Source organism: Cygnus atratus, chromosome 9 (genome assembly GCF_013377495.2).
Source record: "Cygnus atratus isolate AKBS03 ecotype Queensland, Australia chromosome 9, CAtr_DNAZoo_HiC_assembly, whole genome shotgun sequence".
Lineage (NCBI taxonomy): Eukaryota > Metazoa > Chordata > Aves > Anseriformes > Anatidae > Cygnus > Cygnus atratus.
Window position 1 is genome coordinate 17,466,301 of NC_066370.1, and position 71,799 is coordinate 17,538,099.

General features: G+C 46.5%; 1 protein-coding gene across 5 annotated transcripts; it reads right to left on the bottom strand.

Annotated features, from left to right (window-relative positions):
• Nucleotides 1-25,733: 25,733 nt before the first annotated feature.
• Nucleotides 25,734-47,381, bottom strand: SENP5 (SUMO specific peptidase 5). 5 transcript variants are annotated; one of them, XM_035557260.2, is made up of 10 exons: nucleotides 47,102-47,381; nucleotides 39,402-40,981; nucleotides 35,875-35,980; nucleotides 35,574-35,721; nucleotides 34,894-34,941; nucleotides 32,917-32,994; nucleotides 30,148-30,285; nucleotides 28,370-28,453; nucleotides 26,929-26,979; nucleotides 25,734-26,835 (listed from the first exon to the last, which is right to left on the bottom strand). In XM_035557260.2, exons 2-10 carry the CDS (start codon nucleotides 40,357-40,359, stop codon nucleotides 26,725-26,727), a joined length of 1,722 nt encoding a protein of 573 aa, XP_035413153.1. In that variant the 5' UTR covers nucleotides 40,360-40,981; nucleotides 47,102-47,381; the 3' UTR covers nucleotides 25,734-26,724. The 5 variants fall into 5 exon arrangements, with proteins under 5 accessions (XP_035413153.1, XP_035413151.1, XP_035413149.1 ...); XM_035557258.2 differs by lacking the exon at nucleotides 47,102-47,381 and adding an exon at nucleotides 46,670-46,806; XM_035557256.2 differs by lacking the exon at nucleotides 47,102-47,381 and adding an exon at nucleotides 46,670-46,806 and having other exon boundaries at nucleotides 25,734-26,853.
• Between the last annotated feature and the right edge of the window lie 24,418 nt (nucleotides 47,382-71,799).

Sequence of the window (71,799 nt, forward strand, 5' to 3'; positions counted from 1 at the left end):
TCCGCTGCGCTAGATAGGGCAGGGGCAAGCTCAGTCCCGGCATGGGATTGTCTTCAAGCACACAAAATTGTTTATCGTTATTATTATTATTACTTGCACTATTACTATCATTTTTCAGTCCAACTGCCTGGTGTCTTTGGGTGATTTTCACCTTGCAGCCCGTCAGAAGGACTGGAGTGTTTTTTTTTTTTTTTCCTCCAAGGCACACATGGAAGCTGTTCTTGGTGGTTTGGGTCTTTTGTATTCTGCGGATTATAAAAGGTCTCTCCTGTAAGGAGTCTGGAAAAGGAAGAGCACTAATTATTATTAACTCTGCCAAAGCCAATAATATCCTTGGGTAATTATCGGTTTACCCAATTTTCCTGCGAGCCTACTGTGTAAATACTTCATTGTGAAGAGGCTATTATTTCCTCCCCGCTCCACCTAGCCGTGGCACTGATGATGGTTTCAGGCTGCTCCCTGCCATCGGGGCGGTGAATTTTGGCAGGCGCTGGCTGCTGACCGTCCATCCCAGCCACAACCAGGAAAGAGCTGATGGCCCCCAGCCCCCCCCAGCCCAGACCCTTGCCCTGCCAGCCCCGAGCTGGGGACCCACAGCCACCTCCTGCCTGGTGGCACACACATTTTGGGGGCTGTGAGAGTGATCGGGCTGGCAGCACTGGTGGCCCCGTGGCCGAGGTTGACGCCGAGTGCTGCTCCCCTGCTGCCAGCAGGTGTGGTGGCGAGGACGCGTGCCGTGCCGTCAGGCAGCCCGGCCGCTCTGCCTTTCATCGCCCCTCGTTTGTTTGGATTAGAGGCAGCTCTCCCGTGAATCCTTTGTTCGCTGTTTGTTATTCCACATGCACCGAGCGCTGCGCGTTCATCTTTATTAGCTCTAATTGCTTCCCCGATCTAATGGGATCTCGCTACTCGCATACAATTGAAAGGAAATGTATTCATTAAAACAATTCTCCTCCTAACTGTTGTTCAGCGCCGGTGCTGTCAGTGCGGCTCACGATGGACCTGTCCCTGCCCACCACCGGCCAGGGCTCTGCTTACGAGTGCTGGACGGACCAGGCAAGGCTTCGTTAAGGATTTTGGGTTAATGTGAGAGCCAGGCTGTGGTTCCATGTGGGTCTGGGCGATGGTTGTGCCATGGGGAGGGTCACCAAGCAGCTCGGTTGCTCTCAGGCACTTCCATGCTCAGGCAACCAAATGCCTGCCAGGGCTTGGCAGCCCCATGTGCGGGAGCTCCCCAGCCTCTTCCCACTAGGGGAGGAATTAGATGAGAAAGTGGCAGAGAGAGGATGAAAGTGGGGATGCTGGAGAGAAACTGCACAAGGAAAACATCTCCGGTTGAAACGAGCAATAAGGGACAGCTTCCAGCAGAAAATCAGCCATCTTCCTAACAGCTTTGCTTCCTCCCTGGCACTCGGACCAACTTTTCCTCCTTATTTGTTTCCTCCCACTGCTGCTAGTTAAGCATCTGTAGGGAACACTTTAATGACCCTCCTTCCTCCCGGCTGTTTACGGTCGCTCTCCCTGCCTGCCCGCTGCCCGCGGTGCCGCAGTAGCCAAGCAACCTCCTGCCAGTGTGCTGGGAGCCCTGACCACGGCGTCCCCGCACCACTCACACAATTAGCCCTTCGGTTTGCATCCGCCGTGTCCCTCTCCCCTCCCGACCCCTCCAAAAGGGCTGGTTCCTGCAGCGCCATCCCCAGAAATGAATCCCTTTCTATTAAAGGTCCCTTCTCTGCGAGCTCTGCTCAACCACAATCCCGATTCCCTGCAAAAGCCACCTTCCCTCTCCTGGCATATTTATGTCATACTTTGTTAAGACCATCAGAGAGGCCAGCAATGGAAAACTGGCAGTTTTAGGACTTGCAGAGCTGTTTTACCAGAGATGGGCTGTACAGGAGCATATTGTCCTCGTGAGGGATGCCGACGTGCAGAAGTTGTCCCCGTAGCCAGGGCCAGGGCCGTGGCACTGCGTGGCACGCTGCTGTCACCTCTGCGGGGTGGCTCTGATGGTCGGCGTGGGAGCTAAGCACACAGGATGCCCGTTGTGGCTCAGGGTGTCCCTGGACCCCCGGGCTCCCCCAGTGCAGGGACGGCCTCGCACACTTCCCGGAGCTGATCCCGGGCTGGGAGCTTCGTTTAAAATGCAAATGCCTCTGCGCTGCCTAGCAGCAACGGCAGTAACGGGATGCGAGTTTGTGCCCACTAATAGCATCCTGCAGTACTTCTGAAGAAAGTGTCTGCTTTGTCTCCGCATTTGTCTGTCACGGAAGAACATTACCCAGGCCCAGGCTCCCATTCTATTAATACATATGCTTAATTACGCTGTACAGAGAGAGTGCCAGGCTGGAAGACAGACTGCAGAAGCTCTGCTATCGCTGGAAGTGCTCTGCCGAAGAAGTGACATCACGGCCGGATGACATCGGCCCCATGACACACTCCTGCTCTCCCCCAGCTCACGAAGCCCTTCCACAGCCCCCTCTGGCCTCATATGACCAGTGCTCACCCAGCACAGACGGGGGCTGCCACATAGCCCCCCACCAAAAATCCTGGCCGCGCTCCCTGCTTGCCATTGGATCTGCTTGCGGGTCTTTACGGCGCTGCCTTGGCATCCGGCTCCCTCTCGTCCCCGGCAAGGGCTCTCCGTCTATCTGTGCTTAAAAAGTGCCTATCAAGCCCCAAAGACAGCGCGTGAGTGAGACAGTAACCATCTGCCTCCAGGTCAAGTGGCCGTGACAGGCATCCGCTGGCCGCTAAGACAGTTTCGAGACCGCCTTCGCCAAGGCTCCAGCTGACTGCAGATAGCGCTACCTGCTCTGTCGCTTTTGATTCCTCCTTGGGATGTACTTGCGAGCTGTCAGCTCCCTGAGTCACGGGGAAGGCGAGCGCTGGGCTGAAATCTGTGCTCAGGCAGCATGAGAGCGATGGATGCTGTCAGTGGTGGAGGGGAGCCGCAAGCCCGGTGCCAGGCCAGGGCACATTTCTCCCTGGCACGGGCAGCTTGCTTGCACACACACACGGGAAGGGGGGATCCCAAGAGGGCTCAGACTGCACAGGGACATGATTCAGCTGCTGGCTCCTGAAGACAGTGCAGGGTCCCCATCAGCAAATGCCCCACGAAATGCCTGAGAGGGACGGTGATGCCCCAACCTGTGGCCAGCGAGGGCAGCACTCCATGCCCTGGCTCTGCCTGCATGGTTTTTGAAGCATCACCACTTGCTTGGCCAAGCTCCAGGATAGCCTGTGTCCAGCCCAGCAGCTTTCACCCCTACAAACCCCACGGCTGAGGCCATTGTTCCAGGTCCTGAGGAACACTGGAGGAGCTGCAGGTCCAAGGATGTGCCAGGCTTGTAGCGAACGGCCGCAGGCTCTGGAAATGCCGGGCGGTGGCAGGACACCTTGTCCTCTGCTCCCAGACACGGAGGGTGGAGGGCAGGCAAGCCAGAGAGAGGACAATTCTTGCTCCAAAGAGAGAAAAATGAGATGATTATTTTTTGCCTCATTCTGCACGTAAAACTAACACTTCCTTTGAGGCGGTCCTCAAGGACTTCCCAGACCCTGACTTCATCAAAAAGGAGAAAATTTAAAAACCTAAGCCGTTCCACCAGAGTTGGTCTCCTGAAGCTTATAAACACGAGCGAGGTTGGAGAAGGGCAGGAGAGATGGGGAACGGGGCCTGATCCTGCCAGGGGCAAGACAGGAGGAACCAGGGGGAGCTGCTGCAGGGCAAGCAGGGAGAAGGCAAATCCCCAGCCAGGCAGGGGAGGAAAGGGGTGTCTGGGGAGGAAAGGGGTGTCTGAGCCCTTTGGGGAGGGCTGCAAGCAGCCGGCGGGCACACAAATTACAAGGCAACACGGGAGCAGTGGGGTGGGGACAGGCAGTGAGACAAAGTGGGGGGACGGGGACGGCACCCACGTTCTCAACAGCAGAAGGTGGGCACCAGGCACACTACAAACCCCTCCCTGCTCCCGGTGCCTTTGAAGCATCTCCCCCTCTCCCAGCAATGAGCAGACGTAGCAGGCGGCTGATCCTCCTTCCTGCAGCATCTGTCGGAAACGTCTGCTGCGTCAAAGTCTTGGTGGTTTCTTTTTATATATATATATATATATATATACATTTTATTTTGGCTGCTAATGCATCTACTTTCTAAGCTTCACTCCTTCTACAAACCTGCGTAGGTTTTCGTTTGTGTTGCTTTACTGTTTTACTGTATGCCTGTTCTCCTTCTTATCCCTTGTCTGACACCCTCACCCCCCACCCGCCCCCCGGCAGCACACAGCCATGCCTTGGCTGATGAACGCCGGCACTGGTGCTCGCGGATGCCTCAGGCTGACCCCATTGCTCCTCTGCATCTCTCAGCATCCCCCAGATGAAATAATCCTCCCAAAGCTCGACAGGTTTCTGTGCCAGCAGCCCCGCTGCAGCTTAATTAACGCCAAGCTCCTGCTTGCTGCAGAGGCTTTCACTTACCGACGGATTTCCCTAAGGCCAAATCAGCTGGAATGCTTCTTCACGCCCGCGCCTCCTCTCCCTTCCTGCTGGGAGCAGGCACGTTTGGGGAAAACCTGGGTTTAAGGTTCCTGCTGGGTACCCAAGCAGGATGCCCCCACACCAGTGAGCAGTGAGGGACGGGAAACAGTGCTCCTGGCCCAGACCCTGGCTTTGCTCTAGGCTCAGTGCATCAAAAATGAGCTCTTGTACTTGCAAAGGGGGCTGCAAAAGGCTGCAAGGCTGCTGCGTGGCTGGAGGTTGTATTTGTTCTCCAAAAAGCCATACAGCGAGGAACGGCTCTGAGGCTGGAGCAGGAGCGGGGAGAGCTTCCAACAGCCAGGCTACCCAATTACTGGTTTTGTTCTCTCCATCGAGCTTGACAATAACATTTGTGAGAAATTAAGAGAGGGCAAAGCTCTTCCCTGCTTACAGGAGGAATGAAAACCTCTCTGCCATAGGTTTCCAGATGTCATTTTATATTTTCTATAAAAGTTTATAGGGAACCCAGCTGGCCCCAGAGACGCTATCCGAGGAGCGAGCAGCAAATTGCCACTTGCAATCGCAGTCGCTCGAGCCGGCGGTGCGGCTGGATGTCCCCACCCTTGTGCTGGCACGGGGCTGCAGCCAGAGCCACGCCGGCACCGCGCAGAGCCTGCACCGTGCGCCGGGCAGCAGGCACGAGCAGAGCGGGGAGCAGGACCGGCGCCTCCTCACGCTTTGTTTTGCATTTTCAGGAACACAAGTTGCCATAGGAACCAAAGCCCAGGCTCCTCATTAGCAACCCTTGGTCTCCATGTCAGATTAAAGAAGTTGTTCCTTCATGGTGCTGCGGGCTGCTGACACCGTTCCCATCCCACTGCCTCCTGCTCAGCCAGGGAGAGGAGAGCCGTGCCCGGGGTGGCGGGACGGCAGCGCATCCCGCACCCCACCAGCTGCTTCCCTGGGCCCCAGTGACATTCCCTGGTACCACAGCGGTGCCTTGCATCCCTCCCCGAGCTCAAGAAGGCATTGGCCTTCATTTTCCCTCCAGCACACTGTCCACATCAGTGCCGCTGGAAGCACGAAGTGCTTCTGCTGTTGGCATTGCCGCGCTGCGACCACCACGCAGCACTACCACCACGGCCAGCATGCCCTTTTCCCCCGCACGCTTGCCCTCTTTCCAAAGGGGAACTATTTAAAGTGTCGTATCGAACCGTTTTGTCCGTCCGTCAAGGAGCTCCGAGCACTTCCCGTGCCTCCTAGGGCTCGCAGTGAGGAGGAGAGGAGGGGCTGTGGGCAGTGTGTGCTCCTTGCCCGGGCAGACGGAGCGCGGCCGGCAGCGAGCCTGGAAACGTGCCGGGGGGTGCTCAGCGAGGGGGAGGCTCACGCCAGGAGGGCCGGACCCGACCAAATGTCTGGAATTACATCAGCACGTACATCGTTACCCTGGCAATGTAATGTCATCAGCTAATCCCCAAAGTGGAGTAATCTTCTGTCACTGGGACAACACCGAAGGAAAGCAAACCTGGACCGATACCTCCTCGTTTGCCCAGAACTACCTAATCCCAGAGAAGCAAGTTAATAATGCACGGCAGCTCAGTATCTGCTCACTTTTATTAAACTCCTTGCACAACTCCTATATTATTTTAATCCTTGCCAACTCAAGCTGCCCTGCTCAGAGCCAGCAAGAAAGGACACCTCTGCAGGCGACGTTTTGTGAACAAACCTCAGGCTAAAACTCACTTGCTCTCGCTCTCGGGCTGGGGAGGACTGACCGGGAAGGGGAGCAGCCTTCCCTCGCAGGGTGCACCTCGGTCAGTGGATACCTGCTGCCATTCTGGCCATCTCGTAAAGGAAATCTTCCGAGCTGAGCTGGGGATCCACAAACACAGGAGCATAGCCCCCCGCAGAACGTAAATAAACACCTACAAGTGCGTGCACTCTTATTTTGTATGCCTGAAAGCTAGAAGTAACGTCTGATGCTCAGAAGAAAGGAAATATTTAGTTAAGAGAAAGAGAGAGCTGTAAGAAGGCAAGGCAAACACTGTATATTTATTTTTTATGGCGTAAATGGAAAGCCCAAGCTTTCAGCTTCGCTGAATTATTTTACAGCGTATCTCTGGCAGAAATCGAAAAATCTGCTCGCATCCAGCCCCTCAATTATTGCACCTCGCTCTTCGCCGTGCCAAAATGACATCTTAAGAACTGGCAGAAAGCTTCGCCTCTGCTTCTCCCATGCACACAGGAAGGCTGCTCCTCCCCGCTCAAAGGTGTTGGGAGATTTTGCAGCTTGGGTCAAAGCACGTTAATAAAGCAGTTGAGTCTCCATATGGTATTTTGGCACTAAAATGTCAGCTGCTTTTCAGACACTGTACTTTTATCATTTCAGACAGGCCCCTTTTAAATGGTTTGTTTAGTTTGCTTAGAGAATAATATTTGTTATTTGGTTTTTGGAATGACTAATAAATGAACTGTCTTTGCTCAGGGAGAATAATGCCACTTAAGCAAAACCTAGTACTGCAGTTCAGAGCTATTTAATAAGAAATACCTGTCAGTGTCAGAATATATTTACTCTACATTAGCTTTGAAGAATTGCAGAATTAGTTTTCCCCTTGCTAAGTTTACTTTATGTAAAATGTAACACATGAACTGTGAATATGTGGACAGCAAACAGACTGTATCAATGAATTCATCCTCCCCCGGAAAATGCTGACAGTGGCAAGAGAAACACCTCCGAACAGACAGAACTGACACCATCAAAAGCGAAACGTGACAGCTGCCAAGGATCCTTAGCCTCCTGCCTCCCCTCGCTTGTTTAAGAAACAGAATCAAATCCAAGGAAACACGCTGTAGTCTATTTATCCTCTTGTTTAATCCAGGGGGGAAAGCATCAGCATAATTAAACGCTTTTAACCTCTCGGTTTTTAACTCGCGATCGGGAGGCAGCGGAGCTCGGCGCTCCGCGGGAGCTGAGCCTCCCCGACCTGCCGCAGCTCGCTCAGCCTCGCCCCAACGCCGCCGCCTCGCCCGGCCTCGCGCCCGGCCTCCCTCCGAGGGACCCACGGACAGACCCCAGGTCATTTCCAGGTCCCAGCGGCAGCCGCTGCTCACCCTGAGGCAGGAGAGGCGAGGCAGAGGTCTCGTCCCACCGCGCCGTGCCGCCCCGGTTCTGGTATTGACGCGGCGACGCGCTCGCTTTCACCGCCCAGGCACCGTCGCCGGCTCTCCAGCCATCTGGGGCAGCAAGTGGCGAGGCTGATGGTCGGCTGCGTGAAGAAGCGAGTTATTTGCTTAGAAACTGTCTCTGTGGCATCTTGACCATCTGGAAAGAATATGGAAATGAGACTTGTAGCGAGATGGAGCTCCTCGGTTGATAAATTAACCAGGCATCTCCAGAAGTAGGCGCAGCCGATAAAAGCCTGCATTTCTAAGCACGTACCAGCTTGCACACACGTATGTAGGTGTGAGCGTATGCAATTTCCCATCTCGCCCACACGTCTGGGTACCTAAGTCACACTCCCGCAAAGCTGCCCAGGTTTCTAAGCAAATAAAGCAAAACTTTCAGCCGTAAAATTAATCTGTGCTGGAACGAGGGCCAGACGGGGCTGGTCTATAAAGGACCGGCTGCGGGTCCAGCGCTGCATGGGGAGCAGGGCTGCGAGCACCCCGCTGTCCTGTGGGGGCTGAGCCACTTGGCAGGAGCCCCCCCCCCCCCCATTTCACCACAGGTGGGGTGCGAGTGTGCCCCCCAGCACCCTGCAGTCCCCCCGAGGCTCCGGCAGCGAGCAAGAGCCCGGTGCAGAGGGGAAACAAAGTATGCAGCCTGGCACAGACGCAGGAACCTCTCAGCTCTCGTGCCAGCCCCTTACTAACCAAAATACCATGCTAGGCTGAAGTGGAGCTGGCTTCCTCGAGCGTGACTCATAGCGTTTGCTGACTGCCAGGAGAGTTCCCAGGAACTGGGGGCAGCGGGACGGAAATTACAGCCGGCCTCCAAGCACGGCAATTTGTCCCAGAGTTCGGTGGCTCCCCAAAAGACCCCAAGAGAGGACGATTAGCGTTGGCTTCAAGCCAGATGCAGGTTGCTGGGAGCAGAGGACGGAGCCCCAAGTTAAGCACTGAGAGGAGGCAGCCAGCAGACTTGAGAGAAGGAGGTTGTGAAATAGCAAGGTCCCTGAAACAGGCATCCTGCCTTTCAAATGCAAATGCCATCCCAAGGAAGGTGTTCTGCTCTGCCAGCCTCTGAGTGCTGACTTTTGATCATCTGAGCGGAGAAAACGCACCCAGGAGTGCTGGCACAGAGAAACGCCTCTGAGGGCCGGGCTCGGAGCAGAGCGATGGCATGGGGAGATGTGCTCCCACCGGCTGAGTTAAGGCAGCGGCACACATTGGGCAAAACGCTGCTTTGTGCGTGCCAAGGGACCGTGTGCATCCGCATGCCTCTGCCACACTGAAATGCACGTGGCAAAAGCCTACCTCCTGCTAAGGAGGTGCCAAATATCCCCAGTCAGGTGGGGCACCTGGTACCTGTTCCTCCCTCAATGCCACACGCAACCAGCGATGTACAACAGCGGTCGGCTGCTCCATCGCCACCTTCCCAGTGTCCCAGTGAGACTTTTTGCCTGATGCAAAGGTGGACTGACATCCGGCTGTCCAGCTCTAGCCTGAACTTCACATACCACAAAACTCCAAGAAGGGATCTAGAAAAAGCAACAGCTTACCTTGCCAGCCCTGTGACAACCCCTCCAGGGGCATGGCTGCTGCTGAATTCCCAAATCATTTCTGAGCTCCACTTAGTCTCGCTCCGTGTGATGGGTTCAGCACCAGCCAAGTCTCCTTCCCCCAGCCCAGCACCTTCTTCCCATCACCTGTGGTCTTTTAACTGGGAATTATGGGCACCTCAGAGCCAGAGGTTGTCTCTGGTTGAGCCTACCAGCACAGGGCAGGGGACTCCTGGTGAAGGGTTGCTGTGCTCGAGCTCTGTCGGTGGCCAGCAGATGAGTGGTTTCTTCATTTAAGGCTCAGCAGAGTCTGATGGTCTCCTTCATGCTGGTGTTAGTGATTTCTGTGTGCTGAGGGACAGCAGAAGAGCAGCAGCCAAGCATCTGTCTCCTGAGCCCATGGTGCAGACTGTTGAAGTTTTTAATGCTTTTATTTTTTTGGCCTCTACACATAGGAATTGCCTCAAGCTCAGGTGTGCCCAGATGCCTCAGCGAAACGCATGGGACCTCAGAGTGAGATTTACTGGCCACAATATTATATAAACATTTACATACCTTAAAGTCTGTGATTGTTTTTTCTTAATTGACTGAAAAAGGCAATGCATTAAAGCAAAACTAAAAGCTGGGAAATCGTCAGACGATCTCAGGTACTTGCGGTGCCAGCAGTGCTTAATGCCAGAGCTGGCAGGTACTCAGCCCTCTGACAGCCGAGCTGAAGCTCTTTTCCTGTGCTCGTGTGAACACCCATAGCAGAAACCAAGAAATACAGGGAGACAAAACCCCTTTTACTGTGCATTCTGCTCTCCAGCAGGAAACATCTCCACCGGCTCCATCCCACGTTCCGTGCTGTGCCCGTGTCTAAGCACTGACTCAGAGCAGCGCGAGGTGCTTTGCCATGATCACTGGTATTTTCCACGGCGAGGCAGTGCTGCTGGCGAGGCTTCCTGGGGCCAGCAGAGGAATCTCCCCAGCTGGCTCAGGTCCTCCGGCCCTTGACCACAGAAGGGCTCAGGCTCCCTTTCTGCCTTCCAGCACCCTGAATGTTTTCAGGAGTAGGAAAGGCCTGAGATGAGACCGTCTCCCCTTTCATCCCAGGATCATAGGCAGCAATGCTCACTTGCAGAGGAACAAGGCCCTCTTTTTAGTTTTAACTCCCAAAGCATTTGGAGACTCTGTAAAGGCAGGAATTAACCTGTGTTTCTAGAAAGAGAGCAGAACATCTGATGCTTTTAAGCGGTGTTTTAGAGGCAGAGATGATCTTCAAAATGTTTTGACTATCAGTTTTAAGAGAAACATTTTTCCTTTGAAATTAGCTTAATTAAAGGATCACAAAATTAATTAAAACTCAAAATGAAATGCAACGCTTTGCATCAGGTCGAATGAAATGTTTTAGCACGCTTTAAAAGGAAATCAGAGATGGTTTTCATTTCGATTAAAGAAACCCCCCTCTCCTCTCCTTCCCCAGGCTCTGGAAAGCATTTGGATCACACAGATCTGGAAAAAAAAATACACAACAAAAAACAAATGAAAATCCCTGACATCCAAACCTCCTATTCCACTTCTGCTCATTGCAGCTTGCAGAGGTGAGTGGTTCTCCCTGCCCTGAAATGTTGGGGACCTGAGATTTGGATCCACTCATGCCTAGGCCCTGGCTGGGCTCAAGCCTGGGCTCTCACCAAGGGCTCTCTGTCCAGATGATGGCTTAAAGAGCTCCTCTAAAACAAGCAGCTTGTGTAAAATTAGCAGCAGAGGCGGAGGGGAGCCCCTACCAGGGGCAGAATTACCACCGCTGGCCCCAGGCGCGGCTGGTGCTGGCAGCCCCCTGCCACCCTCGATGACTGTCACTGCCAGGCGCGGGGCCGCATCCTGCTGACCCACCCGTCTGTATAAAGGCAGCCGGTCCCACGCCAGGAGCTGTCACACAAACATCCCCGCTTCCTCGCGCCAGGCCATGGGCTGACACCTCTAACTCGCCGCTGTCACATAGGAGCTTTAAGTGCCTCCGATGCAGCCTTATCCTGCTCCCTGCCAGAGCTGCTAACTGAGCCGCACGTAGCTCTTGGCACCAGAAAATATGCTTTGCTCAGAGACCAAAAATTTCAGCTCGCTGTAAACATCAAGAGAGCGGCTTGCGATTAAGCCGTTGGGGTTTTACGGCATCCTGAGGATGTATAGCGCTATATAAGCGATAACTATTTTTACTGTTGTTATTTATTACGTGGGGCTGGCTGGTGCTGGGGTCTGGGCCCCTTTGCACAGCAGGTGTTCCCATCACGAAACACCGGTGTAATGCTGGCGAGCTTCGCATGAGCAGCATGAAAGCAGGTGGCTGCGGTGCTCCTGCTCCTTCCATGGGCTTCTGAAGGCAAGAGACAAGAGGGGGGACACGTTTCATCCCTGGGGAGGGAGGTTAAGGCCAGACCATTCAGATCGCCAAACACATAGGGGAAAAGAGGTCCTACGGGGCCATGCACCCTCCTCCCCAGACGGGACGTGCTGCAAAGACCAGAGGGAGAGCCAAGGCCAAACAGAGCCAGCAGCTTTGAGGGGAGAACGGGCATGGTCCCAGACTAGCAGCGGGTGCTCGGAGAGGCCCTCCTGCTCGAAGGAAACCCCGCACCGCTGCGTGCTGTCACTGCTCAGGGGGGAAGGCAGGACAAGGCTCCCCACTCATGTTTAAGCATACAAAAACAAATAACAGAAAAAAAAAAAGAGAAAAAGGAAAAAAATTAAAGCCGCCTGAAAACGCCTTCCTCTTTCCCAGAAGAGTGATAAAGGCTTTTTGGCAGAGCGAGGTGGTGTTTATTTTGGTTTTGTGTTGTGTTGCCGCTCTGACCCCCTCAGCTGTTGGAGCTGTTAGACGGCGAACCTGACAGCGTGATTGTTTTTACTGGACCGCAGCGCAGTTTTTAGCTTTGCAGGAGTGGTCTGGGAGCAGTTTGTGCTGATTGCTTCAGAGGGCTGCGACCGGGGCCCACGGCCCTGTCCTGCTCCGCACCCCACGTCTTGGCCAGGCAGGGCTGCGCAGGGCCCGGCCTGCAGCTGGTTTAAATCATCGCGCTCTTCCCATTTCCCCGCGCAGGGCAGCGCTTGAAGATTTTCCTTTCTCTTCTGCTGAAATGTGACTCTAATTAGATGATAACAAGGCTCTGACATTTTCTAATTGTAATCCTATCCGTGCAAGGGGACGTTATTAAAATGATTAAAATTACTGATAACAGGGAGGAAGGACGCTTGGTCAGAGAACTTGATATTTGGCCCATAGCACCGGGAGGGGGGGGACGGGCCTGGCTCCATCCCCGGGACAAGAGCACCCTGCACCTGAGGAATCACCCGACTGGGCAGGGACAGGTGTGGGGAGCCCCTGGAGACATTTCCCTGCTGGTTGGGACCACTTCAAAATGGGGGATGAGGTCAGCTGAACCAGCCTGCTGGGAATTCACCCCATTTTGCCTGCACCAAGTAGCTGCCCCGCGGAGGGTGTAGGCCACAGGCAGGCCCGCATGTCGGATGCAACGCCACCCTGCAGGCTGAGCTCCTGTCACCACACTGACCCACAGGAAAGGTGGTTTTGGGACAAAAGGTGGTCCCAGCCTGCGGGGAGAACAAATGAGGAGCAGCTTCCTCAGGCCTAAAGCTTCTAAGGAGATAGCTGGGCCCAGCTCCCTCCACACCTGTATGCACTAATGTATGAGTCCCAGTGCAAACATTTCCACCTCGCATTATGTAGCTTTTAGACACTCTTTCTGGAAGGTTTTAGCTGCATGAAAGACAGGAATTAGCATCTGGGGAGAAGCAATTGGGCTCTCATCTGCTCGGGTGAAATTAAAGGGAACCGTGCCCCTGTTCACAAGATGAGCTGGTTTATTTTTTTTAACTTTTTAAAGCCAGGCCTCTCTCTGCAGGCACAAGTAAGAAACAGATGGGAAAAAGTCCTGAGGGCCTCAAGTTTCCACCAGGTAATGGTGAAGAGGGCAAGGTTTTACCTTTACTGCCTTTGAAACCCTGCGAGGCAATGCAGCAGTTACATCTCCTGAGGCAGGAGGCAGGCACACACACCCTACACCCTTTCCCCAAACCCGCCATCAGGCCCCGCACACCCAGCAATGTGCCACAGAACATCAGTGAGAAGTGAGGGACATCCCAGCAAGGACCTACCTGGCAGTCCCCGAGCACCGGGGCCGGACCCTTCGCTGTTCCCAGCAGTCCCCGATGGCATCGCTCCTGCAGGATCCCGTGGTTTTATCCGGGGGATGCCTCACGCCAGGCAGGGCTGATCTGGAACCAGGCAGGGAGCTGCGTGGCGTGGCAGGAGGCAGATCCAAGCCAGTTTTCTTCTCCGGAAACCTCGGGGATCTCCCTTGGTGTTTCCCAGAATAACCCCACGGCTCCTCTAATTTCCTACAGCTGCTGCACACCAGCGCAGCAGCAGCCGGCGGCGGCACCCGCAGCGTCCCCAGCCCAGCCCTCAGAGGCAGCAGGGATGTCCCTGGTACAGCCCCAGTGCCACAGCCTGGGGGGCGGGGAAACTCTTATATCTGCAGGGAAAAGGCTCATTTTGTGATGCCAAAAGATAGCAATAACAATGTAAAGGAGATAGAGAAACCCAGGTGTTGAAGCTCGCTAGCCCAGCCAGCCTACAGGCTCTGACACCAGCCATCCCTGCTCCCCAAGGGCAGGGAAGATGCACGGCGCTGCCATTCCCAACTCACACCTATCCCTGTGCTTCAGGATAAAACAGAGCAGGAATTTTCCGAGCAGCCTGTGACCACCAGACTGCCTGCCTGCAGCATCCACAGCCCTGCTCAGCGTGGCTTCCTCTACCTGAGAGGTGCAGAGACACTGCTGGGGGGCCAGCAGTCAGCACATGCCAGAGTATGGGGCATCTGAGATGTCTCTCCCCAGTAACCGTTCACACGCAGGGTCTAACCACCAGTACACAGAGGACTGAAGACACCAGTGAGCTGCAGCACTTCTCAAAAAGTCCTTCAGAGCTTGCAAACCATTTGCAGACAACAATTTATTCATCCAATTTACACCTTATTTCTGTTCACAAGCAGATCATAGTCTCCATGAAATTGCTCATTGCTAGAAATTATGCAGCAAATATTTCAGTATACGTATCTCCAGCAAATTGCCTGCAGCCAGTGCTATTTCCCTATTCACAGCCAGAAATCTGAGCTGTTTTGCTAGGACATACAGCTCCCACAGCATGGCTCATTCCCTGTCACAGAGGTATGATGCTCTCCGATCCTGGCACCGACAGGCAGCACTCCTTAGCTTATAAATAAAAGCTCACAACAGAATCAACCTTACAGTGCAAATATTCATGATTATGAATTTGAAAATCACTTCCTATGAATAAGCCTGCACAGTTTGCATTAAAATATGCTGCTTCAGCATCATTCCTGCCAGTGTACATGTTTGCTAGAACAGCCACAGAGAGCAAACCCAAAAAGGTCACAAAGGGAAAGCGAACAAATTTATTGAGAAATTCAAATATATGTTTGGTGCTGGTTAAAAAAAAAAGAAGCTGCAAAACCACAGATAGTGTCTCCATCACCCTTGGAGACTGCACTATGCAGAGCTCACTATGCAGGGACAGAGGTCTCAGCTAATTGAAAAATTGATTAATTTTTTATACCTACCAACTTCCATATTTTGAAGGTTTTAATTTCTCTTAAAAATGTTGAAGATTTCTTTGAAAAAGATTTAGAATTCATATTGGAAACCCACAAAGGAGTTTTTAAGACTCTACCTTCTTATTTTAATAAAATGTAGTTTAGACTTTTTTTTCCTGGAAATATCTTCATTAAATACAAGAGGATCTAAAGGGCATGCTAATATAATTCACAGACGATACTAAATTAGGATATATTGTACACGGCAGTGCGGACTGAGAAATAATACAAAGGGCCCCAGAGAGATTGGAAACCTGGGTAGAAAATAAATGAGATTCAATTTGGAAAAATGCCGTCGATGCCTCTAGGGAAAATAATTTGAAACACACGGAAACCTGGGAAGCAGGAATGGCTAACAGGGAGTTTAAAACAATAACAGAGAGAAAATTGGTCTGCAAAGCATTACGGACCCCCTCTAACGCCCGCTGGAGTCAGCGGAGGTTCCTGCTGGCTGCAGCGAGGCCTGGAGCCGCGGAGGTGCCTCGCACTGCGCTGATGGCGGAGGAAGCAGCAGAAGTGTCCCCGAGGACGGGCTTACCAACCAGGGCAGCCCTGGGTCAAATCCACGGGGAGGTGACCAGGCAGGGGATCAGAGAAAGGGAGTCACAACTTGTCCCCCTCTGCCCAGGAGGGCAGGCCTCAGCAGCAGTGCTGGAGGCTCAGCAGCCTCGCCTTCCCCACAGCTTTCTCCTATAGACACCGTGTTTGGCTACTGACTCGGTCTCTGCTGATTACAGCAGGTGTTTGGACGTGTCCCTCTGAAATCACCATTAGAAAGATGCTTTATGGAAGAAATTCCTGATCCAAGCAAGGAACTGGCAGAACTGAAGGCCAAATGCAAATGCTCTGCTGAGTTGGGCCTGTAATGCCTGGGTATCCCGTGGGATGGATTGTGACCTTGCTCAAGTCCCCCAGTTCCCCTTCCCTCCACAAACACGTGCTTCCCCCATCTCATTTTTGAGAAAACGAGGTGGGGAGGACTAAGCATGAGTTTCGGTAGGGGAATGACAGGTTGCCCAGCTTTCAGCTTCACAAAGCAGGAGGGCAAACCACTGCTGGCAGGGAGGAGAAAGCACATCAGGGACAAGAGGGAGGCCTGGAGGAGCCCCTCACAGGAAGGGTCTCCTCACCTCTCCAGAGGGCTGTGGGCAAGGGGCCTGGCCTCCAACGCAGCCTCCCACAGCCAGAGGCCACGGCTGCAGCCTCAGGTCACCACACCTCCTAGCAGCCACCGCACGCAGCGGGGCTGTGGGATGGCCAAACCACAACGGCCCCAACCCTCGCTGCTGCACCAGGCCAGCCTACTTGCAGGATGAGGGCTGATCTTTATTATTATTATTATTTTTGAAAGGGTTGATACCATCTCTCTAGGGCACTCGCAGCTCTGCTCACCTGCCTTCTGTATTTCAAGAAGCCATCTAAGCCTATATATTCCAGATTATAAACTCTACCTAGCGATTTTCTCCTTTTCATTAAAATCATTTACACCACAAGAACTTAAAACAAAAATCAATTTCAGAGGAAACAAAGAGGAGCAGACCAAGGACTCCTGCTTTCCACTGTTGTTTTTCAGCTTCTAAAGGCACACTCCACTTACGAACCTGGGCATTGCATATATATATTTTAAAAGCTAACAGCGCAAACACTTGTTACGGTATCCATCATTTATTCTTGACCTTACAAAAAACAGAGCTTGTCAGGTAACGGCATTTCTGACATTTTGAAGTTGTTTTTTTTTCACCTTTGGGACAGAAATAAAATCTTAGAACATTTTGTTGAATGAGCTTTCAGAAGCGTGGCTTTGGAGACACCTAACGAAAGGCAAGTTTTTTTCTAGATAAGGTTGAAATTACGTAAGACTTCCCAACGACCCAAAAAACTCTAAGGGAAGAGATCATTTCCTCAAAGCTTTCCCAATTAAATGCAATTGTTCCCTTCCCTGGATGAAAACTCCAGCACGGGGGTGGGGGTGAGGATGGTTTTGATGGTCCTGCCCAGCGCCCCTCGAAGGCTCTTGGAGACATTCATCTCAGATCAGAGGGAACTTGTTTACTCTTTTCCAGGACTATTGATTTTTAGCCACATCTCTGAAGCAGCTTATATCTAGCTCTCACAAGAGGGGTCCTTAGGAATTAAAGATACGAACATGAGACTTGCTCTTGAAGTCCCCGGGAAACACCAGTGAGGACGTTTGAAAAGGCATTTTCCTGCACTCGAGGACTGCCACAACACACTGACTTGCTAATCAACATCGAGCTTCAGCCTGCAAATATTTAAGGGAGAAACAAGGAGATCTTGGGAGCTGTGCCACGAATAGCACAGCAGCAACCAACTCACAGCCTCCAATGTCTTCTCTCAGGTCACTGACAACTAGATTTTTTTTTTAAAGGTCTAACAAAGTAATTTGAATCAAACATTTGCATCCCGTTTTAAAAAAAAATATCCCGTTTCTAATTTTGAATGCAACAGCATGCATCAAAGCAAAAAAATGAAGTGTAATGAATTACCTAAATCAATGGAGATATGCTGCTTTCACTCAGTCTTCAGGGTGTCAGGGATGTGGGATTTTTAATGGGTTGCATAATCAGAAAGAAAGCATCCTTAGCTTTATGATACACCTAGCAGTCAGTGTCAGTCTTTAGACTGGAACAAGGCATGAATTTTTATAGTTGAATGCAAGTATTTACAATTTCATCACGCAGAAAGCTCATTTCCACTACCAGTTTCCAGTCCAGCCAGTAAGTGCAAGGCAAGGGGATTTTCACCCAGCCCAGCCCAGCACTGGGGAACCAGGGAGTCTTCCTGCCCTTGCTCTCCCAGGAAATGCAAGTCTCTGGGGAAGGATGAGAGCTACGATTTCTAGATTCTTGGAAGAAAAGAAAAGCCACACAAACCATTTCAAAAAGCTGAAGGCACCCAACCAGTAAACACAGACCTCTGGTCTCTCACGTAAGTGATTTTTGGAAATCCTCTTCACAGCTACGGAGTCCCCAGATACCTGATGAAATGTGTCCTGTTGTGAGCAGAATCTGTCATGTTCATTGCTGTATAGTCAATCACTTAGAAATGCAAAACATGGTTTGACAAGCTTCGTTTCTGTATTTAACTAGTTTTAGAAGTATTTTGTATATTTTAATTGTATGCCCATCTTCATCCGAGTGCAGTTCAATAAAATTCAGCTTAAAAACCATCTAAATGTAACATTCACTTTTTGAAAGTGAAAAAGCTAAGGTTTTGAATACAAAAATCGAGCTATGTAATTGTTTAAATGAGCATTCCTTTACCATATCATCCTCCCTAGTATGAAGTAGTGCCATATTTAATGCAAGCAGCTATATTTGGTTACAAATCATATTTTAGCAATTATACTACACAGCAAGAATGAACAACTCTGTAGTTTTTAATAAAATGCACATGAGAAACAGGATCTTTAATTTACATTTATTTTTATCTTGCTCGTTCATGAAAAGTCATGTTCAAAAACTACTTTGCCTTGTCTTTTCATCAGAGCAAAGCAGGGCTATGTGTGAGCTCGGCATGGTTCTACTGACACCCCAGCACCAGGCGACACACAACTTTCGGCCGAGCTCAGGACTGAGCTGCATCAGGAGCTCCAAACTCAGATGTTACACTTCCACAGTTTGCCAAGGGAAGACAGCACCAATATCGCAAGCTGAGAAGCCCTCTGGAATTTAGGGCCTGGAGGTACTTACACACAGCCGTTGGGAAGCAGCACTACCACCCTCCTCGAGGGGAGCACACCCTGCTATCCGTTGCCTCCAGCAGGTTTGGCACTTGGCAGCCTGGCAGGTTCCTGCAGCTTCGCACATGACGGGACCTGGCACCTACACCTCACAGAGACCTTGCTGTCCTATGGGCAAACCACGCAGTCCTGATACTTCAACAGGCCCCTGAAGCCAAAATTCCTCTTTAATGCCTACCGAAGGCTCCAATTAATTCTCACTGGCAGCAGACAGGCATCTTAAATTCACCGTGCTTCAGCCCTTAATTGACAGGTCTGATCATTAAGGCTAAGAGGAGGAGGAGGGAGGGAAAGAGGCAGGGAAGGGCTGAAGAATGCAAGATGACAGGGCTACCTTGGGAACAAACGAACAAATTTCCATCAAAACCGCCTTGCATCCGCCTTGCATCTCCTACTGCCTCGGCGGTTCGTCAGATGCCGGAAAGGATCCTCACGTCAACGCGCTTAGCTCCTGCTTGAGGACAGGCAAGCCTCTTCCAGCTACCCCACACAGCAAGTACATTAACATTTTTTAGTGAAGATGATAAACCTGGAGCAGATCAGTAACTCGAGAAGGGCATTGACTTACGCATTAGGGACCGCGGAGCAGAGCTGGCTATCAGCAGCAAGGTCAGGAGGTGCAGCATTTTCCCAACGCGCTCCTTGAAATTCTCCAAGCCAAAGCCTTCCCCAGACCCAGATCTGCCACAAATGGGACAAGGACGCTGAGAAATCCCATCAGTGAAGTAGATGGAAAAAGGATACAAGGGCAAAGCCATCGCAGTGCAGTTCACTTTCTGTCCACTGCGTGGATTAGCATAATTAATGAAGTATTTAGAAACTTGTAGACTAGGAGGCAATGCCACCTAGTGAAGAGGAGCAGGACGGCATGTGACAGACAGGGGACATCCCCAAAGGGCTGGTGACCGGGTGGGTGCTGAGGCAGCAAGCTCTCACTGGTGCCCCTGGGCTCAGCACCAAGGCCCAGCAGCATGGGCATCTGGCACTGGTGCCAGTATTAACCCAGGCATCCTACCCCACCCCACCATCTGCACCCCTACGCCCGGCAGCTACACAAACAGAAGTTCAAAGACATTTTAACCGATGAATAATTTAAAGAAAAACGCGTTTTCAGTAGGCCTTGAATTTAAATTTTCCTTCAATGAGGCCTTTTAAAGCCAGAAAATATACAGCTCAAAAATGACAGATGGCTTTAAAATTAGAGATCAGATTATACAGGAATTTATAAAGGTATTGCACAGAAAAAGCAGCCCTGAATGCTACTAAATTTAGGCTAAAGCCCGAGCAGACACCAGCAATTAAATCAAAATTCCAAAAAATTCATGGCCCAGAGGCTGTCACAGCACTCGGCAGTGGCTGACAGCCACAGCACAGCCCAACTGCCTAGCAGAGGGCAACCGGTTCCCATTGCTCTGAACCGTTTTCCATTAAAAGATCCAAACTGAGAGCAAGTCAGACTCTCCACACAAGATATTTGATGCAGCAGTTTTTGGGGACTTTTTTTTTTTCCCCCTAAACGAATTCCTGGTTCTGTTTAGTTATTTGCAAAACCATGTCAAGTTATGAGCCTATGACCACAAATCAGACTGAAGTAGCTACTGATGTGGTTTCTCCCCCACTACCACCAGCATTTGCCATGGTAATACAGAGCTATAAAAATAACAGTCATGATCTATAGTAAGGCAGCAGTTTGATCAGACTAAAGACTTCTGGTATGCAAGACTTCTCTACCAAAAAATGTTTCGGTCAATTTGTAAAATTGATGGGACTCCGGAGTAATCATGCCGGAGCCAAACACTTACATGTTTGATACAGAGGGATTTTCAGTGGATTTGATGGAGGGTGGAAGGAAGGGCGGTGTTTGCTTTAACGTACACATTCTTTTTGCAAGTGTGGTGCAGATTTTGCTGAGAAACGTGCAAGAACACAACGACCAACGTGGCAGGCGACACGCAACCAGAAGGCACCGTGCCTCGGTCAAGCCGTTCGCAGGGAGCCAGCGCGCAGAGTGCACGCTGCTGTGACGGTGCTTGCGTGACATCTGGTGGTCAAAAAGTACCCCAGGAGGAGCCACGGGACTCACGCTACGCCCAGGTACCCTGCAGAGCCACAGGAAAGGCCAACAGCCCTGCCAGGAACTTTGCTGGCACCCAAGTGCTCAGTTTCTTAACATATATTCTGGTAAAATACTCAAGCAGTGATTTGGGGGAACTGAACATGTATGCTCCCTGGTTTCTAAAGAGCACCGATCCGCTCAAATTACACCCCCAGTCCCTTATAAAGACAAGCAAGTGTCTAAAAGAATGCTAGGTGGCCATAAATTTAAGGCATTGCTTTTCATTAGCCTAAAGCTTTTAGGCGTTTTTAAGCTATATTTAGGTTCTAAAGGAAAAAAAAAAAGTTCATCTGAACTGTGATCCAGCAGAGGACAAAACCACAAACTCTGCCAAAAATCAAGCCCTGAAGTCTGTTCTCTGCCCTTTAATAGCAGCACTTAAAGGTTGCCTCCTTATACTGATTGTGTGAGAAACAGAAGCATTTCAGTACACAGCACTGAAAGCAGATCTACAAAGACATGGCTCCTGAAAGAGAAAAGAACATACTTATTGAAGGTACACACAAAAACTTCTCTGTACCTCAGACTCCTTTGTTTTAAAACAAACAAAACAGAAAGCCCAAAGAAGCCAGCAACTGAAAGGTGAGCTGGAATCAGCCTCATCTGTAAGAGCCTTCAGGCAGCCCTGCTGCTTGCAGCGGAGCAGGAGCACGCCTCTCTGCCTTTCAATAGGCTGGAGCTGTCAGAAAAGCTGAAGATAAATTGTCAAGCCGTAACAGTCCTAAACAAACGTGATGCTCAGCTGAATGCTGCAGACGGAGTTTCTTCTTTAGCTGCAGTTGCTGCCTGCATTAAGTTGATCTAAAATGCATGGGCTAGAAGCAAGACATACCCTCCTATGCGCACAGCAAAGTAACTGTCCCTGCAGAAGGCATCTCTTCCCCACGTTTCTCTCTCACTAATCCCAAAGGTTTCCATAAACAAGGCAGCTCCTTGTCTGTATCAAGCTCATGTACCATAAACATGACCTGACCTACATTATCCAGTTAAATACATCTTATTTAAAGCTTAGTTTCTCCCCTGCCTTTCAGCCCCTGACACATTTAACGCAACACAGCGCAGACAGATTCTCGATCCCTTCTCCTCCCAGCCACTTCCCCAAGTTGCCTGTAAGGAGGCTCAGGTAACCCAAGCATTAGGTAAGGTCTGCAACTGCAAGGAAGTCCCATGTCAGGGGAGATGAGATACCAGCAAAGCTGAAGGCAAACACAGAAATTAAGAAAAAAAAAAACAACTTGCCAGAGTTTCAGGCAGGGGTAGGAGCTGCTTCGCACATGTCCTGCTTACATGTGTTCAGAGCAAACAAGTCAGTTTATTTCTCAAGATATTTCACTCAGTTTACAACAGCTTTTAGCTCCGCAGTTTGTAATATTACACGCTCTGAAAAGTAAATTCAATCCCCAAATTCTTCTAGTTGGTTACTCATAAAATCCATTAAGTTCAGGCACAAGCAAACCAGACTCATCTCTTTCCCTCCCAATGCCTATTACATATAAATAGTAATTATTGTTCCTGGCAAGGCTCTAGTGTCTCTTATGATTTTGTACTTTAATGATCTGATTTCTTAGCACTTTCCAATGAAAGAATATATTTAACAAGCATCCATGTTTCCTCCTCCATGATAGGATTTTAAAATTATGAACGTAATAAAGACAATGATGTTGCCAGTCTCATGATTAATAGCTTAAAGAGTCATTCACTAAGCCTTCATTCCCCCCATTATCACAAATTCACAAGCTGTATGGCTTTGTAAAATTCAGCGAAGACAAGATTTAACTCCGTAGTTACATAGCTAAATCAACAAGCAATACCAGAAGGGCGTTAATTTAGTTTGATCTAGAAAAGCAATTTAAGTCCTACCTGTTCTGTTGACAGATCTGTGTTTTTTTAAATGCCACCTTAGTAGAAAGTGTCTAATGCAAGACTTCCACCCTTATTTATGCAGTATGTGACATCTCCAATCTTGTACGCTGTCACGGCTCAAACCACAGTAAGCTACATCACTGCGATGCTACGGAGCAGAGAGCATCATTAGCGTACAGTTCAGAGTTATTGAACTAATAAACTGGAGAGGCTTCTCCTAATACAACAGAGATCCCAAAACAAGCTGCTACAAACATTCCCTCAACCATCACATCAGTTGCTTTTAAAATTAAAATGAAACCAAACTGCTGAAAGAAAATAGGGTTTATGGTAAAACTCAATTTTATTACTTCACAGGAACATGGGCTTCATTTGATGCGAGAACACACCCACAAAACACAGATGTTGCTCGATGGAGTTCAGTCTACGTCACTTCCCAAGGTTTAAATTTTCACATTAACTTGAATAAATGCTACAGGAGATAATGCCAATCAAACCTCTGAGGAAATAAAGATAGGTTGAACATTATGCCAGAGATGCAACCCAAGGCATCAACACTTCACAAGCCTGTCTGGCTCAGCTATCAGTGCAAGTGAAACGTTCGAGATATCACCTTCACACTCAAAAGGGCCAGGTAAGAATGGAGCAACAGCACATTAAACAGCACAAAGGTCCATCCTCCATTCTGCAATATCTAAAGGCCTAGCAATAGGTATTTCTCTGCCCTGCAGAATCAAGGCCACATTTTCAATTTTTGTTTGATTTATATCAGCTGCACAGTCATTCTAAGCTATAGATTAAAGCAAACAAAATGGAAACTAATAATTTATTTCCAATTGTGTTTAAGGTTTATTACAACTCAGGTAGCTTGCATTTGTCATGCATGAGATGGAGCCTTCACCAGTTCTGGGACTATTTGTATAATTCAGCACAGCGAGACAATCTCTTCCGAACAAGTCATGAAATTTAAGCATTAGCCAAACCAGTTCAGAGTGATTTATGAAATTCTCAATATCACATTAATGGAATAGCTAACAGCCATAACTACATCCACACAAATATGCCTCTCATAATAAAAACACTCTACATAGTTCTGAATGTTTTAAGAAATGGTAAAATGACTGCAGATTATGGAGTCCATCTCCTTTAAGGCATCAAAGACATTCTCAAGGAGGAGTTAATTAGTCCAGTTTCACAAGATACACCATTACAGAGTCTGAGATTCTGACGGCCTGTGATTAATTTCCACCCTACACCAACATATTTTGCTTACATTAGCTCTGTTTTCAATTTCCCCTCCTTTTTTCAGAGGCCTCTCACTGGTGTATTCACAGTTGGAGACTCGAGTTCAACTTCTCTGTACTGCCCCATAACCAACTGGAACACTTGTCGGCAAACCTCTAGATGACAAGGAAGCACATAAGAAGTACTTTCCAACATGTGTCTTTCCCCACCCTGTTCCCCGATTCACAAGGCAGCAGATTCAAATGCAAGCCCCCCTCCCCTCACACGGTCTGGTGCACATATGCACTTGTTTCAAAGCATCCGTATTCCTGCTAAACACAAAGTTCACAGGAATACCTTCCTTTTATTGCTGCCACTGATAAAGGGATCAGGATTAAAGACTCTCACATTGAGAAGACAGATTCCTACCAGCTAGTTGTGGGCACCAAGTGTCAGGAGAGGACTCTATGTGGTCCAGTCCTCCAACGTATTCCCATGCAATGGAAAATGTCCATGAACACAGCATCTTTCATGAAAACTAAGGGGCTTCATGGGAGGCACTGCCACTCCCAGGCCAGTACACTGGCACTACACATCTTTCAAACTTCCTTACCAACATTTTAAGTTCTGAATATAAAGACAACTCGTTTCTGCAGTTCCCTTTTGCAGGGAGTCTTGCTTGAGGACATAGCTCCACTTGCATGCATCCAAAGCTGGCACTGCTTTCGTCCCTCTTCCTGGCCAACCCATCCTCCCTCTTTGCTCATCTGGTATAAACATTCAGTGAAAAGTTTCATTGGGGTAAGACGTCCTCTGTCCTCTGGGCCTTTTGGCTGAGTTAGTTTTAACCCAGATCAGTTGAGCTGGTCTCACCACACTGCAGCACGAGCATTTGTGCCATTCATGTGATAGCTGTATGGAGAGAAGATGAGAACGGCAGCACTAGCCTAAATGCTGTAGCCTAGCACACGAGAAACTACATCCCAAGCTTCAGTTTTCATTGAAGTCACCCTCCACTGCTCCCAGTCACTCACCCCAAGAAGGAGCTGCTGTTTGTATAGGCAACGCTTTGGAGAAACATAGAAACCATGTGCTGTGGGGACCTCTGCACAATACAATGGGCAAATCTATCCTTGGCCAGTCTGGGTCTTTTTTTTTTTTTTTTTGATTCAGTAAATTCCCTGATTAAGTTATCTAACCAAGAACTAAAGGCCTTCCTTATCTTGCTAAACCAAGCCAGTCCTTGCCAGCTGCCAACATGTGGAAGTGGGAACACACTAGGATACTGCAGAACCTCCTTCTCCAGCACAACTCAGCATGCACAAGCTTCCACCTCCTGGCCTGACTGATCTCGACACTCCCTCATTTCTCCCTGCTCCCTCTGATAACCTAGGAGGGATTTGCACCTGGCTTTGCACAAGCCTGAATTAATCTGCAAGACAGGGAAGTCAACGTGGTCTTCTTCTGTCAGAAGTCAGGGCTAGGGACTGACACCGAGTCAAAGTGAATCTGTGCAACAGATGACGTTGAGCACTGAGAACAGCTTTCCCCTGGGCTCACTTCCTTAACTGGCCCAAAAACACAGCGAAGGCATTTGCTGGTGTAGCAGTCCCATACAACAGCCTCTTCAGACAAAACCGGCTTTCTTCAGCAAGAAGCACACCACAGCTTAGAGATCAAGGCGAAAAAACAAAAGTCTCAAGATCCACTGTTCTCACTTATCCCTGCTCAGTGTAACAATACGGCAAAGTTCAGTGTTGGATTTACAGCCTCCAATCCCTCTGGAGCAGAACAATTTTTTTGTGTTCCTACCCACCACAAGTGCTATTATTCCCAACCATGAGTGCTACCGAACGCAAACGAAACTAGGGATGCTTGAGACAATCAAATAGCAGATGCAAGAGAAATGAATTAATTTATATTTGAATAAAGGAAAAAGCCAGTGGGAGGTTAAAGACAACAAGCTAGAAGGGAATTCATTTGAAGACAGAGCTGAAGGGAGATGCAAAATGGTACATTTCATTTCATATTGCGGAACTGAAAAATGACTCAAAGCCATCTGAGATTTAAACAGTTACAGCCAAAGATTTTATCTTAGTATCTGAGCTGTGACTCTTCAGGGCCAGGTTTATAATTCTCCTTAATACACACACCATGGAGACTTCTGCAGCATATAGGAACATACTATCAATCTGACTGAACACCTTTGCACTTTTTATTATACAGACAAGGGCTGAAGCTTTCTTTTTGTGCAAGGGCTGCTTTTTATCTATAGCGACAGGCTGATAATGACAGCTGGATAAGTATTAACAGAACGAACTTTATTAGCAACTTTAGCTATTTAAAAAACAGGTCTCCAGAAATTAAATCTGTAGATGAGTTGTTTAGCCACCCTAAAAAGTGGCAATTCAGTACTATACGGCCACATCAGGGACAACAGAATACTCAAATAGGTTCCAGCTGTTCTTTTTATGGCATTGAGTTTTTTTGATACATTCAAAGCATTATTGCATCAGAAAACATATCATGCATCTTTATGTTTCCAGACAAATTCACCTGTATTTGTCATTTCTAGCTACATCTCAAAGGTGCACCAAATCTACAGTTTTATGGTTTAGTTGCATGCTTTGCCTATACGCATGCTGAGATAATAAATATTAAATACAGGAAAGAACATAAGAGAACCAAACTGACATAAGGAATATTATACGGCAACTCTGTTATGTTCTGCCAGTTAAAGAGCTTGTCAAAAAATTGAGGTAACAACAGTGGCCACACCACTCAGCTGAGAATCGCTCAAAATTCACGGAAGTTTTCAGAAATTCAAGTACACAAACACCAGCTGCAACTTGTCAGAAATGCCAGAGAAATTAGGTTGGCTGCATTTTATTAGTCTATTAGCTGGCGTTCACACAGCTCCTTGTAAATCCTTTTTCTCACTCGGGGCATATCTTCCTGGGAGAACTGAAAAGGCTGGTCTAAGGCGAGGCACTTGCAGTACTGAGGAAAAGGAAAAGGCTTGATTGAAAAAAGGACATTTACAATGTGAACAATACAGGCCACTGATTATTTTTTAAAAAGCAGTCCTCTTACCTGGAGCACAAAAACCCCACAGTCACTGTCATTTTTCTGTTGTGGAATGCACTAAAGGAAAACAAACAAGAATAGACGTGTTAGAGCCTTACCCATCCTTAAAGAATTAAAGTCCTGCTTCAAGTCCAAAAGCAGATTCTGCGAAACAATTAAGTACATTGTTCCCAGAACCAACTGTTTTGCAGCAGCGGGAACTGGAGTTGTCATTACTTATTCCAGTCCCAACTTTTGCAAGGTGACACTCAACACCATGTTAGACCAACACCTAACATTCAGAAAAACATATTGTATAGGCCTGAAAAGAAATTACAAATCTTTCTTTCAAGTTTATTTTCTTTTAGCGACCTATGCAGAACAGCTTCTCAATTAGTTTAAATAAATGTTTGTACAGCGCTATCTGCTTTACACAGGACCGAACTATAGCAGCAAAGTCACACAGGTCTAGAGGAAGATTATTCTCAGCATCCGTGCTACCAACAGCGGCTTTCCTCCCCCTGACACACCAAAGGTTCTCAAAGAAGACAAAGGGCCGCGCGCTGTCAGACAACAGGACTCAGCGAGGCAGTCTCAAACGACAACTTTCAACCTTTGTTACTTCGCCAGACATGCTGAATTTTGACATGCAGAGCTAAGAAGTCCCACTTGTTAGTGCTGCTATGTCTCTGGAAAATGAAGGGGAAAAATAATTTTTCCTCAACTTCCAAGTCTTCTGGCTTACAGACTGCAGGAGGACAAACCCTGGCTGCCCAGGGTGCGCTTGAGTGCGGAAGGGAATCGTTCTATCATCGTAGCAGCATCTAAAAATAATCCTGTGCAAAGAGGGAGTTGCTGGGAGTGTCTAGTGTGCAATGACCTGTTGTATATCTTCAGAGCCATTATGGGATGGCTACGCAAATCACATATTCCCTCATTTACACTACACACGTTATTCTCTTTTATTGCTGCCAGACTTTGTTTACTTGTGATCAAATGTAATGTGCTACAAACAGCCCTGGAGACCAAAGCTCTCTATCCATAACAAATATAAAATATCGGCAGCAGCAGCATTCGCCTGTTCCCTCCCTCACCAAATCCCATCCATTTAGCATAGTTCAGAACAGTCCTTTTGGGAGAAGTTAGGGAGCTTAGCCTCCAGCTCACTCTGTCCTTGACCTTGCACCAACATCGGCACCAGCTACAGGTTTTGCTGCACAGATATTTAACTGACCAGAGATCAGGCTCAGATCACCAAGTCACTTACAGAAAGTATTAAAGACCTGGAGGGAGTTGAATGAGTGACAGAGCTTTAATTCCCGTGTGTAACCACCCGTGTAGCTCCTACCACCTTCCTTGTAGTCAGCATGAAACAATTCACTACTTATAAAAAATATATGGGTTTAGAAGCAATCTCCTAAAATCTGCCAGAAAGTCAGACTCCGAGACTCGAGGGGCTGCCATTTACCTTTGTCACAGCAGTCTGCCAACCCTGAAGAAACTCGGGGCGATTCTTCTCTTTTGCTTCAGTCAGCAAATACTTTCGAATGTTCTTTATAAAGGAAAGGGAAAAAAAAAAAACAAAAACAACAACCCACTATTATTCACCACCTAAAAAACAGGAGGGAGACACTGACATCTTTGTTGGCATCCTTTTGACAATGAGGACAAATTTCACGTATCATTAAGCATTAGGAGCTCAGCTCAGATCTGAAGGTAAAGAGATCAGCACCTTCTAACACCAAGGCTTGTTTCGGTCCATCAAGGGAGACTTTAACATCCCTCAGCCCCACTGCACACTTGCATACTTAATGCTGGGGTAGCTGTGGCACTCGTACACAAAGTCAGAGCGCTCTCAGACATGCAGAACTACACCATGCAGTCTCACACGTGCTCTCTCCATACTTACTCAGCTGACACCAAGGCCTATACTTTCAGGATGATAGCCTTTTCCTGCCCAAATTTCGGTACAAAAAGCTTTGAGTTCTGCAGCTAATCAGCAAAGCTCCAGGGAGTGTTTTAGTGACATACAGGAAAAAATAGTCTGACACAAGAGAAGGAAGCAAGATAAATGAGCCTCTGGTCTTGGGTTAAGCAAATCCTTCTCCTTCTCTGTAAACAGGCTGGTGGTTTATAGCACAATTTAAACACACTCCAGCACACTGAGGTTCACCTTAATGGGTGGACCACAGAGGAATTTTGGGTATTGACCCCCTACTCCCCAGAAAGGGCAAGAAGAAAAGTGTTTCATGCTCGTAAGACAATTAAGTCAATTAAGTGCAAATGCCTTGCCCAGAGAGGGATGGGAGAGGCCACATTGCAAGGCCACGGGAGAGACTGCAGGGCTGCTGAGAGGGCCCCTGGTTTACGCAGCAGGTTCAGAAGCTAGAGAGCAGGAGGTCTCTAGCTCTCCGAACAAACATTAGCTTCACCTTCAGCAAATGCCAGAAGGAAGCTCCTATCTTCATTCAGAAGTCCTAGCTGGGAACTCTCCTGGGTACAATAATTACTACTCTGCTGTAAGCCAACAACTACACACAGTTAAAAATAGAGGGCTGCTACATCAAACAAGCAATTAAGTTGACAAAATTAGCTTTTGTAAGAGGGTCATTACAATTCGCTAGTCCCAGCAAAAACTTCCTGACTGTTCTTCACAAGAAAGACTGATATTTTAACTCCAGCGTTCAGGTAGTAGCTTCAAAAGGTTGCTGGTTTATAATCAGAGGTACTCACCCCGTACTTGTGCGGACAGAGGAAAAAGGCAACACACTGTTAGTAGCACAGTCACACATAAACCCCACTGGGCAGCACTATAGCATCTTCAGTCCTGTTCTCTCACCTAGGCAACCTCCTCCAAAAAAGGACCCCAGTTTGTCATTTCCTAAAGGCAAGCCCTTTTGCAGTTTAAAGAACTGCTCTTACTCTCCTCCCGACTATCTGCTTACCCATGGCCCTCGGCTTCGAGGCCCTGCTTTTGGTGGGAGTGACAAGACAGAGCAGTAAGAGGTGTGTGGATTACACAGTCAGGCTATTTAGGTAATATGCAATCAACTCCCTGGCGTGGATTCTCTCTAGGACCCCCCAGGTCTGTGCTTCAGATTCCTCCTCAGCAGAGCAAGCTGATTCTCATTTCACAGACAGCAGGACAACAGACACATTGCATTTAGACTTTAAGAGAGAAAAGGAAAAGGGGGGTTGTTGGTTTAAGAAAACAATTCAAACTTTGCAAACAGCTGCCACTCTTACCTCTACACAAAACTTAAAATGAATGCCTTGGGAATCATAAAATGAAATGATTCGACTGGGGATGTTCACAGTAATGAGGGACCAGTGGACTTCCAGGTGAATAGGAATTAACAGGAGAGTCTTTTTGAACAAGTCCACCTGGCAAGAAGAACAATACACATTAGAGACGATTCCACAGGCACAACACAGCAAAGCATGCGATGAATCATACCCAAGTCTCCTACCCACCCACCACCCCCTAACTGAAGTTTTTCAGTTCTCTTCCAATACACTCCTCACGTTTCTCTCATACACAAACGTAGGAGCAGACACAAAAATACAGTTACAGCACAGAAAGTAGCTAAGGAGCACTGTGTAGTACCAGAGCTAGTCACCACCGTATTTGTGGCAAAAGTCTGCTCACATTACACTTCAACAACTGCATTGAAGTTTGAGTAACAATGGGAATACAACTGAGACTCGATAGGGGTTGGTCACACATCTTCGGTAATGGCATTCCTGCAGCATGAATACCACTGGCTTCTACAAGATCTGCATCCCAGGTAGGTGACACATCACGCAGCTGTGCTGACAAGCACCCCACAAACTCAGCAGGCTGGTGGAGTTCGCCTCCCTCTGCCGTAAGGCAGGCTCTGCGCCTGGCCTGAGGAACGCAGAAGAGGAGTGCTCTGGTGAGCAGAGGAAGGGAGGGGGAGAAGACAAAGTAGATTCATGCTTCCTTGAGCTTAATGCTGTAGCAGGTGTACTGTGGCCAAAGGCGGGCAAATGAGGGAGAAGGTCTTAAAGTACAGAGCAAGGAGATCAGATACAACACCCCCAGTGTCTGTGAAGCAGATGAGCCCTTATGCTTTTGGAAGCCAGTCAAGCCAGGGCCTTTCATGATCTTCCTTCTCCCAGCTCCTCTCTAAATGGTTGTCTAATTGCTGGGTTTTTGGTGGTATAGTACAGAAAATAAGCAGAAATAGAATACTGAATTAAATTAACTCATCCTGTGGAAAGATTTCTATGCTGTTTTTTTTTAAGCACTGTGCAATTTGAACAGTACATAATTGCTGCGCACTGGTACAAGGCAGGCCATTTGTAGGAAAGAAAAGTGTATTTTTTGAGTAGCAGCAGGAAGCAGAAGGCAGAAAAAGGTCTGAGCATTCACAGCAGTTACCAGCAGAGCCTTGCTCCCAACAGCGTGCTGATTGTCACAAGCATCCCGGCTCCCACCTGCAGCAACTGCTTCCTGACCACACTACAGCACACTCGGTACACAACGATCCATCATCCTCAGAGAGAGGAGAAGGAGATGTGAGCCAACAGCAAGCCCGGCCCTCAAAGGAAAGCTGGAAGAAGACAGATGAACTACACCTTCTGTGATGTACTGCAGCAGCAGAGCCCGGCTAAACTCAAGAGTCCTCAAGCGGCCCTAGCTGTAGGATGGCTGCAGGCATGCAAACCTGTAGCAGGAGAGTGGAAACAGGCAGCCAAGAGCTCGAAGAGTCTTTAATGAAGACCCGATGTACAGAAATGATGGTGGCAACCTGGCGTCGTGCCAGCGAGACAGCGCAGAGCCAGGTAGCTGACACGCCAGCGGATCAGAGCAGGAGCACCAGTGTGCTCAGCAGCCAGAAGGACAGACACGAGCAGGAGCTATGGAACCACAGCAGCTACAGGCAGAAGAGCACGTCCTTCTGGGCTTTGGCTGCCTGTGTCCCAGAAGAGCACGTTTATAGAGCCCAGAACAGTACTCTTGCGTGTTTGAAAAGCAGAAACAAGTTCCCCTTAATTGCATATTGCAGGATGAGGCAGTCTACTTGAATCCTTCCAAGGGAAACTCTTTAGCTCTTGTCCTTGCTTTAGAGATTCTTCAGAAATTCAAGTATAAACGTCTTTAAGTAACTGTCCTGCTCTCATCTGGTCCCTCTTCAGCTGCAACATGAACACAGGCTCTGGTTCTGGAATCTACCTTCACTTCCTGGGTTTTAGACTGCTAAAGAGAACTTTTTTTTTTTTTTAATCCAGCAGAAATAAGTACCAATATTCAGTGTCCCTTTAAAGAGGTTTTAATAAATTATATGAATAGATTTTATATTTGGATAATGAGTTCATCTCTAGCACTTCACAGATGTGTGCTATTTAAGAGCTCCTGCAGAAAGATCATACATTCAAGCGTGGTCCTTGATTAGTCTTGCCTCATCTCCCACATTAGAAAGGACAAATGTTCACAGAAAAGAGTGCTGCTCTTTGTATTAGCTACCCCAGAAAATATTACAACCCATGATACGGTGTGGGTTCTGGAAAGCAAGGCAAATTCTGTCCTCACCATGAAAACAACAGTATGGATTATTAATTATTGGTCTCTATTTTCCACTAATATCTGTATATGTTACTCAGGAGTAAAAATTTTATTTTAATCAAACAATCCGAGTTTGAGATAAATGGAAGAAGCAAAATTAAGTTTGCTCTCCAGTAGATTAGTGTACCTGGCACTGTCAGGAGCAGTAAGAGATATTTCTTGCAGCTAAATTAACAGCTTGCATGAACATACACAAAGAGATAACCTACCACCGAAGATGAAGCTATTCAAGGTACAGTTTCACAACGTAAGCAGGCCAACTTCAATAGTATCACCCTACTGATTCTAGTGACCACAGCTCACTCTGTACAACTCCTTTCCAAATCCATCCTTTCCAGATAACATATATTGCACCCAGTTTCAAGTTAGTGATTCAACCCAGCCCCCAAAAACCACAGCACTGACAACGTGGAGTTAAACGATACCTTTTTAGTCCATCGTTTTACCCCATTATATCCTTTGGTAACGAGCTGTCTATGAAAAAAGCTGTTAAAGAAATGAACCTAAAAAAGAGAGAGAGGAGGAATGAGCACAGAAATCTTCATGCACAGTCATTCCCCCTCCCCCAGGAGAATTTATATAAAAAAACTTGCAATGAGGCATTATTTAATGCAGGTTTTTGAAACAGAACCCCAGTAGGGACAAACAGAGGCTTTGCCAAGCCTAAACTATCGCTGGTCTTCAGCAGACAAAGAAAGCAAGCTTTATTTCCCCATAATATATGATGTGAGTCATTGCAGCATTTGTATTTACACTTTGGTATCTCCAGGCATATCATGTTTAATTTTTTGTTTGGGATGGGACTGGGAGAAAAACACTGGGACAAGGAGTTAGTTTTTGCTGTTCTTTACAGGTATTAAGGAAGAGATCATTGGGCTGACAAAATGGGGGTGGTGAAAAAGGGAGTAACTTTGGCTTCTAGTTGCTGGAAGCTCTGAGACTCAAAAAAAAAAAGAAATGAAAATAAAATTTCATCAAAACAGTTATGAGATTTAATCCAACAACATGGTCATTTGTATTCAACTACTATGACCAGCTCCAGACTTCAGACAAAAACTGTATTGTGTTATTTAAAAGCATTTTTAAGTTAAACCACATCTGTTTTTTGAGTAACTAAAAACCTACGTTTATGGAAAAAAAATGCAGACTTATGTTAAAAACAATTATTTAGCTCCAGGTTAACACTGTTAACCCCTGTGCTTAGCTTCTTGCAATTACAGGAATGGATTAATACAAATGCAAAACTGCAACATCTGTTTTTGATAATTCTGCTAGCGTAGAGGTGGTAGAAGACTTGAATTATTACTTTAAAAAAGTTAGAAAATTCAGCATCCGAAAATGCAGGCTAACAGCCATTAGCTATGCCAGCAGACTTCAAAACCACATTCTGAGGTACCAGCACAAAATCTCCTATGAGGATTTCAATTACGCACTATGAAGAAAAAGCAGACACAAGCAAACAGATACAATCTCCAATACCACAACCCTAGCACACGCTCAGGAAGTACAGAGAATACTAATGAAGAATCACCATCACCACCAATCAAAGCAACAACGCTCTTTCTTCTGAGCTTGAAGATTTTAAGCGTTGGGTTCTGCAGAGCTCATCTAAAAATGGCTTTGTTTGGCTCTTCCTTTGTGGTCTCACCTGAAAATTGTTCAGCTCTACCAGTAAACAGATGGCTTTTTATAATTGCCGCTGCTGCAAATTTAGTGACAGAAGAGGGGGTTTGTTGTTTTCTTTTCCTTTTTTTTTTTTTTTTTTTTTAAGTGCCACCAACAGTTAGACACTGCTGTTGGATGGCAGTAAATACTCTGCTGAGGATGCACAAACCAGCAAGTGCTGCACAGAGCCACTCTGTGTCCATTCCCCTTCAGCAGGCAGACAGCAGAAGCAGTTTGAGCTGCTGTGGTCCCCACAGCTGCGGGGTGGGTGAGCATAAGCAGCACATGTGCGTGGCTCATATTCCACCATTCATGGTCTGTCATCTCAGCAGAAATCTGTATTTAGTGGAAATTTCAGCTAAAACACCAGACTGGTGAACAAAGGCATGGATAAAGTGCTTTAGAAGCAGACAGGATGGAGACAGAAACCTTCAGGGGAGAAAGGTCTGTGGGATGGGAGCAAACAGGGCACCTATCCTCCACAGGTAGGTCAGTAACATCAGGCTAGCACGGAGACCACCTGCAGAGCTAACGCAACAGATTCCTGAAATGAGTGGCAGCACTGAAAACTGTTTTAGTGCAGGAAAGGAAGAAAATTTGAGCAACAGACAGCAGCAAATTGTAATGGAACCACTCAAAACATCACTGAGCTAAATCTCGATCCTGTATCTGAAATATTCATCCCTTCCCTCTCAATCCCTCATTAGGTACATTCCCATAAAAACAAAAACCCTCACCTTTTCAGGGACTGCATCCATTATGAGTTCACCATACATGTTAATTATCTGCAAGAGTTAGTAAATATTTGAGTATGTACAGAACAACTTTGTAAAACCCAAATTCACAAGTTCCCATAAAAAGTAGGGCCTTTCCCACTTAAAGCAGCAATAAGGAGCTGAGCAATTACAGTAACATTCTGCTGCAGTCTGAAGGACAAGCGCTCTGGAACTAATAGTGGTCTGCCCAGAGAGAGACTCCGTAACTGGCTGCTTGAAGTCTGCTTCAATCTGAAATGCAGTTTAATTCAATTTAAGTGTACCAGTGCATGCCCTGGGAACTACAGCCTTCTTGGGTTTTTGGCTGGGGGCCAGTCTGCTGCTTCACTCTGCTGTTCTGCTTTTCTACTACTGAGCTTGGGGCCGGGGGGAGACCCTAAAACACATGTGGGTAGCCATTATTTTCTCAAAATAGTGCAGTATCATTTCTGCAAAAGGAAGCAGCTTAGTTGTGACACCTCCCGTCTTCCACGCTTGTAACCACTATTACTGCACTTGCCCTTGTAAAAGCTGCTCCCCACATTCTCTTACTTCTCAAGTAAGGAGAGCCCATCTATAATGTAGACGGTGAGCAACTGACACCCTAACAAAAAAGGGCTAAAAAGGGGTAAAGAACCGCACAAACACCGAGCATCTCTGACCTGGTCATTCAGCCAGTTCTGGCCTTCCAGTGTAGCTAAATCATCCATATCTAGCATGTGCTTATTATAGAAGACCCGGAAATTGCAAGTGGAGGTTTTTGGATGTTTTTCCCGATACTTCATGATTTCCCTGGTGATAAAAGGTTTTCTAAAACGGGATTGAAGAGGCAGAAAAAAGTAAGTCAATGTCAAGGTCATATCAAAGAAACTTCTAATCCTTAAGGTGTTAGACACGGAGCACGCGGTAGCAATGCAAGCAATTTGTCCTTTATAAAGTCAAGAACATGATACTGCTACACACCTATGGGAGAAATCTTCATTAAAGACTTCTTTTAATCTTCCCATGACATCTTTTTCACAGAGTGGAACTAAACTGCCATACTTCTTCATAACTTCATCTAGGAATCCTTTAAATATACCAGAAAAATGAAAGCACAAACATGTGAAAAAACAAACAAACAAACCAAACCAACCAACCAAAAAACCTGCAAGCTCTGATAGTCACTTCTTCCTAGTATGAGCAGCAATCATTCTGCACCCAACCAACAGACAGCATCACACATGGGAAGTATATATTAAAAAAAAAAAAAGAAAAAACAAGCTTAAATTGGCAACACAAATAACAGCCGGATTGGGGGGAGGAGGACAAAAATAAAGAGGCAGAAATCTGATCATTCAGCTTTAGAGGAAAAGATCAGACCCCATTCATGCCACATACACACATATCTACATCAAACTAATTATACCGGTACTATGAAGAGAATCCAGCCCACTGCCTGTTTCAATTAGCGTCTTAAATAATGTTACCACAACATGAAGAGCTATCAGTTCCTGCAACAGTTCTCATTGAAAACCCAGTCTCTTCTCCTTATGGTATGCAGAATTACTTTCCTCAAACGTTAACAGCTCTGGTCTGCAGAGTGTTTGCAGCGTTCAGCTCCCCCATTGCCAGCATTACAAACAGAAGGGACACCAGACAGATCCCAGCAAGGCTAACTCATTCACCCCAGTGTCCTAGTGCCCTTGTCTGGGAAAGCACTGGACAACCCTAACACCAAAACTAAAAGACATTAGCTGGAAATTAACAAAGAGATGAATACTGGACAATTTTTTTTTTCAAAAACCCCCAAACCCAACAACAAGGAAATAGATTTCTTTTTTTCTCAGACACAATACTAGAACAGCGGAGACACAAATCCCACCCAAGCATCCAAAACTAATTTTAGAATGAAAGAGAACAGAAAGCAGGATTTCAACACTTACTAGTGAAGAAGAGAATAAAAGACCAAGTTCTCCAGCTCTCTGGAAATGAGCTTCCAAATGCAGCAGAGAACATGTGTTGTATATACAGAAGGAAAGCTGGATGTGAGAACAGAGCCCACGGAAATTGCACTAACCCAAATTCCCTTCTCAGGCCTGGGTGTGAGGGGAGAGGGTATCCCTGGATGTTGCAGTATATGCCTAGTTCTCTGCTTACTAAGACTCTAAGGATATTTCCTGGAAACTTTCAAAGATCAGGACGGGAAGAAGCAAGACAAGAAAATCCTGACAGAAGGAAGTGCCAGGAGAGCAGCAGTAAGGGAAGAACAAAAAAAAAAGGAGAGAGACCAAGAACAAAACACAGAGAGGCAGGGAAAGCAGTGGAGATACAGCAAGAGCTACACCTGGAGGTGTCACAGAAGGAAGGGAGGCTCAAAGGCTGAGATCAGACAAGCAAGCATCCTTCACGAGGAGATACCCTTCCCTGCAACTCTGCCACACACTTACCTACAACTTTTATCCCTTACATCTTAGTAGACTGTGACAGGAAGGATATTTCTCACTGATTAGAAGTCTACATAAAAAGATGCATGGGACTTTTAAGTGTACCTCGTTCTCTTAATCTATAAAATGTTAAAAAGCTGTTTGTTCATACGCACAAAAAGAAGGATTGTTCTCAGAGTTACAATTCACAGTAGCAAAGCTCTAGGAGACCTCTAACTCTGACCTCGTTTGCGCTGGTGTAACTGAATAACTCAAGGAGGAAAATATGGAGTTCAGCTCTGATACAAGACCATACAATCATTACAAAGAGGATTTACCAGAGTCCTGTTTGATACCTAACAGTACCTCAGAACGCACTAAATGCTGCTGCCCATTAACATCCATGGTCAGCTGCTACACAGGAATTCAAAACTCAAGAGCATCTACACTAGAACCGTTGCCAGCCTGGCAGTATCTTTCAGGTGTGCAGTTAATTCTTAAAAACACTCCCAAACACACAAGAAGTTATGTACAGTTATACCAAAACTAAAATGTTTTGCAGGTTTTCAGCTGAGAGAAGTATGAACGTGTAGATAACGTAGACCTGGTGTCAGCCCTCAGAGAAGAGCCCCCAGCTGTGAGGAAAATGGGAACCTACTTTCATTGAGAAGCTAGGTAAGAATTCTCTTAAAATTGCCAAAGCGTGAGAAAGTTTAGCGCATTTGCTGGCTTTTTTGTTTCCTTCTTTTTGTTTTTCTGAAGCCATTCAGGCCTCCCACAAACAGGAACACGATGATCTATCAGACCCCAAAGCTTTAACCTTGAACTACACTGATACAAGCTGGGCTCTTGACTGTTACAGAAGGACTACATCCCTTTTTCTGCTGGACAAACTTCAGAACTCCTTTGCAGAAGTGGTCTGCTCGCTGTGGTACCATAGTTTTTCCTCACTTTTTTACACAATGCCTGGTCCTTGCTGGATCATGTGAAGTCAGTCACAGAGAAACACATCCCACACTAACTTGCAGATATGGAAAGCTAAATCACATTCTGAGGTCCAAATTGTCCTTCTTCACATTGTGCTTTAGGGATTCACTCGCACATTTGCAGGGGAGGGAAAGGCAGAGCGCTAGGCAAGGATAAAAAGGAGGGCAGAAAAATGAGAGCACGTCAAACTTGAAGCAGTCCCTTTAACACTAGCTGACACTAGCTGCAGGTTTGTGGGAATTTACTAAGCCTGCTTCTCCAAAGGAAGACTTCAGGCATCAGAACACTGCTGAACTTGAACACTGTATTAAAGGTAGCAGGTGGCACAACACCTTACTTTGCTACTCCTTACTATGTGCATAGCATGCTGGTATACATAACTAAGACACCAATTACTATTTTTACCATGCTCCACGTTAGAAACTATCAAATACTGCATGCTCAGCACTGACTAAAAAAATCCCAAAGCCTTTTCACTAAGCCTCTGCTCCAGAGAGACTAGTTCTGCCTTTCTAGAAAAATATTGTCTAAGAAGATTCATTAAACCTACTTCACAAACAATCATGGAGAACACCAGTTGACAATGACCAATACTTGGCTCTTAAAACCTGGGTTAATGAAATTACATGGGTTAGTTTCAGACAGAGCAAAAGGTAAGTGAAAAACACCAGAAGGAAGTATTAGAACACTAAGGGTTTTCAAATACCAAGTTAGGAATAATAATTAACAACCATTTAAAAAAAATCGGAAGTTTCAACCCTATATCATCTTCTGAAACCATGCGATAAAAGACATTTAAAGTGTCTACCAACAATCTTCCACAAAGATTCCAATTAAATTACATTGCATTCTCTAAATAAAAAGCAGAGGCATTATCCACCCATCCCTCAAAAACAGCTTATCATATAAGCATTAATTTGGCCTTCATGCAGTTCTCCCCTCTAAAACCTCATTTCATTGAGTGTTATGCTAAGTGCCTTTCACAATTCGAAACAAGAATCTATTTCAATAAAGGAATTAAGGCAACATGTGAACTCCACGATGCATCCAGCAGTTTTCAGGAACTCCCGGGAGCCCAAAGATGTGTAAAAGGTATACCACAAAGCCACGTTGCCAACTGCTCATCGGCCACTCCAGAAGTTTTCTGACTGTTCCTTTTGCCTCCCTTCTGAGTTCCTGATTTCAGTCCCATGCTTTCCGGGGAAGGCTCCTCAAGAGGACTTTTAGAATACGGGTGATCTAGTAACTTTGCACTAAAAATGTCCAGGTTTAAGGAGCCCTCCACTTCCATTTGGCTAGAGTTGTCCTCATTTTGTGCCAGCTCCATGGATGAAGGTCCATTTGCAAAATTGTCACTGACATCAGAATCCTGCAAGGAGGATTGTAGCGGCATCATTCCATCTACACCCATAAGCTCACTCGGTTCCGCATCGTCTTGACCCGAAACAGCCATTTCCTTTCCTGTCACAGAGATCGAAGTGTCAGAGGAACAATCCTCTGCCAGAGCCTCGGCAGCCTCCACACCGGGCAAGGTCCCTGCCTCCGGGGAGGCTCCAGCACGCAGTTCAGGCAGCACAGTGCCAGCAGCGCCATCCTGCCCTCCGGATCCCGGCTCCTCAGAACCCAGCTCGGCACACGGCAACGCATCCTGCGCATGGCAGGTCTCAGATGCACGTACTTCCTTCTCCTCGCCTGCAGATTTGGGTGTATTACTGTTCATATCTGATAAGCTGTACCGGTTCCAAAGACGGTCACTTTTCGATTTCCAGTAGGAAAACCAATTACACAATCCACCTTCGAAATCCCGCTGGAACGTCTCTCGATGGTCCCTTGTAACTTTCTCCACCCACCTTGGCTTGATTTTTCTCAGTTTGCAGGTTTTGCCTCTTGCTCGAAGTTCTGGGGATTTTCTAATTCTATACCGAAATTTAACCATAGAAAGTTTCTTATGCATCATAAATAAAGATCTCTTTTTTACAGTATTATGGCTAAATTTGGACCTCTTTCTAGTTGTCAAGGGGCCACAAGTTCCATTCCACTCCTTTTGCAACAGCATTTCCTTTTATAGTTGTTGAAAACTACCAGGACTGTGTTGCCCACACCATTATTGCTTTCTTCCACACTATATACAGAGCCACCTTTCTTTACAGGTAATTCAGCACCATGCTGTGTACCACATGAGACATAATGGATATTGCCAGAGATGCTATTAAGAGTAGCGCCAGTTTCTAATTCTTTGTTCAAGGATTCTTCACTCTGAAAGGATTCATTGTTGAGTTTTCTTACTGCTTCTCCAGACGGGCTTTCAGCTCTCTGATAGGGACAGGATCTTTCTGCCCTCAGTATTTTTGTAAGGAAAGCTCTATGGGTCTACAGCAGGTTTTTGATAAGTTTCTGCATTTAGATGCACATCAGGAGCCAACCTGCTTGGGAGCTCAAGAGCCTTCCTTTTGCACTGCAGACTTCTGTACAGTTTGTTGTGATTTAAGCTCACTATTAGCCGAGCACTCTGTCTTTTCTTCTTAGCTAGGAAAAATTGCCTTTGGAAGCAGTATTTCCCAAGCTCCCCAAATCCAGTGGTCCACCTTCTAGACTGGGCCAGCAACTGACTTCTTTTCAGAAGCAAATTTCTTCTGTGTTTTTTCATTTTTCTGCTGCATTATGATCTTGAAAATCAGCTGAAAGAATAAGGGAAATGAATTCAGAGTTATCTGGACTGTAACATAATAGCAAAACACCCAGGCACATTCCTCAGTCAACAAGCCTATCTAAAACTCCACCTGTCCTCCAAACACAATCCCACGTTCCCGGGGACATTCTCACTCACACCAAAAGGGAAAAAAAAAAAGCAGTAATTTCAATGGCTCGGTGTGTAAACAGGCTCTCCTCATTTACCTTCCCTTGAGGTAAAGCAATAAAGAGGTAATCCCCACCCGGCCCACACTCCCAAATGTAATTTCTGACTCTCTGGCCTGAGGTTAAACCTTGTTTGGTACCCACGTTGTAGAGCATGCACGGTTAACTAACTTGCCCCAAAAGGCTTTTCCAAAACACAACTTTGAAGTCCACGTTAGCCAACAAGTGTGTGCAGGTACCCGACTCCATCCCGTTGCACAAACGCTGACTCTTGTGCAACAAAAGCCAGCAGGCACTCTGAGGACACTTCACACGCTCACACAAATCCTTCCCGTAAGGGACCAGCAGTGTCCGTACTGCCACCCCAGAAATTCTCATGCTCGGACTCCACGAAGAAAGGCACAGCTCCCTCTTTGAAGTGGTTCCTCTGTGTTTACAGGAACAGCACGCTCCGGCAGACAGCAAAGCCATCGGCTGCTACAACCGGGTGTATCTCTGCACTAACAAAACAGTGCCAAAGCAGAACTCCAGTTGATCATCTTAAAATACCTTTCCCACTAAAAACCTGCATCTCAACGTGTGCAGTAGGGATATATCTCCCACTACAAGGGAGTGTAAAGCCTGCACGGCAATATATATTCATCCTCCCTGCACGGCACCCAGTTAATAGGCTAAAAGTATTAACTCAAAGGTGGAAGTATCCCGAAGGGGAAGGCATCAGCCAGACACGCTATAGGATGGTGCATGTGAGCTGTTCCAGCCCAACCAAGTACATCGCGTACTGTATTTCAGTACAGTTTGTGTTCTTCTCAAGTTCAGAAATGGACTTTGTTCCCCCCTCCTCTAACCCCCTGATGCTGATTTACAGACTATTATTACAAGTTTTTTCCATAGCCACGTCTAACTCAAGCATGACATGCATGTACTGTCTAGCTGAGAATAAAGCAGCTTAGACAGGGAAATAAAGCATTAACACTTGGACTTTAAAGGCGAACAGGAATGCCAGGCACCTGCAAAAACAGGTATTTAAAGTCAAGCTTGAGAAGCTCTTCATTTTTTTACTCTACTAATCTCATATGTAAACAGGAGGTGACAATTTTTTAGTTTGTTTATTTTTGTGGAGGGGTGGGAGGGTAACAGAAATGCCGTGGGGATAAAGAGCAACATTTAGGACTTGGGTAAGGTATTCCCACCACACAAAGCAGTCAGGAGTCGCTACCTACAACTTCAGGAAGAACCAGGCTACCTCTGCTGACAGCGATGTGCAAGACCGTACAGCTTCACAGTGCGAATGCTGCAATGGTGCCTAGCTCTTTTGTAACACTGCTAATCACCACACAACTTAGTTATCATAAAAGAATCAGGACATAACATTCCATCAAGCCCATTTTCTCACACTTGCTCTTCGAGCACTTACTTATTGCTCCACACCAGATCCAGTTTATGCCTGCTTTTACACCACGAACTCCACACGTCTGTGTATTGTGCACGTGACCTACAAAACATTCGAGTTGCCCCAGTGAGCACCAGCCAAACCACGTTCTTGCGAGGACAGCTTATTCCAGCCACACTTCCCAGGTGAAACAAACCAACCCAGCGAGATCGCTACGATCCCAACAGTGCCACGTATACGAGGGGCTCCTGCTGGCTCTGAGAGTCTCGAGCACTCCAGGAAGAGCACAGCACATCGAGGTGCCAGTGCCACTGCTTCTCCGTCTCAGTAACACGTGCATTCGCCCAGTAGCCTACCTGCTGGTTTTTAAGAACACTCTCGAAGAGTTTGGGGTCTCTGCTTCTCTCCTTTGTCTCTCACAGCAGAGTCCAACGAGAAGCATCCCCTCCGCGGACACCGCCTCAGGTGCGGAGGCAGGCTGAGCAGCCTGGCTTTCTGGGCAGCTTGGGGATTACACGGGGCCGAAATGCCTACAGCTGCCATTGTTTTACCCACAGCAGACGGAACTGATGATCACAGTGGGAAAAATACTCGGCTAGATCCTAGCAAAGATAAGCCCTGGCAACAAAAAGAACCTGAGGCAAACTTGAATTGTGAGGCAAGAGCAGTGCCACAGTTTCTGTGCAATCAATTGCAAAAGCAATCGAAACGGCTCATTTATGCATTAGTGTCATGAAATCGAGCTTTAAACTGCAACAAAGGAAGATGTCACGGAAGCTACTCTACCCACCTGTTCCTCTGCTTTGCATTATAACTGAGATCATTAAAGAAATGCTTGACATTACAGCTCAGATGATTAAAAATGCTTCATGCTTGTCTGTGATGCAGACACCAACTTCTCTACATTTAAAGGTATTTGCTGTGTGAAAAAGTTTCTGCCTAAAAACAGGGAAAAAAGTCTGATTATGCCATTTTATCCAAGCAAACCTTTCCTGCCTTCCCATCTCCTTTTTCAAACATAATCAATGTGGAGTTTGGATTCCTTTAAAGCAAAGGCCTCCGAGGAGCAGTTAATCCCAGTCCTAGAAGTTGAAACAGTTCACTTTGCTAATAGCTGTATTACTTAGAATGACAAAAGATAATCCATCCGCAAATATTTTATTAACAGGTGCTGCTTGAAGAACTTATTTTCCGTCAGTGCTACGAGAGTATTACTGGTTTTACTTGGCAACGTAAATCAGCAAGGCAAAAGCGAAGTGCACTTCGAAGTGCACTGCTAGGAAAGGAACTGAAATGAGCAATGCAAGACCCAAAATTAAGCAAAGCAAAGTTTAAGGACCTGAAGAAGTCACTTCTTCGCCTCATACATTGGAACAGGTGAAAAACCTTGGAAGTTGGGACCCTTTCACCATCAGATGAGTCATTTGGCTAGGAAAAACCACACCTTCGCTACCCAGGGATGCTGCCAAGTCCATACCAGCAGTCTCAAGCCCAGAAAATCCCCAGATGTGTATCTTCCAATGACAATAAGTGTAAGAAATTTACTGTCACTCATCCTCACCCTTTCAGCTGTGTTTGGCATACCATCTGCAAATGATTAACTGTTAAAAGGCACAATCTCCTTCGCACTACATGAACACAATCCTGAACAGTTCCAGCTCTACACCAATGGTGGACTCCGGTTACACACGTGCCTTGCACTCACATCTTTTAAAAACAGATTTGGGAGCCCCTCAGTACTTCAGCTTTCAGAACAGAGAATTACCCCAAAAGCTCTTGGTAAGCTACAAGTGAGCATGACTTTATGTCAACGTGACATAAAACTGGCCTAAAGCTCCCTGAAGAACTGCACAAAGAGGGATGAAAGGCCCTTGATCCTACACTCAGTAACACAGATACGTGTTATATTTTCATGAGAGCAATTAACAGCACGCTCCATTTGCAACTTATACGCGAGCTTACATGGTTGCAGCCTCGAGTGAAATCAGATACTGGGAACGATCCTACATGTTCACATCCTTCAGCAGTTTTAAACCTGTTACAGTTTAACTGCTAATTAATCCCTGGCAGTTTTAGAAAGTCCAGGTTTTACCTAAAAGGCACAAACTGAAACAGGAAAGGCAGCCCCAGCCACTGCTGCTACCGGCCCTCTAAGCGAAGGCTTCTCGCTGCCACCTGAAGCAGCAGAGCAGGGGAACCTTCTGTCCCTGCACGCACAGCTCCGGCACAGCTGGAGGCTGCAGCAGCACAGCTACAAGGGGTGCAGGTGGCAGCGAGCACCAGATCGAGGCACATGTAGCAGGTAACTTGGTCACAGCCGGCTCGCTAACTCCTGGTATTGCTATTCAAAGCATAGACAACGCTTGGTTTGAAGAGCATCAGTAAGGTAAACAAAGCGAACAGCCTTGGGCGCGCTGCTTTGCGTGGGCAGGAGTAACTCAGGCACCGCCTGCTGCCACAGAAGGCTGCAGCTCTCGCAGGCACTCAGCGAGCCCAGCTTTTCTCCATAGAGATGTGGGGCAGGCTCTCAAGGACAGGCGATAAGCGGGAAGGAGAGCAGCCGGAGCTGGAGAGCTGTGCAAGGTGCCCTCCCACCCCCACCGGCATCCAGCACTGGAAAGAGAGAGGAAGCTGGGCAGGGTGTCTCTCGAAACCACCGCGAGGCCAGAAGTGAACTGGAACGGTCAGGAAGTCTGAAATGGTTCAGTTACCACACGCAGAAGTAACGCAGGTTCACAGCACCGGGAACTATCCCCTCTCCGCTTTCTGTTCTGACCCGCTCAGCACATTTCGGTGACTGTTATCCAAACAGTAAGTTTTGTCCCAGAGGTGAAACGAGCTCTAGGGAAACGCACTTCGACAAAACCTAACGTATTAACACAAGGCCGTGCAGAAATTGCCAAAGTCCAAGCTGACAAGCTCACGGTGGGACAGGGCAGGGCGTGGATGGAGCTGGTGACCTGTTATCACAGGCAGCCACCGCAAGGCTTCAGTGCTCACGGTTAGTTTGGTCTCTTCCCTTCTCTGAACTTCAGCTTTCAGGAACTAACCCACAATCTCACCCAATTGGCTACACACCTGCTAAATTTATTCCTGGCAAGATTTTTTTAGATTTATTTATGGCAACATCCTCCTTTAGGCAAAACTAGATTAACGGAGATACGCATGTCAGATAAAGTAGCACTTAAGAGAAATACCGTCAAAAACCAGGATGATGAAAGAGCAAAACTTCTAGATTAAAGAGTCCAAGGTTACTTTTGTACTAATAAGGCATAAGGACATAAGTCATTTTTAATCTTCAGTTTTCAGGTGGATTTTAATGAAACATCATTCAAACCTTGTCCTCTCCTTCCTGAACACCCCTGCAAAGCAGAAGCACAGAAGCGGCTGAAATAAAGCTAACAGACTTTTTCATCCAAGCCTTGTGAAGGGGATGGGAACTGGAATTTCTGCCAAGGTCCTGGCACGTGTCTGGGATCGAGGGGTCTCCCTGACTTTTTCTCTTTGTCTTTCCTTAAAACACATGCACGTTTTTGCCAGTATTAAAAACATCTTCCCCTGCCTTTGGAGAAAAAACGACTTCTTTTACTCATGTTAGTGATGCACGTACAGGTAAGTGAAGGTGAGGCTTCTGCCAAAGGCAACCAGCTCCTCCTCAGAGCTCAAAGTCTGGGCTGGAGCGGGTTTGCTCAGGCGACGGCCGCACGGAGGGCAGGGTTGCTGACCCCTGGCTCGCTGAAGCATGGCCGTGCCACCACCACGCCGCGGGGCAGGGGGCTGTGCCCTGGCTTGCAAGGGCTCGGCGAGGGGCGAGCAAAGCGCCCTGGGGCAGCAAGGCCCCCTGCCCGCACAGCCAGGCGAGGCTGCGAACAACAGCTCGCTTGGTTCCGAGAGGCCGGTAACGGATGAAATAACCTTGCCCCGACCCCCAAACCCCGTCCTGCAGCCGCCCACCTCCTCCAGCGCCCCGGGGCTCTCCCGGGCCTCCGCCTCCCTCCCGCAGCACCGCGGAGGACGGCGCTGCTCAGGGACCGGGGGGCGGCCCCGCGGCCCCCACGGCGGCAGCACCGGGGCAGAGCCGCTCTGGGTGCCCTGCAGCCGCCCGGCCTCGCCTCACCTCTGCCCGCCGGCGCCGCCCGCCGCATCCCGGCCTCCGCCAAGGCCTCGCTCCGCTCCGGCTCCGCTCCGGCTCCGCTCCGCCCCGCCGGGCCCGAGCGCCCTGCGCCGGCGCCGCCGCGTCAGCCCTGCGACGGGGCGGGGGGCACGGGCGGCCGGGGAGCAGAGCGCCTGCGCCCGGCCGGCGGGGCCGGGGCCGGGAAGGACCGGGCCGGGCCCCTCGGGAAGGGCCCGGGCCCAGGCGGGCGGCGGGGCCGCGGACGCCTCCGTCCCGCAGCTGAGGGAGACGCTGCTGGAGGGCGGGGGACGGGGCCTGCAGGGTGTCCCCTCCTCAGCAGGACGCCTTAGTAGCCTTTTTTTTTTTTCTTAATAATAAATCATTGAGGTCTTAATCTGTGGATGTGTTTGTGAAAAATAAAATAAAATAAAATACCATAACTTAGAGTTCTCTTGTAGTTAACTCCCATCACACCATAACTTGAGGACTTCTCCTGTAGTTATTGCCATCACACCGTTAACTTGAGTTCCCTTGTAGTTACTCCCACCACACCATAACTTCAGGAGTTCTCTTGTAGTTACTCCAGCCCTAGCAGCCTGACAAAACCACCCGGCCTGCAACCACAGATGCGGGCAGGCCTTCCCCTGGCTGTGGTGGGGGCAGTGGGATTTGTCCCCTCCCTGTGGTGCCTGCTGTGGGACACTTCACATCTCTGCATCCCGGTTCCCCTTCCTGAAGAAGGGGGAAGAAAATACTGTCTGTTCTGGCTGGTGTGCTGTGTTACAGAGATGTCATGAAAGTGGGAAGTGCGCCAAAGCCAGTTTTGTTGCTGGGCGGAGAAAGGTTGCACTTCCTCTCACTGGGTAGCCCCTGTGAGGAGAAGCTGAAGGAATTTCTCTCTCTCTCAAAAAAAAAAAAAAAAAAAAGCATTGAAGCAGGGAAGATTGGGAAACAGCCACAATGCATCATTTTTTGCTAAAAGTCTGTAGAACGTGAACTATTTTGTGATCATGCAGTATCCATTATGCTGTGCATTCCTCCAGGAATTGCAGTATCCAGGCCATGGGTTGTGAAATTCTGTAACAAAGAAATAAAAAAAGGGATATGGAAGACAATGCGGTAACACACCATCAGAACAGAACAGTCAGTGCCAGACTGAGAGTTGCTGGCTTTTATTTGTTTGTTTGAAAAAATGTCCAGGCCAGCTCTCTCATTAAATACAGTGCTTTCCTAAGCAACCATTTGCTCTTCCTGTACAGTAAATCCAGCCAAAGATGGGCTAAGCAGTTTCAGAGCAACAGGATGAGTCCTCTGGCCTTTATGAAACACACAGTAAACAGGGTGCACAATGCAAGACTCAGGCTGTGAAGGTAAAACAGGAATATAATAAATGGAAAGAGGATTCCTCCCCCAACCCATCGCAGTGCTGCTGTGTTCTCTGGCTCTCTAACAGCACCTCTGCACTTGAGTCATGGCCTGACCCAGGCAATCATTAGTACCGTCTACTTCAGGCACTTGAGGCACATAAATGAGAGCCCAAGTTCATGAGATCCTCTTAAAAATCATGATTTGACTTTCTAATTTTTTTCTTCTTTTACAAGCCTTCTGGTTTTGCTTGTGAGGATCAGTCTTATCACGTTTCTGCTTCCTCCTTGTCCACGAGGGCTAGTAGCAGATCTTTAAAAACTGGAAGCTGAGATTCTCAGATGAGTAAACACTGTAAACTGCACGCTGTAAACACTGAGGCTTTAAAGAATGCATGAAAGACATGAGACTTGTGAAAATTAATAAATAAATAAAAGGCAGACTTGGCAATGCTGACAGAAAGGACTGAATACCAACTGCATTACTGCAACATTTTTGCGGCCAAACTTGCAGCCTCAATGTTTTAATGACGGGAGACTTTACTGCATTTAACAGAAGCCTGGATTTGATTCTTTCAGAATAAAAGGGCCTTTGAACACTTTGTAAATGCAGCTTCCTGGCTTCATTGATCACTGACACAAACACCAGAACTAAATCTCCTACTTCTTGAGCTAAAGCACCAATCCTGCTAATTTGGGCAGCAGTGAGCTTGGATAGGAAGCAGCTGCTGGAAAAAGCCATGTAGTATGAGCTGAACCAGTTAGCTGCCATGTGTGTCGTATAGCCAAGCAAGAATACAGCCAAGGTAAATCTTCATATAACCATGTTTTATTTGGAGGCTGCTAACAGTCAGTCTGAATTCACAAAAGAATGCAAATAGCCACATCAGGAAACTCAGCAAAAGATTATTCAAACTGGTGGGGTTTAAGAAGGAAAATGAAAATTTTCTCTGTTGTCACTGCCTTCTTTTCCACTTCTGAATAAGAATAAAATTAAGGACCACTCTTGCACGTTCCATAGCTTCAAGTTGCGATGGAAAGACTATACTGGCAGAAATACCCATACATCTCAGCACATACTTGACAATAGAGACATTGGAAGGATTGTTCTTAAATTACAACAAAGCAAAAAAGCTTTTTAAAAAGGTACATTCACAGCAAGTAAACTCTAAACTGAATGCAGCTATGGACAACAGAGCATTGGCTACTCCTTGGGCCATGCTCTGGGAAGTCTGAAGTTTCTCTTAACTTTCTGATGTTAATCCTATAGCATAGTAATACAAGGGGTGTGAAGGAAGCAATACTGCAACAGAAATAATCCAGACTCTGTGAGGAAACACCTTCACAACACAATCTTGTCTTTGTGCTTTCAGCCCCTTCCCAGTTGCTGAAGAGATTCTCAAGCAGTCGGAGCAGCTCTGTCCCTGCTGCTGGCTCCCCTGCGGCCACCTCACATGGTCGTCCTCTGCCCTGTTTGCTCAGCTTGCCCTTCCTGTCAAGGACGAGTGCACAGCAGCTCCTGATAAAAAAAGATCACTTCAGCATACCTCAGAGGCAAATCTCCTAAAATTCAAACAATGGCTTCTGTGTCACAGTTAACAAAAAGCAGTATTTCCTTTTCCTTCAAATTAGTGGCTTGATAAAGCTTAAGTTCTCATTCACTATCCATGTATTACACTGACTGGCATTTTTGAAACACCAAGAGGGCTTTGGCTGTGATCCCACATCACTGTTTGATAGGTGCAAACTTTACTTAAGAGGCTGTGAAACTTGCAGCAGCTCATCTCACCTACATCCCGGTTACCCCAAAGCAAGGGCTGGCAACCTAACGTATGCAGTAAACTCTGACTTGGATCTCCAAAGTGACTGGGTTTAAAACAAACAAACAAAAACCAACCAACCAACCAACCACCACCAACAAAAAAAACACCACCGCTTTTTCGGAGCAGATTCCTCATAGCTGGCTTTGATCTCAGTGTGTGCTCTGTGCCTGCACAATTAATTCAAGGGAACTTCTGGCCGATGTGTGGGTGAGGGGATCTCTGACATTTCTGTCATTGCAGAGTAAATTTTTCAGTTCCTCTTCTGTGACCATAACCCAATTATGTAAATACAGTTAGATTTTAGAGTACAAAACCACTCTCACTTGTACGTTTACTCAAATTTTAAATATCTGTACTTTCATAGTTACAACACTGACAAGGATTCCAGAGGGAAGGATAATCTTCTTGAAGGAGAAAGGAAGCTTAGTGATTGAGGATGACACACATTAACACTGCTCCACAACAAACTCCTAGCCTGAACCTCCCATACCTGGCATTTCAGGACAGTGCTTCACCCCACAACAGCCACCAGCACTTGTCAGTCGGAGGCTGTTGCCTCTGTTGTTCAGCCTGTAGGGCAGAAAATAACTTCTGTTCCCAGTCTACCTTACATGCAGTCAGAATAGCTTGGGCCACCTCCATCAGCTGCCCAGCATCGTGCTGAAGAATGTAGAGCCACAGCCCATCAGCTCAGCTGCGGCACTCTGAGTGCCCTCAAACAGGTGGGAGCTGTAAATGGGAGCAGTAAAGTTCCAAACCTTCCTTGCTGCTTGCAAAGTGAACAAGTTTCCACACCGTGTCCTACAGGACACGGACAGGGCTGCTTCCCTGCCCTGCAGGCATGTTTTGAAAACAAGTGGATTGAAGTCAACAGGCCCTAGAGATAACTGTAAAAGGGACTGTGCAAGTGAAAGAAAGGCGCCCTTAACACAGTGTTTAGCTTCTGACTTGAATACTCCATAATTACATCTTGCTGTTTGCCTGCGCTGCACAGACCAGAGCTCACTGAGACCGCGGATAAACTATATTTAAACTCACTCTTGCAGGTACCACAGGCAGTGTTGTCATGGCACCAAACCACCGCAGGCTGCAGAGCCCATTTGTGAAACAGAAGCTGTGCAGGTGACTGCACTGCGCTGTAGCTCACCAGGGCTGCTGCTAGTTCCAGGTTCACTTCTACATGTTTAGTTAGGCAGCAAAACCAGCTGGGAAGTTTGTTGCCTCCAGTCACTCTTTTTCACTCCTGTATCTCTGCTCCCTCTCACCACCCCCAAAGTTGTGCCAATACAACTAACTGGGAAGCTCACTGGAAAATGAATGCTTCAATTGATCCATGGCAGGGGGAAGCAATACCCAACAGTTCTCCTCTGGAGTTGCACAGGGACCACGGGAGGCCGGGGCAGGCAGAAGTGGTCAAGGCTAGAAGGGCAGGGCAAGAATCCGAACACCCTTTAACATGCACAAGTGATGCGAGTCCAAATGGTGTTGCAGAAAGAGTAAGCGTGGTTTCTTGTAGCCGACTGCCAGTATTCTTCATTAAAACATTTTGGTTGTGTTCTCTCTGAGGGCAAGATCTGGAAGACGGCTGCCTCCTGGAAGCAGTGCCGATGCACAGCACCCTACTGGTACATTTTGTCTTTTGCTTGGCAGCTGAACACTTCTTTTGATGCTGTGTTGCCTTTCACTCATATCAGATTGTGAGGGGTTGTTTCATCAGAAACAAGAGTCAAATGGAATAAGGAATAAATTAGAAACAGGACAAAGCTGTTACTGAATTTCTTAGAACTTGAAGGAACAAGAGGCAAAAACCTCCTGCAGCAGGAATTTGATTACCAGCTTCCCCAAATGATACCATTACTGTAATTGCTAAACACTTTCTAAAGCAGTCATTGCTACAGTCATTGCAGCACTGGAATTGTCCATGAAGAAGGATGAAGAACGTGCAGCGTAGGACAGAAATGAGGATGTTACGGTCAGTGAAAATCTTCATTATCAGGAGAGGCTGAAGAAGCTGAGACCATCTCCAATGAGGAAGAAAAGTGCTACAGGGACCTTCCTACATATTTTAAGATCAGTGGAGTGGAATTGTGTTTATGCATATCTCTTAGCCTGAAAGAATTTTAAACAACTGGGAGAGAGTAAGATGAAATGGGGAGTTCAAATGGAAATCCACAAGGATATCCATCTTTCCCAGTGTCCCATCAAGACACTGATGCAATGTCATCTGGAGCTGGTCTGTTATATCTAAGGCTTTTGAAACATAATGAACGTAGCTTTTTCAAATTAGTACTGACAAACAAAATAGCTGACTTATCTCTATTCAAAAATTACTCCATGGAAAGAAAATGCAGGCAATTTAGTAGGAGACTTGGCACTTACAGAAAATGTTTGTTATGACAAATTTGTTATTCAGACATCTCTCCATTTTCTGAGTTGAAGTCACACGTAAAAGGGAAATGCTTCAACCCAATCTAGAGGCCACTCCACCTTGGAAACTATCATGTCATAGAGGTGGGCAACATTTGATCTGCATATTTCAAGAGATGCAGCAGAAGACCAGACATCAGTTCATTCTGTCTTTGATTTATTTAAAGCCAGGCAGACAGCATCCTAACCACATGGAAGGATGTAGAAGTGTTCAGGAATCATGATGATTTTGATTTCTAACCCTATCCTAAAATGCATTTCCATACGCCCTCCCCAGCCTGTTGCCATCTTTAGATTAAATATGGATATCCTCTTCCCATGGCTCACCTGCACAAACAAACCTTTGTCTTCACACCTTCCCTGTAGTTGCTTGGGATTCTTAAAGGGCAGGTTCCTCTGCCTTTTATCATTCCTCAGAAGTTCTCAAACAATTTATTCCCATCAATCTGTCAAGGCAAGCATACTCAGATGAGAAATTTCAAGCTATACCTCCTTCCTTTTCCTCCTGCCTATCCTTCCTGGACAGTCTGTACATATAAACTAGCATTAACTAGCTGAAGCCTTCAAAATGCAAGTTCAAGTCTCTAATAAAACTTATCCCCTTCATTCTGAAGCTGAGTGAGTTGCAGAGCCTCCGGAAAGATAAGGAGACTGATGGAGTTTTTCAAACTATGCATCCCTTTGATCCCTTCCCCAGTATGAAAAAAAATATTTAAAGTTCTCTATCCTGGATTTCATTACTCACGAAAAGACATGGAAGTGCAATTATTCCTTACTCATCAACAACTACCCACCAACTCTATCTCCTAGCTAGACTATTCTGGCTACTTTAAAACATGGTTTTGCAATTTCCATTTCCAGATTGCCCTGGCAGGTATGACTGTGACTTTGCAAACAGCTACAGCTGTGTGTGCTAATTGCTTTCCTCTAAATTATTTATGAGACTCTTTTGACTGATGGGAATTCTCAGAACAGCATGCGATAACCATTGGCAGTGGACTCCTGAACGAGTGGGAACTCCATCACCTGCCGAGGTGCAGAAAAGCCAGGTGTTAGCAGACACTGCGTCCCTGACAGCATGTGCACCGAACTGCAGGGTCAAGCTCTACCTGTTTTCATCTCCTTTTCCAATAACTGCTCAATGGGAAATTTATGTGTAAGCATTACATCTGCACCAAACACACACCCTTTACTTTTGGGATTAGATCAGAGAATACTGGAGACTGCCTAATTTAGATAAGGCAGAATATAGAGTGTCAATGTCAATGACCTGCAGAAGACAATCCTTTTCACTAAAGAGGGCTTTTCAAGCTCTGGTCCCAGATGCGGTAGGGGTCTGTAAAATGCAAATAGGAAAGCTAGAAATCAATAGACTTAAATTCACCACATATGGGTTAGCAGCTTTACCAGATTTTTTTTTACACAATACATCAACTGAAATAGAATAGCAAACACTACTACAGAAAAGAGTACGAAATGTATATCACGAGCCACCACTTACCACTGCTTTTTCCTGGAGGGCTTATCACTGCTGTCCAGCAAAAAACTACTCAAAAAGCTATGGCTAAAGGTAACCATAAGCCCTGTCAGTTAAAAAAAAAAAAAACACGTTCCAGAGACCAGCAAGTTATAATCAGTATTTTTCTCTTCCTCTACACATGAGAGTAACTGACAGGGTAGACGTAGTCCACAGCCAGGTTGGCTAGAAGAAGAACTTAATGACTTGAGTTCCAGGAGCATGACAAGGAGCAGCCAGAAGAATGAGGCACACCAGCCTGTGTTAGAATTACTGCTCACTATTGCTGTTTCTATTACCTTCGCAGGAGGATATAAAGGTTGCTGGGTGAGCAACCAATGTGGCATCTTCATGAGCTTCGCAGCTGTGTTTAAGAACTAAATTTAAGCAGGATCCCCAGCCAAACTGTAGGTGAAATTGTGTGACGGGTCTTTGCCTAAGCAGTATTTTACTCTTCGGTTCCCACAAATTTTTATACCTGTGCTCATTTATTCTACGTATTCTGGAAGATTCACACTGTTTTCTGTACAGAAGTCTACCAACCCCAGGCACAAGGATAGAGACAGGAAAGAGAGGGCAACAAAGGAGGGGCTGGGTTTCCTTGGAGATAAGCTGATATTTCAGAGTCAGGTCAGATACTCCTCAGGCACTCTGCTCAGTGCAGCACGGATAGAACCTGAATTACCGCGGGAGATGTGCAGAGGATGGCACATCATAATCCAGCTGCACGTAAAGTCGGGAGGAGGGAGACAAGGCAGAATGTGTGGTTGTGCTAAGAACACCAGGAGTTTCATTTCTTGACTCCCTTTCTCCCATGCTGTGGAGCTTCAGCTGTGTCCCACCCAGTGGTTGGCACCTGGGATTTAAATGAGTGTCCCAGCTTCTAAGCCTGCTCCCCACAGGAGATGGGCCACATGGACTCCTCGTGCTTACAATGAAACAGCAGGCTGGAGATAAGGAAATGAGTCCTCTGCAGAAGAAGAGGAAGGGGCGAGGAAGCTGATGTTCCCAGCCACTTATCACAGATGAAAAAGGAGACAGGACAGAAGGTATTTGTCTGGATCTGACACAGACTAACGGCATGGCACAGGTAAGGCTAGGAAGTCATTCATGCCTCATTTCTCCCACCTGTAAATTATTCCTCCCCCTTCATCCCCATGGGTGCATCATTATGATTGCTCAATTAATTAGCAGTTTAAAAGAGCTCCAAGACATTCAATGGAAAAGAAGTAATTTTTTGTATTTCTGCTTCTCCAAAGTTGCATGCATAAACACTGATATTTGTAAGTCCTTTGCTGAGGATAGAAAATTACTTCCAGTTTACAGATCAGAAAGTTAAACCAAGGAAATCTTAAAGCACAGATTTTGAGAAACAGTCTCAAGTTCCCAGACACATTTTCTGAGTACGCAGATACATACGAACACAGGCGCACTTCCAGAGGGCCAAGCACACCCAATCCTGAATGTGAACAGCCAGAAGTACGGGCATTCACCCACTGAAGTTCATGTGCTCGGGATTCCAAATCAAGTATTTCAAACCTTATCCCACTCTGGAAAACTGAAATGGGAACTTACCCAAGAAAACATGAATGGCAAGTAGCACACTGCGGTGTTCTGTCCACCACATGACGGTGTACTTGTGTTTGGCTAGAGCTTCAGAAAAGTGTCTTGCCATTGAGGTGCCAGAACAGGTGATCAGACTTTCAGAAGCATTTGTCACTGAATGGTTTGGGTTGGAAGGGACCTTAAAAATCAACTCGCTCCAACCCCCTGCCATGGGCAGGGACACCTCCCACCAGCCCAGCTTGCTCAAAGCCCCATCCAGCCTGGCCTTAAACATTTCAGGGATGGGGCATCCACAGCTTCTTTGGGGAACCTGTTCCAGTGCCTCACCACCCTCTGAGTGAACAGTTTCTTCCTTATGTTCAATCTAAACCTACCCTCCTTTAGTTTAAAGCCATTCTCCCTTGTCCTCTCACCAAACACCCCCTGACAAAGAGTCCCTCCCCAGCTTTCCAACATGTTTGTGCCTTTCTCGTGCTGGGGGCCCCAGAGCTGAACGCAGCACTCCAGGTAGGGCCTCACGAGAGCAGAGAAGGAGAATCACTTCCCTCGATCTGCTAGCTACACTTCTTCTGAGGCAGCCCAGAACACGGTTGGCTTTCTGAGCTGCAAGCGCACGTTGCCAGCTCATGTTGAGCTTTTCATCCATCAGTACCCCCAAGCCCCTCTCTGCAGGGCTGCTACCACATGTCTCTCCAAGCACAGCAAGCTGCAAAGGAATGTACCACGGGAGGGAGAGTTTCCCTGACCAAAACAATTAAAACGCGCACATAAAAATAGAATGCTGAAAGGAAATCTGCCCATTCTGCTCCATTATTATTTTTAATACAAAACCCAAGTTCCTGTCAAAAACAAGAGAATAGACAATTTCCAGCCAGCTTTAATGGCATGATCTTTTGAAATACTCAGCCATCTGTCACAGCAGGAGTGCTTGGTGTTCAGCCCTTCTGAAAAACTTGGCCCTTCTTTGGGAACACGGTGCTTTTCAAACTCTGCTGTTAGGCCCCTCCTAGGAACCATTTCTTCCCTGAAAAGTACTGCTTTTTTGTGTCACTGTCCTCAGTGCAGTGAAACCTGCTGGTAAAACAGGTACAGATTGGCTTGAAGTGCAAAACTGGTAAATTGCTTCGAGTGAGCCCTAAATCCAAGGATGAGTGGGCAGGTTAAGTCCAGAATTAACTAAAATTACATTTAATGTTGCTTATAAAAAGCATTGCAAAAGCCTCTTAGCAAATTTCCAGATGGTAATTGCTCACTGAAAACTCCTTTTCCCTTAGAAGCATTTATTTCCTCCTCTCCTCTGATTCTTCCAGCCCTTTCTCTTCCCTCTCTCACGACTGTTGATGCCCTTGTCCCAGGTTAAGAGGTAACAAAGCAATGAAACGAACCACTCCTTACTCACGAAAGATTGTTAATAGCGGGACCCCAGTCTGGGATGGAAAATCAGCTTCCAAATAAGCCTCTCTGGGGGTTAATAAAATCTGCTATACAGACAGAAAAATTCTGCAGCAGGTGAATCATCTCATACACAGGGATCAGGCAAACAGCGACAGCATGATGCACAGCACTACATTAAAACAGAAATACGGTCCCACTGTAAACACCTACATCTGGAACCTGCGGTGATTCCTCTTCACAGAGCAAACATTCTACAGCAATGTTCTGAACAGAGCCCAGCAAAATAGAGCACTAACCTGGACATTTGCCCTTTCTCCTGCTACTGGTGCGTTCGAAGAACATGCTACAGGTCTTCATTTTAACAAATATAGATTAAGCTCCTTGTGGCTCCCTGGGATAGAGACAAAAACTGCGTTACTTTCAGTGGACCAAGACCTCTGACAAATCAATGAGATATATAAGAATGCTTTTTATTTCTTAAGTGGGCCAAGAGGCTTTGAAGCTACACTAATGCCTCCAGATAAAGGGCCACGCTATCCCTCCTGCTGCAACAGAAACCTCAGTGAAATTCAGGCTACATGAAAGTTAACAGCAAAATTCCCACCAGTTTTACTGTGAACAAGACTTCAGGCCATAAGTCTATTCTGTGGAGGATTTTCTACCAAATGTTTGAAAATGATTTTCTCCAACGGAAAAAAAAAAAAAAGTCAATTGTTTCATTGTATTTTCTTTAAAAAGCTGTAACCGAACATTTCATTTTTGATTGGGGTCAACCCTAGTTTAAAATTTCCAGTTCCCACACACATCCTCCTGAAGCAGTGGAACTGCAGTGGCTGACACGTTCTGATGCTAAACTCAACTGACACATAATAGCTTGATAATGCCAAGCAATATGTTTTGAGCTCCCCATACCCACAAAAGAAAGAAATTCAGCATATTGAGGTTCTTCTCCACTCTCCTCCCAAGCTTGGACAGAAATACATATGGAAATACTGGAATTTTTCAAAAATTTTTTAACTGTACTACAATTTGCATCGACAATGGCTACCACCTGGCTTGGCCCTACCAAAGTTAAGTTACTCTGCAATAATAAAACATAATTCAGAACAGAATTTGGCCTGCAGAACTCCACATCCCAAGGAGCCCAACAAAACCTTCCCCTTGGCTCCGCTCATTCCTTTTGAGGAGGGACCCAGCGGAAGGAAGGCAGCCAGTGCGACTGCCAGTTTTGCAGAGTCCATAAAACTCTTGGGAGCCATGACCCCAGCTCTCTGGCTCTTGGATTTCTAACAGAGGACTCTATTGAAAATGATCCTCTCTAGGGCTCCGAGATGTTCACCCCTAACCTTACTGAGTCACGAAAGAATATTCAGCCCATAATACAACGAGCACAGCAAACTTTCCTTTGCTATATCGCAGCAATCTCAGATGTTCCTGACACGTTGGAAGCTACTGGCCGATACCTTGTTCAGCAAAGTTTAAGCCCCAGGAACTGAACAGAACTTCTGCGCTTGCTTAAGTTTAAGCACAAGTTGAAATGCATTTCTGAATAGGAATGGCCTTAGGAATTATGCAAATGCTTAGACAAATCCAGGGCCAAATACGAATTACTTCAGAAGACAGAGAAGCAAGTAGTGCAATTTAATCATTTTTATCTCCCTACTAAGAATGCACAAGTTCTTACAGCTAATATTATAGCAACTTCGACTGTTGCCAGAAGCCAAATGACCTATTCTTTAACAGTCAAGCTCTCCTCATTTTCAAACTGAAGATTAGTCCATTTATGCTGAACCGTGGCAGAGAATGACAATTCCATAATACACGGATTGAGTGCTGTTCCACTCACATGTTACATTACCCTGTCCTTACTTCCACTGCACTTTCCCTTGCAATTGACTATCACGGTAATAAGGTGGTGCTGCTTCTAATCTCAAATTGTGTACTTCCTGGGATGCTGGCAATTCATTAGATACTCCCATAAATTGGCCCACCGGATCTGACCTTGAATCTGAATGCCAAAAAAACACAACATGGTGATATAACTTACTCATATTAACAGCCTGCATTAAAGTCACAACGTGAACTGGAAACTTCCATAAAACAATGAGTAAAGCGAACCTTCAGCAATATCGCTGGAAAGGGCAGCCAGCACCTCCCCACAGACTATCAGCACTGTCCGCAAGTGCTCCGAATAAACATGAAGGCTGATTGTGAAAATGCCCCACACATGACTAGTCCTTACTTCTGCAAATACTCTCACAGGCTTCAGCACTTTCAGGGTCAGATCCCACAGCTGTACCGCTAACAGACAGCGCAGTAAGTGCCAAACAGACGGAATCCAGTTTGCCCTCCTTGCAAAAATATCAGTGAATCTGTAAAATAACCTCTCAGGATGTCATTGTTGAAAATGAATGCTTTAGAGTAGGATATCATGATCCCTCAAAAACTAAAGGAAGTCCTTAATTCACTGTGATCCAAGCAGAAATACATAGGAGAAAGCGGGAAGGAAATAATAAATTCTGCTACCAAAGAGGCCTGGTGGTAATTACAGTAGAATTGCCACAATTTTAAGATATACAAAAGAGCTAGCTGAGAAAACATGCCCATAGACTGCACAACTCCAGGGACTGCTTGCTAACAAAATACAGAGTATTTTACTTCTAGGTCACTGATTTCAGTCTGGCATCAAAAGAGAAATGACTGAAAGTTAACGCCAGCTGACAGCGGTGTGAAAACAGTAGGGTGAATCTCAGCCCACTTCCTAGTAGATTGGAGGACACAACCCAACTATTTGTGATTAGCGAAAGTACTAAAGCTAAAGATTCAGGCTGTGATTCAATGGCACTGTAAATCCAGCTGTAGGGCTCTTAGGACAAGAAGCTGATGTGATACATACAATTCTGCTGATTCCAGCTTCCCTAAAAGCTTTTGACAAGTTAACTCTGTACAAACAGGCGCTCCTGTGGATCAGATACTGTTAGGCCTTTCACAGCCAGAAATAAAATTCAGGTTGCAAGTGCCAACCAATTCAGGAGAAACATAGGTGTGTGCCTACAGCTCATCTGCATCCAAACTGCCTGGTAGCAAGGGTCGCCAGATCACGGCCTCCAAGCTTCATCCTTCAGCGACAGCAGGTGCAGGCTATGCTGAAACAGGCACATCGGAACTATGCTGTTTCATTGCTGCTGGTCACTCTGGATCGGAGACAAATGAAGATGCTGTCTACACCTCCGTCTGCCCTGTGAAAGGGTGGAGGGTGCCAGATGGTTAGCAAGTCACTCAGGACACATAAAGCCACACAGGCATTAAATAGCATAAATAGCGAGGCATTAAATGACACCATCCCTGCTGGCACCACATCCCTGCTCATCAGCGCTCCATTCATTTCAACACTTTAAAGAGAGCAGGGAAATAGGAGATTAGAGAGATCTGCTGCTGCCTTTGATAAGCCTGAAAATAGGAGCAATGTTTGTGTTAATCCTGTAGCAGTAATACAGAAAGGCGCGATTAACTGCAGTTGCAGGAACAGTCTAGTGCAATCTGTTTTCCCACTGAATTCCTCCATGGAAAGATGGGTCACAGGGCACACCTGCAAAATGCATCCAGGCGTTTGTATCTGCACTGTGTCCACAGCCTGTGCTCCAACAGATGGTTGACCAAAGGATTTCTTGTCCTTTTATTTTGTGTGTGTGGTTTTTTCTTTCCTGAGCACACAGGAGCAGAGCAAGCCCTCCTGCCAACAGTGTAGTGAATGGAGAGCATTCAGCAACAAAGGGGTGACCTTGATTAGTGTCTAATGAGTAAAAACCAGTTGTTTCTCAGCACATAATGAGGTAGAAAAGTCGTGCCATGGTCTGCCAGAGTTCTGGATGTTGCTCTGAGGAATGCTGTCAAAGATGCTGTCTGCACAGTCTCTGCTTCAGGCAGCAGCTGATCCTTGGTTCTTCCACACACATGGCATCTCCTGCTATGCTGCAAGCTCCCTCTTAGAGAAGCCTCTGTATTGCTCTTTACATAACATGCTGTCCTTTAATTGGCAGCACAAGTGTCAAGGCAGCTCCACCTGATTTGTATCCTGAGACTGATAGCTTTGCTTTAGATTCTTTCTTTTCTTTCTTTCTTCCCTTAAAAATGATGGTTATATTCTGCGAGCAGAATCTGGCCCTTCCTGCTGAAAGCAATGGAGAAGGAATGAAGAGCACTGTAGATAAGAAATAAGAAATTCTGGATCCACTGATATCAATGGAAAATATCCTCAACAAGTTTTCCCCTTTTAGAACTCAACACCTTTGGGAAAGGAGTCAAAAGAGGCTGGATTTACTGCTGCAAAGGCTTGTAAGATAACTGTGGCTTTGAAAGGGAAAATCATCACAAAGGTGTTACTGAGAATGGAGAGAGGTTAACGGGGGCACCAAATGTATCCATCAAGCCTAGGGACAAGGAAACACCAGTAGTGGTAGCATCACATCCTGGCAACTGCAAATGCTGAATAAAAACAGATTGATGATGGAGAAGGAAAAGCAGTACCTCTTCTCCTCTACATAACAAGAAATGGTGCTAGTGAGAGGGCTGCAGTCCCTCCACCATCCTTATCTGTGCCTGCAACACACAGCTGCATTTCACTGAAACTGCAGAGAAAACCGCCCCCGTTCAGGCCACAGCATGCATTCGCTGAGGCCACTGAGGAACAGAAATCACGAACCGAAGGCAGCAGTGCAGAAGTGGAATAAAAGAAGGACTTTGCACATTAATAAAAAATCCAGCGCACTTGCAGGGCCAAAATATTTTGGGGGTCTGGGGAGAAAATTCACAATATTAAAAAAGGGAGTGGGAGTCACAGATAGGGAAGCCAAGTGCATAGCGGGTTTGGAGTCTGCATGCAGTGGCGAGGGGTGTTGCAAATGGGTGGAAAGATTTTGTGCTCTCTGGAGCCCAGAAAGCTACAGCCTGTACTTCCCTAAGTAACTCTGTGCTCCTTCCTCCCTTTCATCTATTTCAGATTTTACCTGGAGAGGAAAATGTTCAGTTGTTAGCATTAAAAAAGATGAAAAAAATGTAAAAGTATTTTTAATTTTAAAAAGAATCTTCTCTGTAGCTGCATAATCAGTTAGAACTTGCTCGTGGTGTTTTGTCCATGTGCTAGGTTTCCGTAGGGATTCATTTGCATCTGCATAATCATCTATTTTAATTATATGATGCCACAGGATATATAATACTGTGTGGACAAGTAAAAAGGCAAGGAGTTGAAGGTGGGGCAGAAAACAAAGCCACCGCATTTCCATCAGCAAAACTGACTGTCATGTGCAATCAAGTGCACAGGACGGGGGAGGGACAGTTGCTCGAATATCCCCAAAATACGCTCCTTCAATCCTTTGTGAGACACATTCTCTCTCTTCTGTCTTAGACCTTAAACCCAGCAACCTTACCTGCTCCAGACTGTGACAACATATTTCAAGCCAGTGCTGCCATCTTCTCCTGAGCACACTCCCAAGCCTCTACCATTTCAGAAGCCCCCACCTCACTGCAGACCCCTCCTAGTCCCTACCAAGGATCCCCCCATTTCTCCACCCCCATAATCATTTATACATCTATAAACACTGACATTATCTATACCAATGAGATCAGGAACTTTTGGCATCAGAAAAATCCCAGTTCAGTCTCTTCCCAACCCCAAACTGTCCCTGCTCCCAAGCTCACTGCAGCCCCGCAGACCCCAGCTGTGAGGAGGGGACACAGAACCAGGCTGGTTCGCATCAATCGCAGCAGAATCCAGGAGCAAGCAGGGGAGAGAGCAGGGGAATTTGACCTGTCTGCAATCCGATCTCTGAGCAGCGCATGCTGTTTATCATGCCAAGCCAGAGTCATGACTGCATCTTTCGCTGATAAATGCATCCCTTCTCTTCTCTTGCTTTTCACTGTCAGCAACTGTTGTACTCTCCCAGCACCTCTCCAGGGACCAACAAAGACAGCAGTAAGGGCAGTGGCAGCGTACATATGTGAGCCATTTTCCAGTCAACTTTCTGCTCCCATATGTTCTGGCTCCCATAAGCTTATGCAGATTTTTAACGATGCTTTCTTAGATCTCTTCCTGGAGGTGAATCCCAGCACATGAAAACATCAGCGAGCCATGGGATCCGGTGGTGCCACCATCCCACCTGAGACTCTTAAAGGCGCTAGGAGGCAAAGATCTACCTGAAAAACAGAGCAAGACACATGGAGGAGGTTGCAAAAAAAATATGAAAATAACTCTAGCAGAAAGACAGACAGACCTACAGTGACATGACTAAGCCAAAACAACTGCCAAAACCTCATATTTCCAAGGTTTGATTGTGTCAGCATAGCACATCCTAGCATTGTGAGTTCCACAATATCTGGATTTGTAACTTCAGAGGTTGTGTTACAGCTTGAGACAGGCTTGGGTGGAAAAGAGTTTCCAAACCTGGAACTGCATGGGCTTAAACTTAGGGACAGATTGAGACCATCTCAGCTTTGACTCCTCAGCATACATGAACACTTGTAATTAAAAGACAAAAGATGCACAGGGCAGAACTAAACAGCTTGAAAAAATGTGGTGGGTGACTTTTTTTTTTTTTTTTTTACAATCTGTGTAAAGAATGATTTAATGCTACCAAGGTGAAAAGATGATCCTGCAAGAGGGTAAAATATATTAAATTGTGAAAACAGTGCTAACATGCTCCATAAAGAAAATACTCTGTGCAATTACCAACAGACAGGATATGGATAAGCAGTTTTCAAGAGGAAAGCCTCTCTATCCCATTAAACAGTTGCTTCACTCCTGCTTTTTTTCCATGTTCAACTCTTCACCTTTAATCTGCAATACCCAGCTATGCAGCACACACCAAGAATGCAAAGCTGACAAGCACAGGAGGGCCTCTCTTATCAGCTTAGGATAAAAGCAGGAGATCGAAAGGATGGATTGTCTGCGATTTTTCATTTCAGACTGGGAGATACCTTATGCCCATCACCGACAGGCTAAAGATCTGCAGACCTGAAGATTCATTTACGTTTAAAGACCTGGAGGAATATTGGTAGAAGAGTAACAGAGGGACATAGGAAAGGAAGGAGCGCCATGGTGTTCATACCACTACATCACATGAAAGCATAGGGCTGTTGCTGCCACGTGGCAGGGGCTGGGGGCAGCCCGGCGAGGCAGTCGCTTTTCCTCTCTGCAGACTGAGCACACCCAGTGCTGGCTGGTGCTAAGGGGGGGGCACAAACCAGTCAGCCCCTCCTCTGCACAGGGATGCCAAGAAAGGCATTTGGAGGAAGGTATAAAGTCTGCAGCAATAAAGCACCAGAAGTTTCCTTCTAATCTCAGAGACTGCCTTACAGCTTGCACAAAGAGGATTTCAGCTTTTCCTGAGGCCGGCAGGTAACACCAGAACGCTGCTGAGCCACGGCAGCAGGTTGATGTCTGTGAGAGGAGCACGGAGACTCCCAGGCCCACTCTGTTCCTTGCTGTTTGAATAAAGCAAAGACAGCTTGATCAGGGCCTTCCTTATCCTCCCCTCCCTGCTGTGATCACAGGGAGCTCCTGCTCCAGCCCTCTGATGTGTTGGCAGCCTCTCTAATTTAGAGGAGCTGTGATTTATGGCTCGGACAGAGCCTGTACTTAGGGACTACAAAGGTAGGGCTGGCCGGACCGGTAGAGCTGTGTCGTCCTGGCCCTTTGTATTGATCAAATGAGTGATGGAAGCGAGGAATTCAATTGCATTTGCTGTCTGTAAGGATCAGCTAAGGGATGGAGGGGTGGGGAAGGCTGGGATTTAATTACTCCTCACGCCCAGCGCAGGCAGCCAGCGATATGACGATGACACTCCAGTGGGGGGACCCTCTCTCAATCACCTCCCTCTGCACCCCCTCTCTTGGTGTAAAAGGGAGCAGAAACAAGAGCGAGGAAATTTTCCGAACGCTTTGTCTTGCTTTAATCATATACCATATCCTTCTCTTCATCTGGTCTCTAGGGGAACGTTACGGGCACAGGAACAAGAGAAATGAGGGGAAGTTTACGGTTGCCGAAATCTGAGCGAGAGAAGTGTTTGTGGCACGCAGCACGTTGGAGCTCCCGCTATAAACTCACGGGCAGATTTCCAACGAGTAATAGGGAGCTGAATCCAAACATAATACTCAATGAAAGGCTTGAGCAACCTTTAATCAGACTCCTAATTGGTCTTTCCCTCTGTTTCGGCATTTGTCATGTAAGGAAACCAACAGCAACTCCCAAATGAGCTTTTTAAAGCAACATTTAGGACATAATCAGGTCTCTTTGAAAAGGGACAGTTCTAAATTCAGTCGTAAATGTTTGATACTATTGTCTACCACATTTAGCAAATGGTTTTAGTGGGGACCTGTATTTATCAAATTGCCACCTTCAAGACAAATGCTCATAGGGAACGCATTATGCTCTCTGTCTGCCGAGCCCTAATTCTGCTAATGAGGGCATGCCCCCTCCTTTCCAAAACACCCCTTCTAAAACAGCGGTCCAATTTTTACATTACAGCCACGACTGCCTTTACTGACTGAGTAGCTGTCATTTAGATTCCTCCTATCAAGTCTAAATTCCCTTTCATCTAGGGTCTGTGTTATGTGATGGCAGCCGAGAGCAGTGACCTATGACTACGCTTGACTTCTTATCTCATGACATGTGGACTAACTTACAAATGCAGGTAATTAGTTAAAGATGTTTCATGACAAATTAGACTAATGGAATTGTAATGGTTAAATTAACGTCTCAGGGTCAGTTTTAAGGTCCCTTGTTAGGGGTGATAGTTCAAAATGCAAGCCGTCAGACTCTGGGAAGTATTCAGTTTCTTTTAATAAAGTGCTTCTTTTGCATGTGAAAAGCCAAGGACATAACTGCTGAGATAGGGCCTGATCCAAGGGAAACAATCTGGCTGGCAGTTTCTGGATAAGGCAGTCTCCCCAGTCCTGCCCCCAAACTTTGTCCCGTAGGCAAGATACGCAGTGGAGCTGAGCAGCAAGTATGAAGAAGGATCAAAGCACGCAGCTTTGCACTGCTATGAACGCTAATCTCTCGCTCTCCCCTTGCACCTTTCAACTGAAAATTTCATCTGACATCCTTCTTCAGGGAGGAAGTTAATTTTGCAAAATCAAACAGTCCAACATAAATTAAACAGATAAATCATGTCCTGTTACCCGCATCCTTCCTCCAGGAGGAGCCTGTGAGGCTCTCCCTGTAGGCTCTTCTAACAATAGAGCTGCTTGTTAACTCCCGCACAATGCTAAGGACAAATGGGAAAGGAAGAGACAACAAAATGGAAAACATCACTCTGCAATTTTGTCAGTCCCTGGTGTGCCCATGTCTCGAGCAGTGCGTGCGATTCTGGTCATGCCATCTCAAAAAGGTAGAGTTAAGAGAGGCAGCAAGAGCATCAGAGGTACCAAATGGCTCCTAAAACTGAAGGGGTGTCATAGGCAAGGACTCGATCGCTGATCAGACAGCTAAACTTGGATGTGATTGAGATATTTAACAAGGAGCGGAATGGAGAAAGCAAACAGGGAATAATTACTCTTTGATCTTTATAACACCCAATAAAATTATCTGAAAGCATGCCTAAAAAAAAGGCAACACTTTTTACACAATGGGTGGTGGAATGCGGAGGTCAGTGTTACAGAGTCCAAAGGAATAAATAGGTTCAAAAATTTAGATAAATTCAAGGAATCCACTGACAGCCATTAAATACAGCAGTCCAGATGCAGCCTGGAGCTCAGGAATTGCCTCCATGCAGTACACCAGAAGCTGGAAAGACACATCAGAAAAAGTATTCCGGTCTTTGTGTCCCCTTTTATGCTCTTTTCTTACCCTTCCAGTACCAGCACTCTCCGAGACAGGACACCAGGCTGGACAGGGCTTTGTTCTGACTCAACAGCCTCACTATCATCAGCTGATCTTGAGTCTCTCCTCATTGCAAACAGAAAACTAATTAGTCACAGATAAGGTTAAGTCTACTTCCCTGCAAAGGCAGCCCTGACCTCTGATGGCCATCTAAAGGAACAGCCTGATTTTCAGAGAGACGTCTCCATCCAAAGGAACAGCCTGATTTCAGAGCAATGTCTCCCACCCTGGGTTCCAGTGGTGATGAAGGACATGGGCGCGTACGCGGACATACATGTACATATGTATGTGACCGGGAGTGAGATGAGGTCCCTAATCACACAGCCTCCATTTTTAGCTCAAAGCACACGCTTTGATCTTTCTTTTTCCAACATAAACACAGAGCAGAGTACACATTTAGACAGACAGTCCCTGCTGAAACAAGCTGCTCTACTCCCTGCCTGGGCAGAGAACAAGACAGCAAATGACACAAGGCAGCTGTTAGTTCTGCTGCTGAAACCACAGCCTTTGGATATCGTGGCAGAAAGCACGGTGCAAGGACCTCTACAGAACAGAGTAACTCGAGTTTCTGTGTTCAGAAATCCTTCCAGAGCCAGACCAAGTTGCCCGAGCAGGCATAGTACCCTGCACTGCTGCCTGCCTCTTGAAACTGGGATCAGTCTACTGAATTCACCTTTTTTAAAAAAAAAGGGTGGGTGGGGGAGAACCCATGGTAAAAGAATGGAGTCTATTACTATTATGACTTGGTACCTCTGCTTGGTCTTCCACCTCTTTGCCAAATATTGTCCTCCCCTGCCCCATGCTGACAGCAGGCTGTATGAGGGAGGAGACTGCTGCCTCCTGCAGCCCAGCCACAGCACCCAGCCACAGCGTGTAGAGCACCCCACAGGTGACTGGCCTTGGCTGAATCTCAATTCAGCCCCGTAATAGGTCTTGGTCACAGCCCTCTATCCCTCCTTGGGGATCTACATACCCAAGGAAAACGCCCTCCACTGGGTACTTCACAGGCCAGCAGCGTGCACTGCATGAGTTCTAGGAGCTGAGGGAAAAGCTGATGACAGGGTCCCACGGGTGGTGCATTACCAGCCTGAAGCAGATGGAACAAATCCACTTGGGAGTCGTGGTGCTGGAGCTTGTGCTATGGCAACTCATACAGTCCGCTCTGGAGCTCCCAAAATATCAGGCAAAATGTCACTGTCATTGCTCCTCTTCTCTCGCACCCACTGGAGGCACCCTGTCAGTACCCAGCAGGGACGGCTGGGCAAGGTGAGGTTCCTTCCACTTTCTCCCAGCACACGCATTGCAGAGTAACAAGCCAGTCTTTGTGCTTCAAAAGAAATTACCAGATTAACATCAAAGGAAAAAAAAACACATTGTATTACAGTTATTACATTTCTTTTCAGGACAAAAACGGTAGTAGTGGAGAATGCAGGTATTTCATGTGGATGTACTATGTAAGATGACAGGAAGAATAAGCTGAGACAACCAAACACCCACTCAGCATCTTGACTTCCAGTCGTTCATTTCCCTAATTCCTGGCACTTGTCATTCATGCCCTTTTCATATAAGCATCAGGACAAAATGACGGATGCAAATGCACCGATTTTCCTCCACAGACAAAACCCGGATTTAAGAGCTCATTAATAGAACATGCAGAATTCATTACATCGTGCGCTCTTGTAAATATGCATGCACACTATCTTTTTATATCATTTCATGTACATGAAATAGTAACAAGTAGTAAACATAAAAATATAAAATGAGAACCTCATGTTATTACTACACTACAGTTTTTGTGCTTTATGGGAGAGCTTTTAGTGCTAATAGCTAGAGGAGGATACACACAAGTCACTCTGAGCTTTGCGAGGACTAATTAAGTTCTGCTGGTTTCTCTTATAGAGATAGGACTACATGGACCTTGAGCTTAAGACAGAAGTGCATAACGCTTTATCTTCAACATAAGAAAGAGTAAATACTTCCCATTAGTGGAATAGTAACAGCTGTTAACTCTGTAGAGCATATATGTGTTATTTTGAAATGTCTGTAGGTAAAGAAGATATTTCAGCCTCAAGTATCCTCGTAAGTCACTCATGTAAGCTGTATTTTGCAACGAGATTGTAAAGTTAATGTTTGAACATATTTTGTCTCGGTATTACTATACTGAAGTGATAAAAGTATGCAGTTATCAAATTAAGTATTAGGTAATACATATAACCGATAGATAAAATATAAAAAGTAATTTGAATAGTGAATACTATATCAAATATAATGTCTACCCTTAATTTTGCTTTGAGAGAGACAGAAAGCAAGGCTATACAAGTGTTTGCCTTTTTTAGAATACTCACTTAGTAGTAGTAATAAACGATAATAAACTGTTATCTTGTTTGCTTTGACTGCTCAAAGATACTGATATTTCCTGAAATAACTGGTACTTCCATGTAAGACAAAGATCATTAGAACCACAGAATCGCAGAAACAGTGGTTGGAGGGAGACCTCTGGAGATCCCCAGCCTACCAACTCGTTCAAAGCAGGACTACTGCCAACATCAGATGGGGTCAACCATGGCTTGGGCTGGCTGCATCTTAAAAATGCCCAAAGATGGAGATTTCGCAGCCTCTTTGGCTGTTCCAGTGCTACACCACCCTCATCATGAAGCAATAAAGGAAAACAAAGTTTCTTGAGAGTTGTACTATCTACTGGAGACCAATAAAGGTCAACTAAGTTTAGTCTGATGACAGATACTCTCCCTAAAAGTCTTGTCTCACTGCTAGTTCTCAGAGATACAGCAAAACCCAATTACGGAACAGCATTCGACTGGCTTATCGCTATTTTACCTCCACATTCCCAATAACATGCAATATTTCAATCTCTCACCAGCGAATACATCCTCACAATCACCTTCTGATGGTTATATCTGATGGAAGGAGAACTGAGGTGAACAGCAACTGTGTATTCAATTACAGAGCACATCCACAACAAAGCCAGGAGCTGAACCCAGACTTCCTACACAATACCTAACTGCTTTAACCACAGGACCACTCTGTTGTTACTCAGTCTTCCTTTTCCACAAGCTACCACAAATATAAGTTACAAAAGGTTGAAACAACCCTGTGTGGGCAGCATCAGTGGTGAGAGCAAACTGTTTAACAAAAAGTAAGTACAGAGATTATGGCATTTGCCAGGATCTGAAGTTTAGACTCTCCACTACCTAAGGAAGAAGCACACTTGGCAATCACTACAATTGTGGAGCTCACCTGGATCTCAATCTACCACTATTTGGCACCATCTTCACTGAGATGAATCCCACGTTTCCTCCCAGAGAATGTGAAACATGGGGTTTACTCACACACTGACTTCAAATTTCTCTAACAGTTCAAAGATCCCACAGGATCTCTCAGAAAGGGTTTGATCTTTAAGGGAACATCTGAAAATGACAGGCAGGTGATGGGGATGGAAATGCAGCAGTAGGGGTGGCAAAAGCAGGATTCAGTGCAAATATTTACACTCCTAAGGTGAACCAGCTGAGGCATCATTCATAGTCTTACCTGGAGAGCAAAAGAACAGCCGGGGCTCTGTGCTCATTTCCTATCATTTCGTTTCCTGTCACCGTTTTGTCGCGGTGTCAGCTCATGTAACAGCAGGAGCTGGGTTTGTGGAATTGGGATTTCCTCCTAAGAGTGGGACCACTCGAGCCCCTGCAGTGGAGCTATTCTGAACCTACAAACCCTCTTCGCGTTCATCTTGAGAGCGATAGCTGAAAGATACTGGATCCCATTACTATCTCTAAACACACAAGTCCCCTGTTAGCCAAGATCACACAGCGCCCCTTTTACCACAGCAATGTAAACATTTACTGAGAGAAGACAGGGAAATATGATCTGACACAAGAAGATTAAGCTGTATGGGTTTTTCACAGGAAGCCAAGTTCTTTAGCTGTCACATAGAAGCCACAGAGTGACGCCTATTGTTTCTTAAAGAGTAATTACTTCTGATTGCTTCCGAGTACACTAATTTGTCTTAATACAGAATGACAGCATAACCCAGAGTAGTGGATAACTGCATCACTTTACCTGTGTACAGGTTTTCTGGGGCTGGTGAGTACACTCACACTGCAGGAGCAGCATATCTTTCTGCAGGACGTTGTACATCCACATAGCAGCTCTGAGCCCAGGCAGAAGCAAAACCTGCCGCCTCACCCGGCTCAGCGGTGAGAAGGGAGCTCAGAAACTCACGGCTGGTCAGGCATGGGGCTGGCTCCACAGACAGCACCAGCACCACGGAGAGACACAGCAGAGGAGACCAAAACCAGGCAGTTCCTAGAAAGCGAACAGATGAAGAACAATAGGCCCACAATTGCCCATTTTCTAACCTTCTATTATTCTATTTTTATATACATTATATAGGTACTACCACTATCTGAATCCCTTCACGCACATACAAAAAGCCTTTTGCTAATTTGATTGAAAAATATTATTTGCAGTAGTTCGAGGGAGGCAGGAATAGAGGGGCAAAACTTGCTCCTTCACAAAATTGTTGGAAATGTCAGAATACACCCTGGGCCCCAGTCTAAGTCCTAGTCCTCTGGGATGAGTTGCTACATCCCAATTCCACATGCTTGTTGCACAGCAAGAGGAACCTCTGCAGTAACCGAAGGATCCTGCCTTGTCATTGCTTTGCACCCTGTGCTGCAGTCAAGTAAGGAAAACAAGGAAATTTGTCAAACTGAAAGCCGAACAAAACATTCAGGTTAGGTCACCTGGGGCACTTTATTGTCATTATTTTAAAACATTTTGTTCCTATTTATTTATTTATTTATTTATTTTTTCCTTTAATTTTTCTGGTCTCCATTTTCTGAAACCTCACAGTGGGAAGTAGCTTCAACTAATGTAAAAATACAAAGATTTCTGTTTCAAAAATGCCAAAATACCCTGTCATGCACATTCTGACAAAGCAGCTCCATGCTTTGGCTGAGTTAGGAGAGTAGTGGAAAAGGATCCTGCTTTATGAATCATTTCAATTTTGACAAATTAGGATTTTTCCTGATTTTTAATCTGTCAGCATGTCACAGTGATGCATCACAGTCAGTACAGCTACCAAGTAACTAAAATGTCAGCTTCCTACACTCCCTAAGTGACCAAAGCACAGGAAGCAGAGAAGAGATCCC

Excerpts from the sequence above, each read along its gene's own strand:
- SENP5 (XM_035557256.2), bottom strand. The coding sequence starts at position 40,359 with ATGCTGTTGCAAAAGGAGTGGAATGGAACTTGTGGCCCCTTGACAACT. Across the intron at positions 35,981-39,401 it reads GTTGGCAACGTGGCTTTGTG|GATTCCTAGATGAAGTTATG; the intron begins GTATACCTTTTA and ends GTATATTTAAAG. Across the intron at positions 32,995-34,893 it reads TGGATGCAGTCCCTGAAAAG|GTTCATTTCTTTAACAGCTT; the intron begins GTGAGGGTTTTT and ends TCTCTTTTTTAG.